Source organism: Aythya marila (assembly GCF_965140915.1).
Source record: "Aythya marila genome assembly, chromosome: 4".
Classification (NCBI taxonomy): domain Eukaryota; kingdom Metazoa; phylum Chordata; class Aves; order Anseriformes; family Anatidae; genus Aythya; species Aythya marila.
The window spans coordinates 28,305,470-28,377,558 of record NC_139045.1 but is presented as its reverse complement, the minus strand read 5'-3'; the positions used below and the strand labels follow the sequence as shown (position 1 = coordinate 28,377,558).

Genomic DNA, 72,089 nt, shown 5'->3' with positions numbered 1-72,089 from the left:
TTTAGCATGCACTTCGTATTCTTAATTTTATTTAGTCATCAGTTTTCGTTCTACTATCTTTAGCTCTTGTTTCCTGTTTCCTCACAGGAGACACTGCTCAGGTACAGTGCAATGCAGCACAAATTTCTGAGGCATGGCAGCAACAAGTCCTCCTGATTGTCAGCAGCTATGAGATTTCTTTTTCTTCTGGGGCTTTATTGTAGCACACTGCATGCAATAGTGCACCACTGTACCCTAGGCTTCTCAGAAACCATAGGAAGAGGATGTCAGAGCTAGAAAAAGGCAACAATGATCTTTGAACTTAGGATTTCAGGAGAAATGAAATAAAATACTTTTTCAGACATCCAGCTTGAGTCTTCATTATATAGCAGAACCAAAATAAAATAAAATAAAATAAAATAAAATAAAATAAAATAAAATAAAATAAAATAAAATAAAATAAAATAAAATAAAAAACACTTTAAAATACTGAATACCTTCAATAACTATAAAATTTCAAGTGCTACTGATACCTAAAATAGTTCAAGTGTGTTCCAGTATAGCTTTAGCCTAACTAATGGCCTTCTAAGTCCTATAAAAACAGCTGCTATATTTCTACCCAAGGAACATTTAACCCATAAAATATCTTAAGTTAAACACCAGCTTCCAGAGGCTCTATACAAACAACTGTGATGCAAACTGAGACTAAGTCTTGCTTACAAACATATGCAGTAACATTACTTATGTCCCTCTACTGAAAAAACATATGACAATAACAATCACATCAGCCTCCCATCAACACTGCCTTCTAAAAGAGAAGGGGCTTTGTCTCCTCTAGAAACGCTGCAAGAAATGCCCATGCACAACTTAAATAGATATCATTAATTATCAGAAAATTTAACATACCTTATGCAGAAAACTCTCAGTCACTGATAGTCAATTACCAGATGTACAACTGCAGCACACAAGCTTATTTTCTGATAAATGGTCTTTCCACTGGACACTGTTAAACAGAATTTAAAATGTTAAACAGATAGTTGACAAATATGCCCTTAAAATGGGCTTGAGACTTTTTCAAATCCAAAATTCTAGTTCTTGTGGAGGTTTGTACTAACTAGAGTTTGCATCAGTTTTTAGTAGCGACCTGCAACTTTGCTATCCCATTTTTCCCTCCTCAGTTTATTCCAGTAATAAACTGGATTTCTCTTTAAAATTAGTGAACTGATCCCTTTTATACTACAGCAGCACAGCTGTTTTCTCAGAACCAATACACTCTTATCATCTTTCTCAACCCTTTTAATACTACAAATGCCAATAGGAAAACATTATTTTGAAGTATTTTTCATTCGTAACAATCTCCTTATGAAGAAGAGGAGCAGGTATCTTCTACTATTAAAAATAAAAAAAAAATCCTTTATTACTGTCTATACATGCAAAATATGCATTCCTGGATGTGTCTCAGAATTTCTAAGGACTGTTTGTGTCCACGTATATGCATGTATATATGTACATGTGTATACATGTACATATACACTATGTACATGTGTATACACATTTACAGCATCTTCATGTCCAAAAAAACCTGATTTGGCCAACAACCCAACTTATGCAAAAGGAATCAACAACATATACCCCATGTCCCAGAGTAGTATTTTATGGAAACATCATTCTTTGAAAGATGTGTAATTGTTCTACTGTTTGTACATTTTATTATGTACAGAAGGAAAAAAAGAAAAGAAAGGAAGAGAGAAAGGAAGAGAGAAAGAGAAAAGCAACTACAGTTCTGCAGTTCTTCCCTTCTTTTTACCATCTTTCCTTTCAAAATATAAAACAAAATTATTTCAGTGCAATATCTGTGAGTTTTCTGATCCTCAGAATTACTGACAGGAAAACAAACCTCTAATATCAGTAGAAACCATGACCTAAAATATGACTAGAGATTGTGGCAAAATAGAAACCTTTTTCTCTACACTCTTATAATGTATAGGAAAACAACTAAAGCCATTGGCATGCGTCTCTAAACAAACAAGATTCAAGTCAAGCTGTCCTGCTTCTGAAAATTTGTGATGGCTTGAAGCAACACCTAAAAATCAGCTCTGCTCCAGCAATGCACATTTAGTACTTGGTACATCAGAGAAGAACTGGCATGCTTTCAAATACTTACTTGTCCCTGCACGGCCTCCTTGTTTCTCATGTTTTCAAAGGCTGTGGCCGCTCATCTGCGTGCAGCTGCTATTGTCTGATTTGTTCCAGCTTTAAGCTTCCATTTTTGTACTTCTGCTCACAGTCCGTACTCTTGGTGGAAGGCACTTCTCTCAAAATGGTGAAGATTACTCATGAGTGCATAAGTAGAGCTGGTGGAAGAACTGTGAGCTGGGAAAATAAAAAATTAAAAAAAAAAAAAAAAAAAGGAAAAAAAAATCAACTGCACAAAGGAGAAAACATCATCTTTTAAAATGTTCCCGTGGCTTCAAAAATATGTCAGCTGTAAACACATTGGAATAAAATTAACTTTGAAGCTTCAGCACAAATAAATATGAACCATGCTCACCACTGACCTCAGCAAGCCCAGACACACAAACTGTGGGTTCAGCTTACCTAGGAGAATAGAGAATTGTTTTAGAAGATACAGTGATATTCTTTAAGGAACCGAGCATTATTCAGTCACTGACTCAGAAATTACAACACAGTTTAAGGCAAAAAGCTGCCAAGATTACATAAAATTATCACTGTCCATTTTAACTGTCCATCATGACTGTGTCTTAAATTAAAGGTCTAGTATCTCAAGAGCTGCTGTGCTACAAAAACTCATTCCTGTTAAAAAGGGTCTTTAAGGGAGTCCTCAGTTTCTGTTTTTCTAAAGCAGTATGTGCACACAATCTGGTCACTGTTGGTGCAAACATCTCTTCCTCCGCAGCTTCTGCCATGTGAATCTGTATGTCTGTATCTCATCCAAGCCAGGCATGTATGCATAATTTTAAAATTTAATTCCTTTGTTTTCTTCTTTCTTCTAAACACTTTATCAGTTATCTTGGCAGTCTACTTTAATTGACTTATTTACAGTTTAAAATATTAACTTTAAATAAAGTAGTGCAGGACAGGTTGTTGTTTTTTTTTTTTGCTAATGAAGTTTACCACAGATTACCAAAATCAGTAGATGATAATCTTGACTTAAATTAATTCTGCATTAAGCTTTCTGCCCTGTAAAAGCCATAATTCATTTAGGATCCTCTTGAAGCCCTTATACAGCTTCTAAGTGATATGGTCTTTTACGTATGTAAACAGAGGGCACTCATCAGTTTTCAGCTACCATGACTGGGAGTAAAACCCATCTATCAGCTATTTCATTTTTGGTACCCTTGAGAGCACAGTTGTGAAAAATCATAGAACATTTTCAGGCTTTTCATAAAGTGAGTTAGTAAGAGACACGAAATCATCAAACGTGCTTCCATCAGTGGATGGATTCCATCAGTGACTCCTGCTGACATCAAACCAGATTCTAAGTACGAAAACTCTTGGTTGACAGCTTTCAAGAACAACATTTAAAGGTGCCAAGTATCAAACTAAAGATATATTAGCTCCTGCTTAAATCTTTTACACAATCACACTTTTTTTCCTTACTAGCAGAATGCAGGGCAAAAATAGCCTTGGCTGAAACACGAAGCTGCTAATCTCTGAGAAAAACCAGCACCTCCTCTTCAGGACTAAGACTGTTGCTGGGATGATAGAGGAAGCTTCCCCTACCCACACACTGCAGAAAGAGCAAAGGCTTCCCTTATCACAGTGACGCAACCCTTTCTGCAGCAATATATCCACTCATTTTTTGAAGTTAATTTCCATATAATCAAAAATAGATTCGGTATCACAAAATTAACTTTTTTAATAATACATATAAAAGATCAAGAAAAATAGATCAAAACTTGGTAGGCATGATTTTTTTTTTTTAATGGATTCAAGTTACAAAGATTTTGTTGGAAGAAATGTATGCTTGCAGACTGAAAACTTAATAGCAACTGGTTGGTATTAAAGAGAAACCCCGTAACATAATTCCAGACAAACATGCAGTGTGTTTTCTCTAGATTTTTCCCAAAATAGTCAAACTGGAATTTATAGAGTTCCAAAGAATGATGAGAAAGTAATAATAGTATTTTGTACTAGAGGTGGAGAATTAGCTAGCATGGTTCAAGTTTTTTCAGACAGATGTAAGAGAGTCTAAATTTAAAGATGCACATTGTTAGTTGAATAGGTAGGGAAAACAACACCCTGTATTGTTAAACATTAAAAAAAAAAAAAAAAACTGTATTTGACAACATGAAAATGGGTGACACAACGATAAATTGAATTTAATTTAGAAAAGAAAAATCTATAATATGTCAAACAAAGATTATTTTTTTCCAGTGAAACTAGATGAAGCACCACAGTTAAATAGACAATTCAAAGATATGTTGGAACTAGAGCAATATTTTTTATACTGCAGCATCAAAGATGCTTCAGTATCAAGGGCACCAAAAATATCATCTTTCATTATGCCATTTGTTAAGAAAATTTCTTCAGAAGCAGCACATGAATGAGAAGGAGTCTTTAAAATCCACCATATTAACAAAGCTGGGAGTTCAAATTTAAAATTCTTTTTAGTCCATGTAAATTCTCTCTCTTTTTGTCAGGGTGGTAGTCTCAGATTTATTCTATGTTAACTATGTTATGTATGTACACAACCTTGGAAAACTATTTTGAAAGACGAATGGTACAGATTAAAATAAGAAATAGGATAACCCACTGTGTATCCAAACACTTGTGGATCTGTGTCTTCACCCGTTTTTTCTTCTCATCTTTACCATCCCCTAAAACAAAGAAGGAAACAAAAACTATGTGAAAACAGGGTGAGGCTACATAATGACAGCTGGAAACAACAGTTCCTACAGGATTGTAATTCAAAGTCCTCTGTCCAGGCCTGCTTCCCTCTTAATGTCCCTTGACTACAACGGGTTTAAGGAGAAAATAAGAAACTCAGCTAATGGATTTCTTGGCACACCACGTTTGTTTTTCCAGAGTAGCATAATTTTACATTTACATTTCATTAATAAGTTTTACCCTCAGGGTTCAATTCTAATTAATTAAATGTGAAAAAAAGGCCAGGTGACTTTCACCCCTACAACTGCAGCTTGACTTTAATCCTTTAAAAGCAAGCATAAACACCAGGCCTAGAATATAATTTTCCTATCAGAAAAAGCTAAACTCAACACAATAGCCCCCAGCTGAAATAACCCTGGAAGTACAGAGTGACATTTGAATCTTAGTTCAACTACATGTATGCATAAGCAGTCTTAAATTTTTCTGCTTTTTAATTTATGTATATTTAAAAAAAATCTTTGCCTTTAGAAGCACAGCAAGTCTCCAGGACAACAAGCTTTGAATATTTGGTTTTCTGTGAAGATTTTCATCCATGACAAAAGCATTCATAAAGTACAATGATAATTCATAGTTAAACAGTTGCAGTTTTCTCCAGTCTTCAACTATAAAATAGTAATATGAAAGTTTTCCACTACATACTCCTAGGCATGTATTCAACCTTTTCAAAAGGATGCATTTGTGCAATTGCAAAATTACAATTGTTTCTTCTCATGAGACTGTGCTATGGCAGCATCCTTAGCAGGTACTCAAACTTACTGTAGGAGCTACTGACAGAAATTATTGATATGTGAAACAATAACTGCAAAATAGAGCTTGCCAAGAAACTCCACTCTACAGAAGGCTTTGATGTTTGCAATGCTTGTGTTCGCAAATTAGGTTGCACAGCAGCTGCAGAGATCTTTCAAAAAATAGTAAATTGTGGCCTTCTGTGGGAATCTTTGGCAAATGACAGATTGTGAAGAACAACATAATCGTTAAACAAACCTCTGGATCTGTGAACAGCTATATATGAACTATTTCAACTCCTGGATTTAAGAACTGTGGGAGAATGGTGGGGAAACAGTTGTAACCAATCAGCTACAACTGATTTATTAACCTCTAACCGTATGGACATGAAGGTCTCACTTTCCTTTGTTTTTGATGGAAAAGCTGTGAATTACTTCGACATGCTCACTTTCCCAGCAGGACCCATCTACCGAAATACAGGAAATATATTTCAGGAAATATACGAAAGGAGATCTTTAATCTTGTAGCCCGAGGCCCTGACTGGAACCAGTACCTGGTCACAGTGAAACCAGGGGCAGACAGGCAGCTGCTTCAGAATCGAAATGCAGCAGTGAGTGAAGAAGAAGAAATTTCAGTATCACTGTATAAAACAATCTCAAATAATGTTTGCTTAGGAGTTGTTGCCCTTGCCTCTGTAAGCATGTCTGTGTATCTACCTTAATTTATGTCTGTTATGTTCCACTGAACAGGGGTCAGCTGAGCAGTTTGGTTTCTTGCTTGCTAGGTGACAAATCTTTCTTCAATGGCTTTGGGAAAAAAGACTGGCAAACATTTTAAATTTAAAAACAGATTGTAGCAGATTAGGAGAGACTCGAACCTGGTGGATAACAGACAGAAAGACAGCTGAGGCAGGTGAATGGACAACCATCAGAAGCAACAATCATCAGAAAGGCAATGGAATTAGCAAAAGACCTCAGTCTGGAGTACACAAGGAACTTGATGTGGTTCCACAAGAAGCAAACAAGTATTTCCTTTTCTAGGAAGCCTCACATGGAAGTGGAACATGTTCAGCTGTTGCACACTATGTAATGAGATCCTACAGGAATCATAACATAACATAGTAATAGAGAGCATAGGAACTGGGCTTAAGTTGAGCCAGGGGAGTTTTAGGTTAGATGTTAGGAAGAACTTCTTCACTGAAAGGGTTGTGAGGCATTGGAACAGGCTGCCCAGGGAAGTGGTGGAGTCACCATCCCTGGAAGTCTTTAAAAGACGTTTAGATGTAGAGCTTAGGGATGTGGTTTAGTGGGAATTGTTAGCGTTAGGTCAGAGGTTGGACTCGATGATCTTGAGGTCTCTTCCAACCTAGAAATTCTGTGATTCTGTGATTGTTCTGTAAAGGTAGACATTAACATAAACATAATAAAACAGTAACGTGTTAGTGAGATTTTATATTTTTTCATCATTCCCTTCTGGTCTCTTAAGCACAGGTCTCTAAAGCACTAGCAAGTTACTTCATTCCATAAACTGCTGAACTTACTGCAGCTGTGAGCTCCGCTAGCAAGACCATCTGGTCAAAACAATACCCACAGCATTTTAATTCAGTACATCTTTACACAGAGACCAACATTTTGTCACCAGCTGTGGTGGTTTTACCCAGCTGGGCATCTGAACTCCACCACAATCACTCTCTCACTCCCCCTCCTCAAAGGAAAAGGGAGAGAAAATAGAAAGGACAGGGAGATCACTCGCCAATGGCCATGGGCAAAACAAACTCAGCACAGGAAGATTAATATAATTCATTGACTATTAACAAGCTATAGCAGTGACAAACTAAAAACAAACTAAAGACACCTTCCCTCCATCCACCCCCTTCTACCTCCTCACCCTGAGCAGCGCAGGGGAACAGGAAATGGGGGCTGCAGTCAGTTCCTGAGGCTTCATCTCCACCACTCCTTCACAGTCACTCTCTGCTCCTGCTCCATGTGGGGTCCCTGTCTCTTATCTAACATGGGGTAGGCGATGAGCTCTTCTCACAGAGGCCACCCCTGCAGCCTCCCTGCTACCAAAACCTTGCCATGTAAACCAAATACACCAGCATACATTAGAGAAGCTCAGCTGCAAATTCAGAAACTTACATTTCAGTTATCAGAGGAAAAAAAAAAAAAGAAAAAAAAGTGTGTTTTTTACAGTATTTTTATACAGCTTGCCTTTCATGCTTACATGTTCCATACACTTCTATTTCATCTGGCAGAATCTGGTCCCCTTCATGCTGTTTCTGGGGCATCAAAGCATATTTAATTCTCCAAAGAAGCATGCAATCTCTCATGTGCTCGGGGGAAGGAGGAGATGTTGTACTGTACAAGTATACTCATCTGCTTCCAGGGTATTTTTGCTAGAGCATGCCACCTTTGAAATGTCACTAAGCTGTTTACCTTTAAAGAGAGAGAGATGTGCTATGACTCGAAATTGGGGGTCTCAAAAATACAGCTAACTAGTTTGTAACATAATTGTGTGCAGCAGAGAAAGGAACAGGATTCTGTGACCTACGAGGGCCTATCCAGTCCTGTATTTCTCATTTATTTTGTTCAAAGAAGTCAATAATGCAGCAAACATTTTATTCCTGATACAACTCTAAACATTTATTGGCAGGAAATGCTTCTTTTGGTGTCACATACCTTCAGCATTTATGCATAATGGACCTGAGAAAGATTTCTACTTACCTTCAGTTTACTTTTGCTCTTGCTGAAGGTCACAAATGCAGAAAATGTACTTTAATTCACATTTTCAGATCTGTGAATCTGACAGGAGCAGTCTAGGTACCTAACCCCGCTTAAATGCAAAACTGTTTTTCAATAAATAGTGCTTTATATCTCCTTTAAACTAGATGTTGCTTTTCATTGATAGAGCCCATAAGAGAAGATAATCCCCAGTTGATGAGATTATCCAGAAATAGCAAAATGGAAAAATGTTGGGTGGAAAGGACCTTCTGGCTTTCATAAAGTATGTTTATTTATAAATTTGTTGTGAAAATGGTATTTTTCCATGTTTTCTTAACCATAAAACTCTGAAATTTCTAAGAAACAAATATAACCCCCTATTACTTGAAATGTAATTTAACCACACGTGTAAAGTTCCCATTATACTATACTTAAAGAGAGAAAAAAAAATACCAGGACATGCTGCATGCATAACACATGAAATTTCACAACTATTTCATCTGTCATATACACAGACAGAAATGCAAATAGAGAACTAGGAAATACATATCTGTGGGGACAACGCCATTTGACCTTAGGAATACGCTCCAAGTAAATTTACACCAACTTTTTTGAATGTGTTCCAAAATACTCCACACGACTATTAGTTCAACTTATTTCTCAAGTTAAGATGATTCACTGAAAAAAAAAAAGTTCAATTCACATTTTTCCATTCTCCATTTCAGAATGCAGATTACATATAAACCAAAAACTACTACTGAAGGTTTACTTTGTCGTAATCCTTAACAGAATGAGAAAAAATAAATATGCTAAAAAATCGCATGAGCCTATGACTAACAACTCCACACCTCAGACACAATTGTTATTTCAACCAGAAAACTGTTTTCAGCATGGAAAATGCATCAGTTTCCTAAGACTAGGACCAAGGCAACAGAAGGAATTCCTTTCTTACAGATGAGATAGTACAAACCATATTCCAACTGCAAGGCTCATTCCCTTGAATTGCCACCACCTACACATTACAGACCACAGACACATAAATCACAATGTCTGCCAGAGGAAGCCAGCAAATCAAAAAGTGCTAACAAAACAAGCCTCTTCACTCTAATTTCCCCTTCCAATAAAGGCAAAAAAGTAACGATAAAAAGCAATGTCAGATATTACCCCTATTACTGAATGGCTACTCAAATACTCCATTTTGTTATAGCATATGGAAGTTTACAGAATGCAACAAGAAATGAAATAGGAATAAGAAAAATAAAAACAGAAGATGGATGAATGCTGTCCCTATGATTCCCACACAGTTTCTAGACCTCAGAGAAACAATTAAAAAACATCACTGTTTTCACTGTTTGCCTTCAAGCCATTTAGGAGTAATAGAAAAAAAAAATCAGTTCAGAGGCTAAGGCTTTCAATGTAATTAACATTTCATACATAACTGGAGTGCTCTTCATTACCACTGAGCTTCTCTCGAAGTCAGAGGAATCACACAGCATGTGCTAAATACCCTATCAAATACTTCTATAATTGTGAGCCCAAAATACATTCCTGTAATCTGTGTGCATTTTCTACTGTGTCAGACCTGAGTTGCAAAACTTCTGTCAGGGTCCTTTTGTTACTATTTAACACATAGGCTAAATTAGCTGAGTCAAAAAACAATGTGAACAAATAATATTAATTTTTCAAATAATTCAGTACATTAAATATGCGGTTTTGCCATGAAAAAAATAAAGATCAGAGAGACTCATTTGGGCAAAACTGGTGTAAAACCAAACCACACTCAAGAATGAAAACACTCGACGGAATAGGTAACTCTTAGGCAAAAGATTTCTCATTTCAGTTCAGGTTTGTAAGGGAAAAGTTTTATATGAAATGTGTCTATTTTAAAGTAACTTAAGTAACTGCAACATACTGAGGACTAACCTTTCTTTCTTTGTTAATGTTTATCAATTTCAAAAGCAGAATATCTGAAGGCTTTTTAAGAGATTTTGTTAACAATTTGAGTTTAAATTTATTTAGCATGGTGGACATTTTGTGGATTTTGTTTTTGAAGTGTAATATAATGAAACTGAAAATAAGTTTGGGGCATAACAACTCTGATTTGTTTCTAAAATTAATTATAATCCTCTTCCTCAAATAGGAGCTACAACTTCTCAAAAAATTAATTAGCCAAAGGTCTCCCCAATAGGTCAATGGCAGATGATGGTAGAAAAGGCAAGGAATAAATTTTGCTTATGCCGTAAGTCCTATTTTATTTCTGTCACTCAAGAACACAACCTCACAGCAAGCCTACTTCTAAAATCACCAAACTTCATTTGGACTAGTCCACATGGAGAGCTGATTGCTAATCACAGCATGCATTCTCCGAAGCAGGTGGCCAAAGTCATAGTGCCCGCTTTTCTTGACACTGCCCTTCAGAAAGTTCGCAGACTTGTACCGATGACTACCCCATAAATCAATTATTCATCTGTCACTTCTGCGTTCACAGTGTACTTCATCCTTAAAACCTCATCATTTTCAAAGACCTCCAAGGGATTACTATATTTATAGCATAATGAAAAAAGTTTTTTGTTTTGTTTTGTTTTTGTTGTTTTGTTGTTGTTGTTGTTGTTGTTGTTTTGTTTGTTTTTTGCTGCTACTGTTGTTTTTTGTTTGTTTGCTTTGCATATAAAAACAGAAAGATGTTTTTAAAAAGACAGCTTGGCAATTAGGCACTCACCTCTCTGGAATTAGACTGAAAGGTTACTCGGGAGTTTTTGGACCAAACAAATTGCCTGTCTCTTGAGCAAGAAGTAACAAAAAATAAACAGTAGAGTATAAATCACATTGTGCAAATATGCAAGACAAACTTTTTCATCTGCCTACAACCACCACTACGTGCAAAAACATCACAATGTCTACTTGGTTAAGGAAAAGCTACTCTGTCATCTACCTAAGCATCCGTTCAAAGGTAACTTGTGTGAAACAGTGGCCCAGGAATTGCCTGAAGAACTAGGGCAAGAGATTCAGACAAAACAGATAATAGGGGAAATTAGTACAAATTACAGCTGAAATGTGAATACGTGTAATATATATATAGATATACATACAAATTATATCTATATATATATAGATATGTGTAGTTAATTTCTATCTATAACATATACATTGATAGACAGAAATAGACAAATGATAAATAGAAATCATATGTACCTTACAAAGAAACCATACAGAGAAGTCATAAAAATATATGACTGAAATTAAAAATAATGCAGAACTAAAATCTGACAGAGACATCATCAGATCATGGGGTAGAATATAAAAATAAATAAAAACAAACAAAAAACCACAAAGCACTGCCTGAGTATCTCAGATGAAAGTTAGTTATCTGTAAAGCTGGAGAGGTTTCCAGGAAGGAACAAGGTGCCTTTGACTTGGTTTCTTATTTCTATTATTTATCATCAATCCGGTTTTATGATTCTCTTCCTTTCCTTTTTCATTTCTGCTGCAGCAAATAATATAATTTTCTTTACTTTATTTTTTCATATTTTTAAAATATAATAGACTTTTATACAATCTTCACACTTCATTTTTTTAAAGCATTGTACCTAGCCCTTTGGGTAAAAAAAAGTTATCATTTTTACATTTTGAGAGAAGGCTGAAGCTGAACAGATATAACAGTTTGCCTCTCATTAAGCAGCTAAACGTCAGCCTTAACCAATTTAATGTCCCTCAGAGCACTTCTGGGTCATAAAAAACCTATCAGGTTCATTGACAGTTACCTAACCTCTGACTCTCTTTTCTGTTTTGTACAGCATAGCTATTTTTGTAATAAATATGAATGGTCAAATTCCTCTTTTCTTGATCTGTATTTTCTTTTTCTTATGTATTCTTTTTCCAGAATCTATAACTTCTCTGTGCAGAAATGAGCTAAAAATTTCTATAATCTTTATCTCCACAAGCGGTATGTTGTTACTTCTTATCATTGTTGCCCTACTTCAGTGGAGTTTGTAGGTATTTTAGTAGCCTGACAGCACTGTTCAGTCATATCTTTTTCTTTTAAGAGCGTCATACAATATAAGAACATTGTTTTTTGCATTGTTTTTTGTAACACCGTTGTTTTTTGCATGGATTTTTTTTTTTCTTTTTAATTACAGTACATCATCAAGATGCTACTGCTTCAAAGAGATGGTGCCTGAAATACTCCAGTGCTTTGTAATCGTAAGCACCTGGCACCATTTGTGCTTCAGAATCAAAATATTGAAGCATTTATTATAAGTAGTTAATAGAAGCTGCTGGTATTTTGTGGATACAACTGTTTTACCCTAACTTTGAACGCTTTTTTTGTTTTGTTTTGTTTTGGTTTGGTTTGGTTTTGTTTGTTTGTTTGTTTGTTTTTCCCTTTAGCTTAGCTGGAAAATTAAGAGAATATAAAGAAAAAAAACCGACTCACTCAACTTTATGGAAATCTGTGCTTTTTCTCAGTATTCTCTTTCTTCCAATAGCTCACTGCTCATAAGAGTCAGATAAACTCTTTCACTCCTTCCCCAGCCTGTTTTTCCATGATGTCTGCTGCAGAAATGCCATTGGTAACAGACCATAAGCTTCTGAAAAAAAGAAGTGAAACTGGGCAGGGAACATTACTCTTGGCAAGGTGGAGGCAGGAGGGCAAAGGGTGACCATTTGAAAGGGAAGAGAAGTGGAGAAGGCAGTGGGACTACCATGCTATGCACAGATGTATGCTGTGAGGCTGGAAAGTGAGGGAGGTGAAAGCAGGACACTGATATCCTTATTGGAAAGGAGGAAAGAAAGCTTGAAACTATGCTACAAAAAAAAGAGTAAGAGAAGAAAGGCACATGTGATGGAGCAGAACCAACTCATTACCATTGATATTGTCAATTCTGAGCAAAGGCACCTGAAAAAAAAAAATCACAGAACAATGAAACTTGACATCATCTGAGTTAAAGATTACTATGGTTCAATTTTCCTCATTTTCCTCACCATGTCAACATTTTCTCCTAGTCACGAAATATACTTAAGGATGTAAAAATGTACAGCATCAGACACCTGTGAGCTTAGGGTGCTCCAGCACATTTATAGCACAAACAGGTCTTGTTCAGAACATTAAGGGAAAAAAACAAAAGAAAACAAAACAAAATAAAAATAAAAAAACAACACACACACACACACAAAAAAACTTTTTTGCATCAAAATAAAAAAAAATATCAGGCTCTAAGACAAACTCTCATTTTTGGTCAGCACTGCTAGTCACCTGTTTTATACACTGTTGTTGTACAGGCCATCTAGGCAAGACTTAGAGTGCTTGTGAAGCCAGAGCACAGTTATATGGCTTCAATGGAATTGCAGTGGACCTGTATTTAACTCTTATTTAAAGTATAATTAAAGTCTAAGTCTCAGTAATTACTTGTTTAAAGTGGGAAGGCATAGGAAAATGTATAAGTTTTGCTTTCATTTAGGCTGTAAAAATAATACTTACACCCAGTCCCTTGAGAATCATTCAATCCCTTTAAATGCCAAGAGCATAAAAACTAGATATCTTTCTTCTATGATGGCATAACTTTGAAATTCAGTGTTGTTAGTTGTTGTTTTTTAATGCAGAAATACTACACCCCTGATTGTAGTAAATTTGTCATTGACAGACTGCTCTTAGTGTCATTTAATGGTAGCTATGGAAACAGAGTTCTGCAATTATCGGTTGTGGGTGCATGTTCTAGCTAAATAAATAGAGATACCATCTGAGTTATGTCTTTAATTACATCTGCATAATTAAGAGCTAATCACAACAATTTTAAAAGGATCTCTGCATTATTGAAATTTTAATCTGGTATTGATATTTAGGTATGTGTTTAACTGCAGTCTGAAAATGTGTTGCTAGCAGATAATTTTGTTGCCTTGGTTTGAATAAGCACTGTAGACGCTTCACTGGGAGGAAGATAATCCTCTGACAACAACTTTTGGTTGGGAGTCCATTCAGTTGCACTGCATAAAAGTTACTTTGGGGTTAGAGTCCGTTCCTGCTTAAGGGAGGGAAAGATAGCCACTTACTGTGGTGGGAGCACCCTTCTGTATTTATAAGGTTTTGTTTGTTTGTTTGTTTGTTTTTAATAATAGACATAGAAATGAATGAGTCTTGGATTGCATCCAACATGTTTCTTTAGACATTTTAATGGTAAGTCTCATCTGGTTCTTTTCAGGTAAATTGCAATAAATTTGTTCGTGCATTTTTTCCCTTTGGCATCATACAGGCCAGATTTATTCCAACATGCAGACAAAAGAGAATAGTTATGAATAAGCTTCTTGTTGATATTTTTGCAGAGATTACACTGGTCAGGGAGTAATGCACTAACTAAAGATTATAAATAGCACAAAAGATGTTTAAATTATTATCAGATTATTTAATTTACCCTTCTGATATGCCCAGTTATTGGAGTAAGTCTGTGTAATGAATCCAGGAAGAAAAATAATACAGGTTACTTTACTATGCAAAATCAAAGACTTATGAAATAACTGTAATAGCTGCAGTATTCATTAATAAGCTATTGTCGATGCGACCATGACATTTTCCTCATAAAATACTTTACTATGTAAGTTATGTTAGTACTAATAAGGTAATAAAGTAAGGTAATATTATCAAGTACTGGTGATGCATGTTATTTTCTATTACCTTGCAAAATATAGCCCCTGTGTCCAAACCCACAAGCCTATATCTGACATTTTCTTACAGCTTCTGTTTGTCACTGCATGACCATGCTCATTTAAAGCATGGTAGCCTATAACAAGCTCCATAGGGTGAAAAATCCAATCTTCTTTTTAAGCTTCCAAAGATATCTTTCTACATGTGATATGCAGAAGTAAGTTTCTTCAATCTTTGTATTTTTTCAATTCATCACTTCTAGCCATCTAATCATTTTTAATACCTAGCAGGATAAATGTCAGCACTGAAAAATATTAAAGCCTTGTTCCTGAAGTGGAAAAAACATTACTGCAGATAAACTTTAGATCAGCTCTTAATCAAATTTTTAAAAATACAAAATAGCAAAATATAAAAAATAGTATATAAAATAGAGCATTTTTATTTGAATATTTTAAATTCTTCATTATATCTTGCCTAGAGAAAAAAATAAAATTTCTGTGTTGTCTCCCTTTCTCTCTGATAATTACAATGCTATACACTGAAAATGGCTTAACAAAACTCAAAGTTAGTATCTGTGGTGTGTTTCAAAGATGCCATTACAGGTTGCATACAACCTCAAACCATCCTAGCTTGGATACAAAAAGCATGTACCACCAAAGAGTTCAAAGCATCCTCCACAAACATGTCAAGTAAAGTGCTCAGCATCTATACTAATCCTGAAATTAAGCAATAATTTTAACGCTGATTCACTTTTAAACCAGAGATTTCTGTTTTAAGTATGCTGCATTCCTATCTGCCTGTTGCAACAGAATACTGCATATTAAGAGAGAAAACTACATTAAGGGAGAACGGTGCTATTAAATCATCCTTGAACATTTTAGCTTCAAGTAAAAAACATTGATTTGTTTTCTTGCTGTGTGACACATTGTGAAAGTTGAGATAGCACAGAGAGGATAAGCACAGTTATTAGCAGTACTTTTTATCTATACATGCTGTTACAGAAATAACAGGGCTTTTGATTGATTTAGATACATTTGGTTGCAGATAAACACTTGGCTTAGGTTGCTGCTAGGAAGCAACGACTGTTTGTGGCACCAATGGAGAACACAGTTGAGCTGAAGACGACTAATACCTACTGGCTTTTGCCACAGCTTTTGCTTCCAGAAAGACACACAGTTGTAAGAAAATAGTCTTGTGTTACATGGTAAATTCACTCTGCAATTTTATTATTGTTATTACCCTTTTCTAGTTGCAATTCAACCTTACAAGTGACTATGAGTGATAGCTAAGGAAGCAATGAGCTTTGTTTTCTGTCAGGTAAGCTTAGTCAAACACAGAAAACATGAAATCTTAACACAAGGATGAAAAGAAACCTTGCCAGAATGAAAATATTAGAATGTCTTTGATAAAATAATGATCCAAAGAAAACCTGTCCAGGTGACCCAACAGCACCTATTCATTCAATTCAGCACCTCAATTCATTCAATCAGTTTCTAGCTCACCAATACAGCTGATACTAAACCATCACTGTCATATTGAACATAATGGCTGCTGTGCCACTAACATTTTAGTCGGCATCTTTCAATGTAAATACTTAATCACAATTAAAACACAAGAGTATCAAACCAATTCGCCCACATAAATATTGTTTTAAAACTAACTGGTGGCCATAATGCCCTTCACATCCGCAGACTCTTGCTATAGTGCCCCAGTAGTAGTTGAAAACCTTTCTACTAGTTTTGATTACTAGCTTTATTCTCCATGAATGAAAACACAGAAGCATGTAGCAGTTGTGATTTTTTCATTATTTTCCACCAATTTCCAGTTCCTTGAAGTTCTAGTTGATATCAAAGTTATGCATTCAGTACATCTCAAGAGAAGAGAAAGACAAGAAAGAAGAGAAAAAAAGAAAACCAGAATCACCTGGGCTTTTTCTTGCACATGTATTTATTCTTTTCTTGGGTTTTGCTATACCTGTTTTAGAATAAATTGACCTACATGTACATCTCATGTGCATGTGGTTCAGCATCAGTAAAATATTGCAGCTAGAAGAGTGATGTCTATCATGGTCTATCTAGTCTGCTACCCTGACAAACTAAATTAACTTTCAATTTTATACATTTTTACTCGTATTTACTTAAATTATATGAACACTCAAAACATTCATGTCTTCTGTGATCAGTGCTGCAGATCCCTGGGAATCCCAAACATGGAACAAGAGTAGAATATATAATAGAAATCTGCAATGCAGATAAGATGTACGCAGTGCACGTCACAGAAGTTTACCTCAGGGAAATAATGGAAGCCAAGTGATAACATCTATATTCATTTCTACTAGCTTCATTATTCATTCTAATAAAAATACTAATTATTTCTTCTGCTAAACTAATGTAATTGTCTTATAGGTAAATCTTTATTTTTTAATATTTTCAAATTAATATATAATTGTATTCTAACTTTATAAATCTGTCTTTTCAGTATTGCATGGAAGTCTCAGAACATCTTTCACTGAAATTAGATTGCCTATTTCTGTGATGCAAATTAACTTATGAAAAGGAAAAAAAAATCAATTTAAACATTGTGTTGCACACATAAGCAGGAGAATAGAGGTAGCATTCAGACAGGCAAATTTGAAAGTTATGGAATGAGAACATTAATCCTTACTGTGATTTCACTACTTTAAAATTCTACTCCAACAAAGCTTTTATAAGTTGAAATCTGGTATCTTCTTCAGATTTTGTTATTCATTGAAAGTTCATATCATTTTGGGATCAGCCATTCACAATATTATCCTTTTCAGCCACATGGTTCATGGTATTAACATCTTTTTTCTCTTCTCCCCTCCTGCTCATCACATTGACATATTGAATGTCATCTTAAAAAAGCTCTAATACTGCAATAAATGTTACTAAGACAGACTTTTTACATGTATATTGAAATACTTTTTTTTCTGTGCAGATGGGTGTACACACACACAGAGGAAAAAAAATACAGGATAATCACAGCCTTTTTAACTAAGACAGAGGCAGCGTGAACATTTGTACAGTTTACGTGCTGGATTTGTAAAAACTAAACATATGACACTACTGAAAAGGAAATGTCAAATACCTTTTAAACCATAATAATACTGTGCAACATTTCTAGTTGAGGCAAATAGAGCAGAACTCCTTCTTGGTGTCACCAATACTTTGTTGAGCTTTATATTTTGAGCCAGAAAATAAGAATCTTATCATAAAAATAAATATCACGGCTTTACTTCAAATGCAAAATTCACTTCCAATCATTTTATCCAAGAGATATAGCATATCTTACAAAAGGTTTCAGATTTAAGCTATATTGGGAATTAAAAAAGCAGCAGCACAAACAAAAGTAGAAAAAAATGGTTAGTATATGAGTCAATAAAAGGGGAAAAGTAATAAGATACAAAATTACTGGTATCCAGAAGTTGATTCTGACACTTTTTCTTTTCCTATACTAAAGAATAAGAAGACTTTTAATGAGAACAAATTCTTGGGCCTTTCCAATGATTTCTTTCATTTCTTACATTTTACAGAAAGACTTGTCAACAAGCTCAATGAAACCTTATTAACCTGCAATGATAAGACAGTTTTTGGTCCAATTCTAAGATAAACCACAGGTTTATCCTGTGACTTTCAAACATTATGTGCACTGTTCATGTGCATATTCAGGTAAATGGTTTGAACTATGTTTTGGTTTTTTATTATTCGTTTGTTTGGGCAGAGGGAGGGAGGGAGGAAATTTCTTGAATTATATCATGTTTATACTAAAATAGTTGACTGAGTCTTTAGTTATGGAAGATAACCAGGTAAGTCTGAGCATGTCAAAGACAAATTTAAGAAATGCTGCACCATCTGCAAGCCATACCACAAGAACACTCTACATGCTCTTTTGATCTAGCTTCTGAGATCTTCCTTCACAACTTCCCAGACATCATGATAATTGGTGCACATTTCTGTCAGGATTTTGGCAAGCTAATTTACTGCTAGTGGTGTGTAGGAGGATGAGCACATATACAGCCAATGTGAGTAGGTCAGACAACACCACCCAAGGGAAGAAATCAAAGATCAGTGGTGAGAGCTTGCATAATAGTTCCACAGGGGCTAAATGCCCCATGAAGTGGGCCAAGATTTCCAGCTCAAGATTTCCACAGTGGAAAAAGAACTTCCAGAGAATGCCAGAAAAAGCACTTAATTCCCGAGATAAGTCCTGCTCCTCAGGGAAGGCAGCAAAAGCACCATTGCTAGCCTTGTGGTGCTACATGGGTGCCCTTAAATTGTCAGCATCTGAAGTTCAGTCCTGCTTGAATTTAAGTGGTGGAAGGGAAACTTGGGAATTGTGTTTCCCTATGCCAGAATGCTGTTAAAAGTCCACCTACCCAACCCTTAAAAAAAAAAAAAGAGTTTTTGTATAACTCTTGCAAAGCTGCAGAATGAGGCATCCAAGTGGTGGGAGATTTATAGACTATGTTATCTGTTTATAAGTCACATATATATGGTGTGTTAACAATAAAAAAAGGATAATTGCAGCTCTTCAGTACTGAAAGAAAATGTTTGCCCAAGTAGTAAAAACCCAATTAGGAGCTCTGATTTTCCCTCCGACATCACCTGTAGTGGATAAATTCAGAATGTTTGGCTGTAGCATTATCTCAGTCCTCTGAGGAAGCATTAATAATTTTCTCCTATTAATTAACCATCATTTAATTAAGCACCAATTAATTAAACAGCATACATTTTCATGGAGAATTTGCATCCTTAGAATTCTCCAAGGGTTGTCTAAACCTTACAAACTTATTGAACCAAACAGCCTGACAAGTGAGGTAAACAAGCTTCGCATTTAAAGTAGACAATTAAGTTTTAAACTCATTTAAATTTTAGTCATTCAGAAAGTTCAAGTTTTCCTGAACAGTGCTGCTAGGTGAAGAATTAAGGACTATGCTGCATTAATAAAACAAGATAAAACTGAGAAAGTTGTATAGACCTTCTACAGATGGTGGCAAGGACATGCATCCTGAAATATTATCTGACTAAAATACAAAAACAGCATTCATATGACATTTTGTATAATCACACTTTGATATTTCATCAGAGTGAGAATTCAGGTAATTGTCTACATTTCCACGGATCCACATCTATGTTTACATTTGCATTAGTAATTTACAAAAGGTACTTCTAAGTCATTTACATAAACACCAAAGTCAAATAAAAACTCCTACTGAATACAGACCATCTAAAGGGACCTGCAATAGTAAATAAGTTGTATTAGCAGACCCAAAAAAAAATCCCATCACATCCTTAAAATCCCTTTCTTTGAATGTTCAGACTATCATTTTGTCATCTCAGCTGGAAGATAACATTTATTTTTAAATAAATACAACTCAGTCGCATTTTGAAATTGTTCCTCTTATCTGGAATGTTTGCAAATAATTCAAAAACTACTTTTAAAAAGAATTGTTCTGTGTGCTTCAAAGAAATTGTTTACCCCGAAGTGACATTTTCACATCATTTTTTACACAGAGGATTCTTATCCTTCCCATAAAATAAATTTACATCTATTAACTATGTTACTAAGTAAATTAATGACCACTGTGTATTAAATGCCTTACCAAAGCAAATTTCCCCACAGATCTGTCAATGGTTATTTTTAAATTCAGGAAATTATGTTCTAATGTTAGGAAATACATGACACCTGCATATGCCAGATATTTTGTAGTCCTGTGGCTCTTCAGGAACCAAGTTATTAAGGTAAATATCACAGTGAATAAACTATAATAAATATCCTATAATATACTCTAATAAATATCAAAGTGAATATACTATACAACACCTTAAATCTCCATCCCTCGACTTACTTTCTTTAGCTTTATTTTATGACATTGTTTTTATGACTGATGCTGAAATTAGAACACAGCCTTCAGTGGACTTTCCCATCAATAGAAATTATTGAATGTTAACTGGGAGACCATTACAGTAGTCTAAATATTAAATCATTTGTATGATTAAATAATACTAATTACACTAAAACTATATATTTCCAGCAAAAATATTAGAACAGGATGAAAAAAAGTATTTCAGTGAAACATGAAGATATGAGTCACCTCCGATTTTTTCTTAATTTGTAAAAAATGTATTACCTTCAGAAAAAAAAAAAAAAAAAAAAAAAAAAAAAAAAAGGTGGGAATGTACAAGAAGAATACAAAGATCAAACTCCTAAGGCTTTCTTTTACTGTTTTTGTTGTTGTTTGTTTGTTTGTTTTGTTTTTTACTTTTGATTTTTTTAATCTTCTTCAGGGTGAAAATTGGTTTTAACAAGATATACTAACAAATGCTAGATTCCATTTTTGTTGCAATCTGTTTGGTTGTGATGCATGAATTGCGCATTAATGATGATATGCAGAGAAGGTTAGTAAAAATAAATATTGCTTTGTTTACTTTGGTATCTGAAATTAACTGCTGTATTTGAGGAAATATCATCTGCTAAATAGGGCTATGTGCATGCTTAGAAATTTAAGCCTTGTTCTCTACTCTTGTTTTGCTTCGGTTCATGTCTATGCACAACACGGCATTACTCTTATTCCAGGATTCAGTTGAATTGCTGTCTGTTGGGTTTCATACAGTGTTGAACAAAATAGTGATGTCCTGCTGAGAAGCAGCATGACATGACAGTTCCATATCAACTTTCACCCATTCTGCAGAAACTATGGCAAACCCATAGAACAAAACAAGATATGGCTGACAGTACTTAAGAGCTGTACCAGATCAATTGCTTTTGCCCCAAAGTAGGGTGTTTTCAGTCAAAGATGAATTGATCACATGTACTTCAATTGTATAGCTGTAGTCAGATTTTAAAAAGTTTGGTACTGAAAACACATTTTTGTTTCATGATTCTTGCTTGCAAATCAACAGTCCAAAAACTTAACATACCCATTTCTTTGCATCGTATAGCAGTAATTCTGCTTAGCAATTAAAGACCCCAACTAAGAAATTCAGTCAGTATAACAGAAACAAAAATCTCAAAGATGTAATTAAGTGATATTACACCAAAAAAAAAAAAAAAAGTATTTACACAGGCATATTTTTTCCATTAAAAAAGAAACTTCCAAGGAACACCAGCATTTCATTCCAAAAACACTTCTCTACTGTTGTTTCAAAATACTCCGTGTAATTCGTCCTTGTGGGGTAAGATTTACTCCATAACTTCATATTTATTCTATAAATAATGCATGAAATTCCCCTCTCCCTACTCCTTAAAATTTACAAGCAGTCACAATGCCATCTCAATTTATCTTCTAGCCTTTCCTCTATGAGAAATACGGGTACGTTAAATGCATTTGCACCACATTTAATGCCTGCAGTATTCAACAGGTAATTTCAAATACCAAGTCCTCATATATATTAGACAGCTTTAGACAATTCAAATGCCCCCTTTTGTGCTACTTTTATTCATTTTATCACTCATTGCAAAGCATTAGGAGAAATAACAGCAGTTTCCAAATGTCAGGGACTGTACCTAAGGGGTTCTGTGTGGGACTAACTTTATTGACCTTAGTTTCTCTAAGATACAGAGAGAATAGACACAGTACAGCAAACTGATTCTTCTCTACAAATTATAATTGCCATAACTGCTTTGATGTGATAAATAATGATAAAATAAATGTTGGGCCTAGTTTAAGTGTTTACTATACCTAAACACTACAGAGAAACACATTCATAGAATTTAGGGCTGGGAACTAATTTCTTGTGCATAATACAGTTAGGAGTCAAGCCAAGTGAACAAACATATTCTAGGCAGAACAAACTTACAGAAGTCTTCCTAAAGATGCATAGGAATAGGTAACTAAGTCTATGAACTAAGCAAAAAGTTCATTAAATTTCATGCATAAAGAATTCTGGGTATGAACAGTGATTATGGATGTGAGAGAAAGAGGTATTAACAGACTACAGATGCTGATGAGAATTCAGAAGGTCCCCTTACATGCCTCAGTATCTCACAGCAGTCAAAATTAACAGAAAGTTCGTGTGACTGATCTCTCATTTTCTGCTCTTCTACTGGCTATAAAATGGAAAGGAAGCTTTTACAAATGCAGAGGCTGGTAATGAACTTTAGATTTTTTTTTGACATCTTCCAATTTCTATGTTATGTAATTTAATGTGAGGAGTGACTAAAGATTTCACCTGTTAATGTCATTTATTTTCACAGATGGAAGTTCAGTGGCCCAGTACTTTCAGCTTCAATTATCCTAAGATTTCTTACATTTTTCTTTCATTCCTACATGTATTTTGTTCTGCTATGAAACCTAGCAGTCCAAATACAGTTTACATTATGCAAATCAAAAATACAAACCTAAAATACAGGACCCTTTATTTTTCTATTCAGCTGCAGTACTTCTCACAGTTAGCCAAATGTGCACTACAGACTATCTTGTTTTGTTCAAGAGAATAGTAAGATGGAATTAGTGACATTTGTTGCAATTTGTTCATTATGGGTAGTCCATTTAAGTACAAAAAATGTGCTGCTTCTTTCATCTAATAAAATTGTTAAAACTGTTTGCCTGTTAGAAGGCAAAGATGAACTTTCCTCTCTGTAAGCCATCTCCTTGTTACACTGAAAAAAACAACACTCTATGGCAACTTGAAAGTTGGTTATTACAGATGGCTTTCTGACCTGTTTATTATAGGCTTTCACTAGCTGTTACTCTATTATTTTTCTGTTCTCAGAGATTCCCAAAAGAAAAGAAGTTCAAGACAAAACAGTATGTTAAGTCAGCAGTGAATAGGTTTCAGCATCACTTATTTCCAGAAGACCAAGATGAATTTGACTACTTTTATGTATTTTTTTTAATTATTGTTGTTTTGAGAAAATACATGACTGCAATTTTATTCTCATGTTAAAAAAAAAAATAAATAATGAAGTGAATTGAACACTAAAATGAAATTCAATCTTTTATATTTATACACCTGTATCGGCTGCTGTCATCCTCCCATAAAAATATTAAATGTGTGTGAATATTGCTCTGTAGCTGAAAAAAACTGTGCCAAGGAGTTAGAGTTTTCTGGATGAAAGAGGAAGCTGGGACAAAATTTGTTTACTTATTGTTCATTCAGAAGCATACTAAAGCATAAGAAAATATTAGTCTTCTGGGTCCTAAAGACTGTGTACAATTAAAAGAAAGGGTACCTTCCAAAGAAGGTTCTAGGAAAAAAGAACAAGGAAAAAGAAGATTGAATTAAAGATTGAATTAAAGATTGTCCATATTCTCTAGGTTATTTTATATTGGTGCCTAACACAAAATTTTAGCAAAAAAAAATATATGTAAAGTTTGTAACTCTGTGAAATGGGGCTTAAGTGCCTTTTTTTTTTTTTTTTTTTTTTAATTGCCTCTCCTTTTAGAAAATTTAGTTTACTGGGTTGAGGTTGGGGATACATGTCACTTTCAGGATGAGCTATGCTATATACCATGAGAGAGCATCAGTAGTGTCCACTGCCTTAAGAAAGGGTTGCACAGATCTTCTGCTTCTTGTAACCACTCATTCCACAGAAGATGAAATTTAGTCTTCCTTTTTTTAACTAACAAGTACTCTTATTACGTGCTTAACAACTGCATTTTTATAAAGGTATTCTCTCCTAATATGCCCTTTCCCCTAGAGCTGTTCACTCCACACTTCAGATAAATTCTAGTGTTACAGGTTACTGAAAAGCCATAATTTTAAGATTCAGTGATTCACCTGTTGTGCCTTTTATTATTCCTAGACCAGTGGATCTGATGTATAGAAAAATAAAATAGTTCATTACTTAAATATTTTGAAAACCTTATTTGAAGTAGCCTATTAAGGAATTTGTAGCTTTCTAAGGAAACGATGTTTTTTTATACAAAGCCAATTGTAAAGTTTTTGCTTTAAGTAATGCCTTGCCTCTTTGAGTCTCATTGATTTCATGGCTCCTTGCAATTTCACACGCACTTCACTCAGTTATAGAAAATAAGCAAACAAAAATGTGCTTGGCTGAATGCATCTATCTGAAGGAAACACATGGGACATCATCAACACAAATACATTACCTGCTTCCTCTAGTAACATGTGCGAAAAAATACAAACAGCAGGAAGACATCTTTTTCTTAGTAAAGAACAGCATGTGCTCCAAACAGCCATTGCACACAATCCAATTTAACAATCTTGTAGGAAAAAGAATCAGCGCTGAAGGGAAAATTAAAAACAAACAAATAAAAAGAAACCTGACCATTTTTGCTTCCTGACTAGAAGTCAAAGCCCAAACTATTTGAACTCATGTCACTGCTTACAATTCACAGGGCAAAATTACTTAGAAGTCACAGGAAGAGGAGTACAGAATTCAGTTTCCTCAGTGCTCAGGCTTGAACAAGCCATATGAGTTAACAGAAGGGTCTGTTGTGATCAACAGAAAAATGGAAGTTTGTCAAATCATAGCTAAATCAAAACATTTGAGCAGCAGGTTCTAGTCAAGGTTAATTTTAAAACTGCCTGTACTGCTCTCAGTGTAGCTTCTTTTTTGTTACATTCAATATTTCAATCTTGGCTCAGATTTTGCTAGTTCTTGAAGTACGTGGATTTTATAAATAGCTGTTCTTTCTCTGGTAATGAGCTCCCTATGTTTAATCATCTGCACTGTACCAGAACTTATGTATGAAAACTGACAAATTACGCCTGGTCAATTTGCTGAGTTCTTCCCTCAGCTGTTGCCATCCTGGTACACAATATTTCTGTAAATACATTGAAATATGATAGATATTGAAACAAAATTACTCAGTGATCATAAAAATACAGTTTGTGAAAATGTGGCATTTTAATTATGTACTTATGATACTTCTGTCCATAGCTAAGCCTGACATGAAAAATATTTTATTGAACCATGTATCAACTCTGAGAAAGTGAATTTTTATTCCAGTTTCAAATTCTTTGGGGCCACATTTTATTTTTATAGTATATTAAACAACAGCAATTTATCATACCTATTTCATAGGTAAGCCCAGACCCAACCTGCAGAATGCTTAAACTGTTTACTAGTACCTCAACCTAGAGGATTCACTTCCACAGTGAATCTACAGAGTGAAGCTACTACACTTCCAAAATTGTAGTAGCTTGTTTGTACCAACACAACCTCAACTAAGGAAAAAAGAGACATGCAGTTTTCATATCCTCTCCTAATTATTGACACCTACTTGCTTTTTGTGGAAGCTGAAACTAATATAATTAAGCTTATTTAAATTAATTTTAAAGTTACTTGATTAATCAAGAATCTCATAGGTGATACCTTATTTCAAAGAAGAGATCTAACACCCTTCTAGATGTTCTAGAAAAAGTTTAAGACATCCATGTACTTCTTGAATTTAAGTATGCATTCTTCTTCAAAATGAAGCATGGCTGGAGCTGCTCCTTTGACTAAGAATAAACTGGAAAATTTCTGGCCCACTAACATTTCTTCTCATAGAAAGAGCTTAATTCCTTGCTTCTGTCTTGAGATTGCCACTCACCTAACATGGATTCAGATGCACTATTACCTCTTCTGAGCCCTACAAATTTGTAGAGAATTGCATGTATCCAACTTTGCCAAACAGCCATCTCTTGGAAAAAGTGCTAAGGTTTCTGTAATTATTCTTTTATTTCCAGGTTTTCCCTTGAGAAGACAGGTATACTACAACAGTGGCAAATATGGGAAGCTTTTCTTTTGCATCACTTTTCTTTAGAGAAAGTTTTCTTTAAAGAAATCTTCCTAACAAATCCCATCAAAATTCCATCAACAACTACATTACACCTTAAGGACAAGCAATCCTTCCTATACGCCTTATTCAGGAACCTGATCCCTTATCCCAGCCTCACTATTACATCATAAACTCAATTCAGGTAATGCAATGACTTCTTCCAGTAAAGAAAGAGTTGTTCTCAAGGCCACCTGAAAACAGATATTTTTTTTTTTTTTAAAGCTACCTTTCTCTATTTTAAGTCCACTGGGAAAGTTAGGAGCACTTGCATTACCATGAAATTTCAATCCTGTAAAGAAAAACTTCACTGCTTCTCTATTAATCCCTTTAATTTTTCACACCTGACCAGCTCTAAGCCTGGATTTATAAATAGCACAACATTCTATGATTCTATTACATAAAAAATACACCTTTTTCCTTATATGTTTTAAGATGAAATTATAATAATGGTTTTGCATTTTCTAGGTAATTTTTGTGCGTGTTTATTCCATATTTTTTTTGTACATGTGTCAAATGCCAAACTGGCACAATTCAGAAGAATTAGACCAGCAGAAGAACATATCTGGAACCTCCTCCTTCATTAGCATCATCACTTCACACCATGTTTTATTTATATACTTGTAAACTACAACATTTGGATCTGCATGGTCACAGATTTCCACAGTTTGCTCCCATTACTACCCTCTGTAGACCCCTCAAGCACATTATTTTATTTTCTTCTGCCCCCAAAACACTTTAAGCTGTGGTTCGTATCTATTCATAGTCACTGGCTACAGCTACCAGCCTGCCCACATAGGAGCAGGAGCCTGCTCTGGGATGTGCTGGAGTAAGCAAGGACTAAATTGAGACAGGTTTTGAGAGCAGACCCTCTGGATTTTTCAAAGGAATTCTGTACTACATAAGCTGGGGAAGGTTGCATTTAAAACTATCCTAGAAGACAGTGTTCCTGGAAGGACTATTCTGTTATATTAAATAAATTTGGAAAAAAATACTTTTCTTCACCTCTTGAGATAGAAGTGAGACCTTGATGTGAAATTGCATGAATTTATATACCTACTTACATTTAAGCCTTCCTTTAAATAATTTCACTTTTCAATGGTACAATTCTTGCTTCCATCACTTAACGTACCAAGAAAGATCTCATCAAAACCAATGCTAAACTTCTTTATCAAAATTGCAATGAAGAAGTTCATCATGTTCCAGGGACACACTTTGCACTACCATTTATCCTCGTTCACTTTCTGCTTCTGCTATTGGTGAAAGAACAGGGTCAAAATTTATGATCCTGAATACAGAGCAGCAATGAAAGTATCCCACTACAGGAAATAAATCACTGGTGGTTATCCAGAAGAAACAAAACGTAATAAAATCTGCATTTCAACTAGTATAGACAAATTAAATACTACAACTACATAAAAGACTATTTCAAATGAAGGTAGGACACTTGGCACAGCCTTAACTCATAGCTCTCTTTCAGAAAATTCAATTCACTAAGCTGAGATTGTGAATACACATCCCTTTTAGGATAAGCTATGGTACACACCATGAGAGAGCATCAATAGTCTCCACTGCTTTAAGAAGGGGGTTGTACAGATCTGCCTCTCATAGGCAGGCTATTGGCCTGCCCACATGGGAGCAGGAGCCGACTCCAGGATGTGCTGGAATGAGCAAGGACCGTCCTTGCTTTGCAGTTTGAAAGAGATTGAAGAAAAACCTGCAGAATTATCTAGAATTCTCCACATGACTTTCCTATCCTTCTTATCCCTCCCCTCTAATAAACATAGCCCTGTGGTGTAATATGGATGTTCTAAAACATTCTACATCAGGCTTTCCTTCTCTTCCTTTAAAATCAGGTTCTATAATGTTTTCCTCAGTATTTTTGACAAAACTATGACTATAGAGTTAAAAAAGAGACATTAAGAAACTCAAGCAAATAAACATATACATTATCCCTGAAATGCATAGTTCATGCAGTACTTTTGACTGTGACATGTTTTTCAGTTTCACAGACCTTGATTATACTTATAGTCACCATCAGTTAAATAAGAAACTCCAAGATTACTGCTGCTAAAACTAAGCTATATGGACATTCCAACTTGAAAACATTCTGTAGGAAGGCAAGATAAAAAGATTTTGTACATACCAGTATCAGATAAACCGAACAGAGATTTATTAAGCTAAGTCTTGCAAGTTTTCCACAAGATTTCTGAACTTATCAGACCATTCCACTTATTCTGCAAGTGTACAGCTTTATGAAAATGTTCCTCCAAAAAGCAAAATTCATACTACATTGCTACCACCCCATCTTCACACCCCATGCAAACACAAAAAAAAAATAAATAAAATAAAAATCTATACCATTACTATTCATTTAAAGCCTTAGGGTTTAAACAGTCTAACCAAGAGGGTTGTCTTGCCATGGGAAGCAAGCATTGTCACATTGTGTTGTGTTGCCGAACAAAAATAATCTGTGTGCCTCTAACTCATCAATAATTTTACCTCACTACTCTATGCAGTATAGTATAGTATAAAATATTTAGTATGGATGATAAACTTCAGATATGCTTGTGCCACTACACTCACTCCAATATCCAATTCCTTGTCCAAACTCTTGAAAAATAAATCATCTGCCCAATAAAACAAGGCTATTTGAAGGACGAACATACAACCCCATGCCAGTCACTAGTAAAAGAGCTCTGGGCATTAACGTGTGCGTCCTGTTCCAGTAGCTAAAACACATCCATGTGAAGTGCAGTGTGAGAACATTGCTGAATAACACTGTGTGGAATCACGCAATTTCCTTCATGTATTTGTGGTAAACTTTATAATAATAATAATAATACATTCGTGGAAATAAGCAAAGTGTTGTTTTAAGCTGCAAATAATAAGGTGCTAAACTATATAAAATATGATATAGATGGATATTCACAGTTAACTGCAATAAAAAATACATTTTCTGTTTTTTCATCCAAGACTTCAATAAACAGGCATTTTTGGTACTGAAAATGTACATTACACACAATCTTCCAAGGCTACAAGTTCTACAATGAAATTTCTGACAAAATAGGTCACGGTGCGTTATAAAAGTAGGATCATAAAGGCTTTAGCAGACAATAATTATCAGAGCTATCAGGTGCTGCCATTCTACAATATTTCAATTTTCCCAGACTGATATTTTAACAGTAGCTTGAAAGATGAAAAAAAGAAATTACTAAGATGACAGCTCAATTGTGAAGTGAAACTAAGTCATATGAAATACAGACATCCAATGAAGAACCTCTTCTTATCGCTGAGTTTTTGCCTTTGTAATCTTAACATATGGTCTTCCCTGGTGCCAAGAAACTGTCAATAAAAAGCTTTCATTCTTGAAATGCACCTTTGTTCTTCCCAAACCTTAGCAACTGTCCATCGGTTCATGGATGAAGTGAAGATGAGAAAACACTGAGTATGGAAGAACTCATTATTGCCTGAGTCCAGGCAATAACAAAAAAGTCTGAGGCTAACTTGTAACATGTAGATAGGGGAGTACATTGGAAGTAAGTCTGCATTATCAACCTGTGGCTAAAAATCAACTGCAATTTCAGGAAACTGTGTTAATATTAGTTCAAAACTGCTGAACTCTATCCCTAATGACAAAACCACCAGAAATTGTAAAAAGCGTCTCCCCTTTTCTACTGTTTATTTCAGATCATATCCCTTGAATTAAGTACCAGCTGATGCAGCAGTTTTCTGCAACAGTAAAAGATATTTTTTTTTTTAAATTGGATTTATTGGGATGAGCAAACTCTATTAAGTAGCTAGATTAAATACAAGATATAAAATTTTCTTGCCAGATTTTGCTGAGAAATTCAGAATCAGACCAGAGAGCTGTACTACTGCTAGCTGTACTACCACATGCAAAGCTGAAGAAGAGCCACACAACATTTCTCAGTTCTCCATAATTAAATTAAAGAAGGTAAGCCATATATTTGTTTAACGGAAAGACCATAACAATCTTTTATCATCTGCATAGGAAGAGAATAGTGAGAATAGTCTAATCAGGATATTCATGGCAAGATCACAATTTTAACTTCCGTTCTCTCTGATTAAAAAATCAACTTGAGAAGACCCAGATCACAACTAATATATAAAATACCTTTTAAGTAAGCTTTTATTATTTACATATACAGTACCCTTGTCTGGATTCAGCTGACACATGGAGTTCTGAGTTTAGCCATTCTTCTGGTTTCAGCAGGATCACCAGCCCATGGAGTTTGCCAGATCTCTGGGGAGACCTTTTTGTGCTTCTTTTCTGTACACACATTTTTGTCTCTTCAACCTTCTCCTTCATGTTAATTATTTCTTCCTTCACACATATAGATAATTGTGCCAGCAGGCCTGTTTATGTGGAGATGATAATCTGCAGGCCAAAAAAAAATGGGAAAAAATATTGGACTACAAAGAGGAGATACAAGTTCAAGGTAATTTGACACAGATAAGCGTTGATAGTACTGAGTTCTTTATTACTTGACATTTTTGTAACAAAATCAGATATTTTTAATAGCTGAATCATAGCTCAGTCATAAGTGTGAAAATTCTTTGAAAAATTGTTCTTTTTGTGATAGCATAAATCATAGCAGAAGATAAGAATAAGCACTCTAGGTTTTAAAGCACCTTAATTTAATCATGCAACCTGCAACCTTAATTCTCTCTTCAAAAAATGGATGATTTACACTATTCTAAAAACAAACAAACAAACAAAACCCCACAGACTTTATAGCTACAGCTGCGTATTTATATCATTTTAAAATGTAACTGTCAGGACTCCAATGGAGTGGTCTCAAGAAGCTGCTCTGTTTGCTTCCCATAGATTAATTATTTCTGCATCCCTTTCTTACTGGTGAGGTTATAGTGATTTTCTTCTGTGGGTACAAGGTAAGCACCCCCAGTAATGGATGTGTTTTAATTATGACTAGGAACATTAAGTTCAAATTTAAGACAATCCACTTAGCTTGCTATAATAAATTCCTTGATTACTACAAATACTGAGGGTGCCTGATACTTTCTTTTATTATTATTTAAAACAGCTAGATAACGCTAAAATAAATACTGTTTTGTTATCTAAAATCTCAGGTGACATGGCCATAGCCATACTAATGTTTTTCTGTACATAATAAAAGTTAGTATTTAAATCAACCTTTTTCTTCGGTTTGGGAATTTCTATATGATGATAGCCCAGCTGTGAGATGGTCAATGCCTGAAAGCTTTAGACTTAGTTTTGATGTTTCAAATAAAGTTATTTCAATTCACACCAAAGAAATTAAGAAGCCAATTGAAAATCTTCAAAGAGAAAAAACTACATATATTGATCTTAAATAGCTTTATACCAGGCCTGTAATTTAGCTATGTGCTGAGGCTCTCAGGAGCATGCCCTTTTAAAGAAGCTTCTCATTTTAGTTTCATGCAGATCAGAGTCCTCACAAATGCATGACACTGTGAATCACTTCAGCTTTGGTTAACCACTTTAAATAACCACAGTTTTTCTTTCATAAGAATTCAGGCTAAAGATATGGTCATCTCCATTGCTGATCATAACTGCAAGTTCCTAAAAGACAAAATCTCCAGCAGCTGAAATTATTTCACTATGAATTTAGCTTTAGCTATTTTTTGTGTGGATGCATATATGTATGCAGTTAAGATTCTTCCTGAAAACACTTTGTATTTGTAAGTAACTAATTTATGTTCAGACTACAGTTCAGAAAAGGCTTATAAAGAACAAGGCGTTCTCTGGTGAGCACCATGGATAATCTTCAAGGGAACACCTCTGGGGATGGACTCACTCTCTCACAAACCGTTATTTTACTATCAAAATATCTTTCAAGAGCACATGATAACCCTGCACCATTCCTGGTCACACTGCCAATGTAGCTGCTGATATGCACTGATTTTGAAAACCTGGATCAGGACAGGAGAGAATGCCCTTCCGTGGAAAACAACCATATGTGCAATCATCCTGCAGAGGATCATTTCTATTCTGCTTCAAGGCTCTGGACAAATAAAAAAGAAATAGTTAGGGTTGTAATCCAAAACAAACTCAGTATGCATACAAACAAGGTTTTATGTTGGATGCACTAGCCAGAGAAATAGAAATAGAAATAGAAATAGAAATAGAAATAGAAATAGAAATAGAAATAGAAATAGAAATAGAAAACAGCCTGTCAGTAAGGTGTTCTCATCTGTCAGGGATGACAGAGACATGCAGAATCCCATAGGTCATTGTAACTAAATTCTAACACCTCACATGCTATGACTTTCCTGACAGCCTTGAAGAAGGCTATTGACAACTACTGAGGCTTTAGGTTGCATATTATCAGAAAGCCTGAAAACCAGAGAAATCACTCAATGTATATCCAACACATGACCAGATCTGCTCCTCGTACCCATACTACAGAAACTTTGCTCTAGCAGCCAACCTAGCAAGGATAGCAAGATACCATCACTGTGTTCTCTATCACAACTAAGCCAATAAAAAAAGAAACATGATGCAGACCTGATCTGCTGAGGAGTCAAGGGCTGGGTGGTTCATCTTCATGCTTGCTTTTTCCCAACCAAGCAAATCTCACAGTCTGTCAAGTTTGGGGAGAGCTACTTTAGGAAGAAGGGCTGCAGTAATTGTCTGTGAGCCTTTCTAGCAATTTTAGGTAGATCACCCATGTAGCTTATACGATGTTGTGGTCGTTTTACCCAGCTGAGCAGCTGAACTTCACCACAAACTCTCTCTCACGGGCTGCAGCTTCAGCCCAGGGTTTGCTCCTGCGGGGGCTCCCCACGGGCCACAGCCTCCTCCAGGCCACATCCACCTGCTCCACCGGGGGCTCCTCCACGGGCTGCAGCGTGGAGATCTGCTCCATGTGGGACCCACGGGCTGCAGGGGGACAGCCTGCTCCACCAGGGGCCTCTCCACAGGCTGCAGGGGAACTGCTGCTGCATGCCTGGAGCACCTCCTGCCCTACTGCTGCACTCACCTTAGGGGCTGCAGGGCTGCTTTTCACTCCTCTCTCCCAGCTGCTGTGGTGCAGCAGAGCTTTTTGTTTGTTTGTTGTTGTTTGCTTTTTTGTTTGTTTGTTTGTTTTACCCTTTCTTAAATCTTTTCTCCAAGAGGTCTAAACAACTTCACTTACTGGTTTGGCTCTGGGCAGCGGCAGGTCCTTTTTGAAGCTGGCTGAAACTGGCACTTAACATAGGGCAGTTTCTGGACTCTTCTCACAGAGGCCACCCCTGCAGCCTCCGGCTACCACAACCTTGTGATGTAAACCCAACAGAAATGAATAGTCACTGATCACAAATCTTCACCATTCTTGTTTGTGCACATTGTGCACAATGTGAAATGAATAGCACCTAAATAGCATGTGTAAACATTTTACATATACATATATTACAGAATTCATCCTCACTATTGTCACCATTATTAGTTGGTTCACCACAATAATCAAGGATTTAAATGCAGAGATAAAGAGAAGCTAAAGTCTTTTATTGGCATTAACAAAGTAATTTGGTTCAGACAGGTTACCATCAAGGGACAGTAAGTCTATAGGTAAATATTTTGTAAGACATTTATTGTTTTAAAATATCTTTACCCCTCAAAAAATGTTTACTTTTTTTTGCTAAAATAATTTTTTTTCCAGTTTCTTTCTCTACCCAGTCTGAATATCCAATGAGAGAAATACAGCTATGCAAACCCAGCTGGACATTCACAGTTATGAATTGTCCAGTTTAAATCCATTTCTACACTCAGGCTGGAGACAGTACAAAATTCTTATCCACTCAAGTAAAGAACAAGACTTCATATCAAGTAGTAAAATCAGAATGCGCAGCTCATTCAGTTTCTAGGACATAATTCTCAGGTGAGTGATCAACTGTGAAATAACTAAGAAGATGTTTCTTTTATATCATGTTGAGGGCATGCAGACCTACTCATTTGAGAAAACAGAGGAAGTTTTGCTGGTATTTTTAAGTCTCTCATAGTGATTGTCTTCAATCTTGCTGCTTCTCTGTGTTCTTGTCCTTGCCTCAGAATGCAAAATGGATCCTTAGGAAAGGCAATCTATGGAATAGCCTATAAAATTTACATTTCTTACATATTTCCTCTGTGGAAAATATTTTAGCTTCTACAGTATTGCTCCAATTGCTCTGAAATTATAGACAGTTTACCTTTTAATTTTTTTTTATTTTTATTTTTTAATAGTCTTGAACTACCCTCTGTAGCTGAATCAGAGATAAAAGCCTATTTCTAACTGCTCATGAAATCATTTTCACTCGTGCTAGATCTCAAAATGTCCAAAATAACCCTGTGGGAGTTTTATGGGCAGCAGGGTTTGAATATTGAACAATGTTTATAGAGGGGTTAAAATCTTTTTGCAGAACTCGCAATGGCTTTGCCATTTCAGAAATAAAAAGGAAATTGTTTGGGGACCAAATTTTTTTTTTTTTCATTATTTACTTTCTGGTCCTGTGAGATCACTGTGCCATGAAAAGAATAAGAACAACCCATACAAACATGTTTGCCTACAAATATAAGGACAATAAATTGAAGTCCAGCTTACACCTTCAAAGAGTAATCCTGGTCCAGGACCTGAGAGCCTGAACCCACATGGTGTTTAAGTTTATGGTGTAAATAAATGAAAAAAAATGTCTCCAATTGAAGTATCTTTCTTTTTCTTATGGTTCAGCATAAAATAGTACATTAGAATTATTGTTCCTACTCACTTGGATTTAGTGGCATTCAGGATGTCACATAAGTTGTGATCCATTGTTCTGTATGTTGAATAGATATCAAATGACAGTTCCTGTGAAGAAAAATATACAATTTACACAGGTAGTAAAAGTTGATACAGGATTAAGCAGTTGGGCACAATGAATAAATTGAACTAAGACAATCACATCTGCTTTGATCAGTATAAATGACTAGTTAAGAAATCAAACACGCTCCTTCATGAAAAAGGGCAAATTTTAATAACGTACACTTGAAACAAAACACTACCATATTTGCCAAAGATGAACAAGCAGTAATCAGTGATGCCCATAAGAATGTATATGTAAAAACCTACGTGAACTTTTCAGTTCCAAATCTTGTCTTGAATTAATGCTTCAGTGCTATATCTTTCAAACACTAATCTCTAACTGTGCTGAATCAACACCTCCACAAGAACAGCAGGAAAGGGAAATACTAGTACTTGAGGCTCCAGTCAGCAAATGCAGAAGAGCTAGGTAGCTTGGCAACAGGGGCACAAGTAATCTTTAAAATTTCATCCATTTAATTCTTCGGGGAGAAAACTTAGTGAGCTGAGGTTGCTACTAAAGTGATTGTACAGCACCTACAGTAACTGATCAATTTAAAAATGCAATAAAAAAATAGAATGATTGAAAGAAGTACAGGGCAACTGATTTTTTTTTTTTCTCTTAGGATTACTTAGATTTGCAGGTTAGCAATGAATAGCTGTTACCTAGAGGACACCTGGAGAGATTAATTCTTGCAGTACTGTATAGTCTTAATTCAGGGTAGGCTTCGATTCCTTATTATTTCCTTGAAACACTGCCATCTCAGTAGAACTATAAAAATAAAAAATAAAACCAGAAGAAAGAAAAAAAAAACTTGTACACTCAAAGAACCTGTGAGGTAAACAGCTTGTTTTTAAAAGTCAGTTTCCAATCCTATTTACATTTATTGTCCCTAATATTCAAAAGAATTCAGAAGGCTGAACAAAAACACTTACAAATTTGAAACAAATAAGATGGTTTATAGAGAATTAGCTATAATGTATAATGTATCATTCTTTATAAATATAGCCAACTATATCAACAGTTCTCTGGTTCTCTGGTGTTATTCGTGAGCTCTTTTAAGTGGTCAGGAAAATGTTGATAGCCTAGAGGCCACATTTACCTTAAAAAAAATAAAAAATTATACAATGAATTTTATCACAGAATGTTGAGTGACACTAATACTACCTTGCAACATGCAACAAGGCAGAATTATGCACTTCCATGCACAGAGAGGCTATGTTCAGAAGTCCTTACATTTAACATGACTACCACTACCATTTGTACTTGCTTACATTACACCTATTTTAACAATATTTTTTCAGTCTAGATTCCTAACAATACCGTTTTGGACATTTATGCTGAGAGCTTTTTACCTGAGCAACTGATATGAGAAGATATCCAAATTATACCACTGTTGTTGCTGTTCGCAGCCCAGAAGACCTACTCCTCAGTTCCCAAACAAGAAATTAACCCCTAAAGATGACCGTTTTGTACAATTTATAGGCTGAGTCTTGTGATTCTTGAATTCTGTAAAGGCTTGTCTATAAGCTTTCTATAAGCTTATGCTAGAAAGCATAAGGCTTTCTATCCGAAAGGTGTTAATTAGAATTTTTGTTTGTTTAAAGCAGAGCTCCTTTTCCAGATTGGCAGGGAAACAGAAGAGAGAATAGTGGAAGGGACCCTTCCAACCTTTCTGTGCTCTCTTCATCAACTGCTCCTATTCATAAGCAAAACCCTTCACTTTTTCTCCACAGCTACCCTCTTGCCGCTCCCTTCCAGAGGATGAAGAAGGGAGGGGAGGGGGGAAGGGCAGATCTTCTGTTTCGGAAGTGCTGAGACCCTTGATAGAACTGGAACTTCTGGTGCCATTGAGAAAAAGCTTCCAGCACTTGCTGGAGTAACTGAACTCTCAAGTACTTTGAAAGTTGGCAGCTGCAACTCTTGTCAGTACCACTTAAAGAAGTGTCCTTGGTAAATTTAGAGCTTGTGAACAAATAGAATATGATTAATTTTGTTGCCACTCCTAACAAAGACCAAATCCCAGTGAATCAACTATGTGGGAACCAAAATACCACAGTAACAGGCACTTCAGAAATACATCATAAACTCTGTTCTGTAAACATGATGGGTTAAATCTTAGCCCTATTGAAGCGAAAGCTCACTCGAAATCAAAGAATACTACTTAGTGTGCCTCTAGGGAAATTGTTCAAAGGCTTATCTTGCCAACAGCACCAGGCTGCTTCTCATACCTTGCTCTAGTACTAGCTCTGCCTGCCGGCAGGTTGCATCTGCTGTGCAATCTTGAATAATTCACTCACCTCTCACCTCTGTGCCCTGAACCTGTCTCTGAGACTAAAGCTTTGCTTTAACAGGAGATGGGAGGCTTCCTGCAACATAATGCAAGCAGCTGCTACTCGGTACCCAAATGCCGCTATTATATTACCTCTGGCAACCACTGCAAGTGTACTATCTCTAGTCTATCTTCAGAGAACTGGGGATTTTGTTTTGTTGCTACCATCCTATAAACACCATCTTCTTTCCACTCATGAATCTGGGCAATATACAAGAGAAATTGCCTAACAGAAAAAGAAGCCATGAAAGGACTCACAAATCTATCACAGACAGGCCCCTATGTGGTAAGCAGGATGACGGCATGTTCCAAAATGAGATAATGCATTCTGAATTGTGAAAGAAAAACAGATAATTTAAGGAAAAAGTCACTGAGGTTTGCTGCTAAAAGCTGTTCAGAATCATGTTAACCTCCAAATAGGTAACAAATTAATCTCTATAAAATCAGGCAAGGTCATCCAAAGCTAACAGTTTCAGCTCAGCACTGAACACACAGTCTGGATGCTCTTTGAACAATGCTGAGTTCATATAAACAACAAAGCAATAAGCACCTTAACACACAGGCTATTCAACAAGTACTGAAAAATGCAATTTGAGCAATGTGATAAAAAAACATGGCTATAGCACCATGTGGAATAGAGCAGACATACTCAAAAAGCATCTAGGTAATTGACCCTCCACCACTACAACTATACCTTGAGGCCATTCAAACCTGTGGAAGAATTTCACCTGAAATACCCAGATACAGTACCAAGTTTTATTTCTGCATTGGCATCCTCATGAAGTCAAAGTGGGCTCCTGATGAGAAAATACACAGTATTTACCTTCTTTTGCTGCCTATGCAGCAGTCATTATGGAGTATTTGTCATGCCTAAATCTAATATCTTCTGTATGGTAAAGACACTCAGAATGGAAATGGAACTACTTATTTTGGAAAATAACCACAACAATACAGTCTGAAGGGGCACAAAAGCAGCTGCATATCTGGCCAAAGTTAGGTGACGAGTGATTCTCTTGGCACAGGCCATAGGAAGAATTAGGTTCTGGAATAATGCACATCTATGGATGTCTGCAGCTTGCTCTTCACAAGTTCTTCAGTGCCTCTCTCTTGCTTTTTCACAGCAGTGATGTAGTCATCCTGTGTCCTGTCTATAATTCAGTGCTTATAATTTCTTAGTGACCACAAAAAGTCTTTCTGCTTTCTGTTACCCTCTTTTTAGGCATAAATAGTTTCCTGGGATAAAAGAGAAGTATATTTCACTCACTTCTAAACGAAGCTAGTACCTAATGCATATTTTTAAAGTTTAAACCTAGCACTAAAAAGCAAACAAGGCTTCACATTTTCCTTAAAATTATGTCAAAATACAAGGACAGAGGGAAATTATTTTCAGACAGGGCATCAGTCTAAAAACTGTTGACCTCTATGATGTTACATTCAAATATATAGCAATAGTCTTGATCACTTTAATGAGAGCCATTTTACGGGTATCATAAACCATAAATATCTATAGTATTCAAAATGATTTCTCTAATTTAAATTTATTTAAAATGATTTCTCTAATAATGTCTCTAAGTATCATCATCCTCTGGAAAGTAGATGAGACTATTATGAACAGGAATATATGCAGCTGTTAGCCATACAGCTTCATAGAATATTTACATGATAGACAGCTCCTCTTCTGCAGATGCCCTGAAGCAGCTTATTTAGTGTTTGCAAGCTTCTCTTTAACTATTTTTATTATTCTAATATCTGTTTGTACCAGCCAGGTGTTAAATTTATATTCCTTACTTTTTGCTCTTCCCCTGTTGACTACAGTACATTACAATACTTCGCTGTTTTTCAGATATATTCTTATCTTCCCAGGTAAGGCCTCTACTATTTTTTTTTTCTTTAAGAGCTTTCTACATATGTCTTAAGTTCTGTTGGGGGCGGGGGGGGAGGCTTCCTCAGCTTTGGTTTAGCTTCATCTGACCAAGGTTTTCTCTAAGATTTCTAATCTCGCTATCTTACTGTTGGAAATTATATTGTTTAAAAACTGATTAAAACCAAAATATTCTTCCATTATTTCAACTTATTTACAAAAGTAAATAAAATACATTCAAACATATTTTACTTTTTCCAAGAAGAAAGTCAATAAATTTTTCAAAACCTGTACTGCCCATTCTTGACAAAACCCAAGCTGATAAATTAAGTTTTGCATACGTGACAGAGATGTGGGAACTTTACTCATAATTAACCACCATTTGCCTTCACCAAAGAGTAAGCAACAGCAGAGGAGACAGAGAGCATAGATGCTTTTTACGAGCTATCAGACACTGATATACATACTACATATTGTAGTACCTTAGAGCATTATCATAACAAGGTAGCATAAGAAAATCTTCACTACTGAATGAAAACCCAAAATTTATTGAAGCTAACTAAAATCGGTAGTTTATCCTTTCCTTTTATTCCTTTATATGTCAATATCCACCTCCCAGTCTGATGGTTCTCCTTCAAAGATGCTTGCTTTTGTACTTAATCACTGAATACAACTGAAACATTAGATAAAAATACATTTTTAAAGACCTACTTTTCCTTTATTCTATTTTGGTTTTTCTTCCTATCACTTAGAAGTACATAATTCCCAGACTTTTCTGTAGGGAGCAGTAGAGTTACCATGTTTTACACTATACCTAGTACATTTTCTTCTATATTGCTCCCTGTGGTTCAAGCAGAGACCTAATATGCAAACCCAGTTCCTTTGTGGTAGAAAGTAAAATTACATATTGAGTCAGGCTTATTACTTAGTGTAATATTATATCTAAACAAGATAATAATAAAAATAACAACATAATATTTCTTTCACACTGAGGAATAATAGTAATAACAAAGCATGCTAACTGATTTCCCAGAAGGCCATAAAAATGAACAAAGATCTAGTTTCTGTGTTTAGAAATTTCCAAAGCTGTCACCCCAGAGAACCATATGTCAAGACAACAAATTTGGTCTTTTTTTTTTTTTTTTTTTTTTTTTTTTACTTCTTAACTCATGACTGTCATCATGGTTCTTTGTGGTTTCTCCACCTCAAACGCTACATGCATTAATGCCTTCCTGCTTTACTCCTTCCTCTGCGCTAGGCCAGCATGAGCATCCAGGGAAGCTGGGAAAAAAAAAAAAAAATCATCTAGCAAAATAGACAGTTAGGCTGCCCAAGTTGTTATTGCTCCTAAGAAGCTATTGACCATATTTCATCTTTGAAAAGTGCTCAAATTTTGTACTAGGTCCATATTTTTCTGTAGACCAAAAACTTGTCTAGGGGCATTTTTCAAGTGCAGCTACATTTGCATAGAGGCTGTTTCAGCTGCTGGCACTGTAACCCTCTTCCTCTTGGGTCACTTTGCTCAGCAACTTCTACCTCAGCAAAGAGACTCCACAAAGCAAGATACACAAAGTTGAAGAATACATAGCAATTATTTACTTGTGAATGCAGATCAGAGCTGCCTAGGACTACAGAGCAGGATGACACATAGACATTAACATCTTACTACTTGTGGCAAGCAATGACTTGTCAGTGATCTCTCTTGTTCCTCAGAATGGGCTAATCCTCAGCCTTGCTGAGTTGTCAACTTCTAATTCACTTTTTTTTTTTTTCTCTTATGATTTCATACCTTTTCTTGTCTGTGTTCTTCCTTTTGAATCCTTCAGAATTAAAAATAATTGGCATCTTCATTTTCAGAGTAAAGCTAAGCTGTCACACTGCTGTGCATCACCAAATTAGACTTCAATCACAAACTGCTGGAACCCCAGCTGGGAGTTAGGGTACCCTTGTAGCATAGCACTATTTATTAACCTATAGAAATAAGAACAGCATTTGAAACAACCCTAACTACAGTAGCATTTTTATAAATGCTCAGATCTTCAATATACTTATCTCCCTATGTAACAAGATTCTTCTTTGAGTTCACACACCTATCTTCACAAAACTATCTCTTTAACTCAATTTCTCTAATTCCTCTAACCAAAGTGTTTAAAAATAAATGACAATGTTTGACAAATAAATGACAAAATAAATGAGCAATGTTTGGAAGTCATTTTCTGCTCTCATTAGCCATACAGAGCCGTATAGATTTCAGGTCATTGAGGAATACATTATGGGATTTATTTCTCCAGAAAATAAAACTGTTTATCAGACAAATGAAGCACTGAAGTAAAACAAAACCTTGTTATTTTTGTAAATACCTAGATGAAAACATGCAATCAGAGAGGTTTAGGACTTTTAGTTTGAAACCTAGGTTAAGATAAAGAGTCCTTCACCAGGTGAGCATTTACATGCTTGTTCCCATAAAAATTTGCAGTCATCCCACATTTTTGTCATACCTACTGTTTTTTTTTATCACTTTCATCATAGCTCTTGTAAGTGTAGACATTCTTATTCTTTTGTAACATTAAGCACAGACAAAGCCCCATGCATTCAACAGATTCTGTTGATAAGAATCTAAGGGGAAAAAAAAGGAAAACGACACTAAGAAGCCTCTGCTGTGAAAACTCACACTAGAAATGTAACGAACATAATACCAGTTAAGAGACCTGTCCACTCATTTTTTATTTATTTATTTTTTTTGTAATGGACTAAACAAATAAAGCTTTCCATAATTGTCACCACTGGTGAACTGCAAAAACATGTTTTAACTGGTTTCAGTGAGCAGCTCTTGTGAAAGCCATGACATGTTATGCACTTCTGACATTCTTGTTGCTAGCACCTCTATTTTCACACTACTGAAATCTGCCTGTTTCCTCCCTTTACAATTATTTTTCATTTTGAAAGGAGAAGAAAACAGAATCGTTGGATCTTTGTCAAGAGGCATGTATTCCTGACAGAGCACACACAGTTGTTTTTACCAAAGCAAATAAGGTGAATGAAGGACAGAAGAAAAATAATTTTTCAGCAAACGCAACCATAGTAACATATAGTCACGTAAAAGCTTTTTAAGAAGCTTCTGTATCAAAGACAGAACCACTAGAGACTCAAGCTATTTGAAGCACAGCAAGTTCCTATATCCTAACCAACGTAAGTATTTAATTGGAAAAAAAATAATCAATTTAGAGCCAGAGACTCATAATTTTCTTTTTACAAAAATTTGAAAGACAGATAAGAGCTTGAAACATAGTGTGAGAAAAATCAGTGAATTGGGTTTACATGGGAAGGGTTTGATAGCAGGTGGGCTCTTGTTATGAAGACGTCTGTCCTCCCAACCAACCACTACATGAGGCCCTGCTTTCCAGGACATGGCTAAGCACTGCTCGTGGATGAGATGTAGAAAACATACATATTTTTTCATCCTCCTCTTTGCTTCTGCAGAGCCTTTGCTTGTTTCTTTTTTTTTTTTTCCTCCTTTTTTTTTTTTTTCTTTTTCCCTTTAATTAAATTACTCTCATGTCAACACATGAGCCTTTTTCTTTCCATCATATTTTCTTCTCTCCCTTTCTTTTGAAGTGGGGGAGCTAAAGAGTGATTGTGGTGGAGTTTAGCTGCCCAGCAAGGGAAAACCACTAAAACAAGAAAAAGAGCTTTGAGCTTGATACAAAGTCTATTAAGTTAAATAAATTTTAATGTAGATGGACACTGAGTGCTGAATACTAATGTGAATGCATACTGCATCTTCCTTCATTCGGACTGTAATGAATTTCTAACTTTTTCTGTGTATGTAATCACTTGTAATAAAATAATATCCAGGAAAAAAAAAGAATTCAGGAGGTACTACCAAATGAATATTACTACAGATGTGTTTTGTGGGTTACGTTTTTTTCTCCTGTTCTGATGGCTTCAAAATGTTATAAATGAAGTCTCAACTCAATCTGAATTTTGTAATATTTATACTTATAAAAGGTATAAAAGGCGAGTAAACAGCGCTGGGTGTGCGGGGAGTCTACGCTCCACCAACACGCACACACGAACATCAAACATTCCAAATATACAGAACATTGCTTTTACATACTAAACCCGAGTACGCCTATATATATGTACAATCAAAAAGGGTAACAAACAATCCTTTAAGTTCCATGACTTAACAGTCTCCATTTTCCATTCCTTTTGAACAATATGTCTTGCTTTAAGTTGTCAAGCAACTCGGCCTTCGGGCCGTATGTATCCCATCCTTCCTGGAGTGAAGCATATCCATCTCCTTTTCAAGGCCAGTAAGGCCTGGGTCAAAAGGCACGTCCAGGTCACCAGGAGGCGTAACAGCAAAAGCCTTCAATGGCTGTGGCAGCAGAGGGGCCCATGGTGTAGCAGTCAGATCAGTAAAGGAGCCCGCAGCTCCCTCACTGTCTGGCAAACCACACGTTTCTGACTGTGGTCCCACATGGCTCTTTAAGGCCTCAGAGATTGCTCGCCAGGTGCCGAGCAATCCCACTGCAACCTTGTCGTTTTTAGTTGCAGAGTCCCGCACCTTGACATCAATTTGGTCCCATGTCTCAGGCTCATAAACTGTCCGATTGTTAATAAGGAGAATAAGCTGTAAGGTTACCAGGACGGTCTTTGTTCCTAAGGACGTATGATTCCCCATAATGCGCAACTGCTTACCAGCGAGGGGCAGTTGTGTGCGCGGGTCTGCTCCTCTCAGCTTCAGCTTCTTCCCAGCTCCGGTGTGCCCATTTCCAGCGACTTTCTGTCCGAGCTTCTCTGAGCGGTTTGCTGAGTCTGGCCGAACCTATCTTCATAAGGCGATCAATGTGCCTGTTCCCGTCCTGGTCTCCATTCTGCCAGCCTGTTCCTCTTCACTTCTTTTTGCTGCTTCTTTATTGATGACGTAACTTCATCGTGTTGCCTTTTTTTTTTTTTTTTTTTTCTCTTGAGGGCAGGCTCCCCTCTTATACCCTTCACCCCACAGCAGTTCTTTTCAAAACAACTTTTCATTGGTCAAACAACTGTGACTTCATGAAGTCTCCTGAATCACCCTTCTTTGTTCCCTCTAAACTCAGTTACATTCCTGATGGCCTCATCGTTAAGAGTCTAATGTTACTAACCACGGGGCTTGCCGAACCCCATGGCCACACATTCAAATCTTCCCCTTCTTTATTAATATCAACCATTTTCTCGACACGAATTACCACTCCATATATAACATTTCCATGTTATATTTTCTAAGTGTACCTATTTATATACTATGACGTATACCTGGTTTATTTGCTGTCTCTCTGGCTTCTGCATGATGCTGTAAGTAAAAATGTGAAAATAATAAAATGCTTGTCAAGTGGTGTTTTTGATCATCAAGATTTCTTGATCTTCAAGAGGTACCATAATTACATCTGGAACATACCAAATTGCTTCTTGAGTTCAAAAACCTACTCTCTTATAATCACAACTTTAATGGAATTTGAAATGCAATAATACATGCCAGCAGAGTTATGTATAGGAAACAAACTAAGTTAATAATTTTAAAACAGTAGCATTAAAGCTGAAGCTCAAGGTTGTTTTATGTTTAATTGTTGACACTGACAGTGCTGATAAACTGAAGATAGATATAAACATGTACACATATGCACTCAACAATGAAACTGCAGTTTCAAAGACTTAGAGATGTTAAGAACTGTGTTGTTCCCAAAAAATACAGATGAGCATCCATTTTCAAGACAGTATGTTAAGCTTCACTGTGATTCAGCTCTTCTTGAGATCTTCTTTCTTAATAGTAGGTTTGCTCTTTATCCGAATCAGAAAACTGATCTCACTAGAAAAATAAATAAATAAATAAACAAACACATCATCAGAAGAAAACAGGCAGGAACATATAGAGTCAATGGCCACCTTTTCACAGCATTTTTACATCCACTTAACTTGTGAAACCACACCCTGAATACTGGAAAAAAATACAACAAACAGGCAGCAGACACAGATCCCATACATTCTAGAGCAAGGCCCTGATGTGCAGGCACATCACATCATATAGCAGACAAGAGCACCCTAGGAAGTGACTCAGGTGAGAGGAGCATGGATCCTTCCATTTAGTCACTTGCACAGGGAAAACACATGGCACAGCTGTCCCAGCAGACAAGGAGAAAGCGGGGAATGCTAGCTGATTCTCCCCAAAGCAGAATTTTCCCTGTATCATGGGGTAGGATAATTTAAGATTGTACTCTATACAGCGCAAAGAAATAAGGGCAAGTACACGCTCAGTGAGCTGACTCAGCAGCCTTGCAGTACCTGGTTAAGCAGTGCTAATTCAGTGATTCGCAATTTTCTGTCTGCTGCTGAATAATAGCCTAAGACAGGCTAATTTATATTAGTTCACAAAAACTAACAAATCTTGGTACATGTACACGTACCATTTATAATAGTATATTTATCTTTTAAAGTGGATATATTATAGATAATTGTTATATATACCTATCCACATTTCTTCAAATTGATACTAAAATTGTTTACCAGAAACAAAACATGAAATGATACTTAAGACCAAGCCTATCAAAAAAAAAAAAAATCTTCATTGATAAAAAGGGGATGTGCTTCTCAAGGTTACTTCTAAGGATTAGAAGCTACGCAAGACATAAAGCAAAGCTATAACGATTTTCTTTGTCTCCTCTTTTATTACATTATAGCTGGCTCAGTCAGTCATTAGTCTTTGTTTACTCACTCACATTCTCTACGCAGCGACTGAAGCAGAACATCACAAATTAACTGGATTAGTGATTAGCCACCTGTAGGAACTCAGCCACTTTGCAGGATTTGGTCTTAAAAAAAAAAAAAAAAAAAAAAAAAAAAAGGACCTAAAAATCTGACAGATAATTGAAGAATGTTTTCCAGCTATGGCTGCTAAATTGAACAACAGTCTGAAACTAAGGCACCAGCATCTCTATAAGTAAGCATTTAACACGGACGTTTCCAAAACTACCGTGTTCAAAAGTTCAGTAACCCACATCAGTGCTACAAAATTTCACTCAAAACTCCTTAGATGTCTGATGAAAGAGAATTTTCTTAAGCTCCAGGAACAGGTTAGAGTTCTTACTGACAAGTCTCTCTGTGCCTCAGGAGATGTAATAGATTTACTTTTAGGTTTACTTGGTTTTAAGTGCAATTTATGAAAAAAAAAATCTACCTTTAAGAATATTATCACTGGACATTGAAACATCCAAAATTCAGGAATGCCAAGATTAAGCATATATTTATAGACAGACAATTGTACATACATAGAATGAAAAAGAAAGAAACTGGTGTTTAAATAGCTTTTCAGTTAAAGACCCAGAAGTCTTCCACATGTCATTAAAAGCAAGACTTTTTAAAGCAAGACTATGCACTGGCAATATAGAATCTATATGTAAACTACATCATGCAAAGATCTGAGTTATCACCAATACACTTGGCACCTGAATGATGAAAAAAGGCAAGACAGATTAGTCTGTAATTTTCAAAATGGAATTCCCTGAAAAGTCAAATCAATATTCTGTATGTCAAAAAATCCTATATTTTCAAGTCTCACTTGCACCAGGATTCAAAGCAAATAATATTTTATCCATATGATAAAAATAAATAGAAAAACATCTGATTCTTCTAGTATTTAAAATTATTATGTCAATCTTTTCTCTCAAAGGAATTTTAGGTTAACATTTCCATAGAGGACTATGCAAAAATAAAAAAAAAACAGGGGATTTTGAACACATATCCCTTTAACCTTTAAAGAAGATATCTATCTAAATCCCTTATACTTTAAAAAGGCTGAGTTATTTTGCTTTTCTCAGATCTGAGATAAAGTGAGTGTCAATGAGGTATCTACACTAACCCAGTTTCTACTCTAGTCTTTTGCCTCACACACCTTTCATGTTCAACAGCTTTCTTAACACAATAGAATAAATGACAAGTAACTGTCAAGGAATGCCCCGTTAGAACAATGAATTAGCCTCATCAAAATAATGCAGTCTTAACAAAGCTATTAAAAATACTTAAATCTCTGAAGAGAGATTTTTTCTTATTGAATCCACAAGGATGTTATTTGTACACAACACATGACAAAACATATTTTTTGCAGCAGTTAAATGTTATTTTCTCATTGACATTGCACAGTTGTAATTTAAGTGTATTCTCCTGTAAATTGAAGTCAAAGTATACCTTTAAGATTTTACTAATCAAGTATACCTTTAATATTTTACTAACCAAGCTATCTGCAGAAATAACAGAAAATATATATACTAAGTAGAACAGATGCACAAAGATAGGTCTGTAAAAGTTTCTACCTGGTTTATATTCATCAGCATGGGAAAAGAACCTAGTACCTCATCCGGAGTTCTGCCTGAAATAACAAATTTAATTCCTCTCAGGATCCAATATTTAATGTCTTCCAGACATCTATTCTGTCTGAAATCACAGTTTGAACAGAATCTCAAAACCAGTAACAGGGCACAAGAAACACAGACCTAGTTTGTGACAAATTAAAATAACCTTCTCTGTAAAAGCACAGTTTTTGTGTTAGCTCACCTTCCACCAAAGCAAAGCCTGGGAACCTCGAACTTGACAAAATACCGTAGCTTTCCACTGTTTTTTCCCTCCTGATTGCTTATTGGAATGAATGATTGATTTGCCTAAGAGATTGAGGGTGATAAATCAATGATTTGAATGTCCTACTCTGTCACACCCAGACCCACCACAATTTTGGGGACTATGCTAATCCCCTTCTTGCTAAGGTCAATAAACTCTCCTCTTGCCAGACTGGAGTAGTAAGTAGTTTGACCTACATAACTTACCCAATGCTGCATTTTTCTCTACAGTACAGAAGTTATTTCCATATCAAACTAATATCACCACTTTATCACCTTATGCTGGATAGATGAAAATCTTTCACTGCCAGAGCAATTCCAGGTCCAGAATAGTAATGATAGCAAAAAGTAGCATACTGTGAAGAGAAAACATGATGGGTATACTGGAAACCCTGTAAGGGAAAATCTAAACATGCAGTGACCAGATGTACGTGTAACAAAACATAAAACTATCTATGAAATAAATGTGTCCTGGTAAAGAGTGTAACCTCTCCGCCCCCCCCCCCCCCCCAAAAAAAAAAAAAAAAAGACCACAATTTCTGAGAATGTTGTTCGTAAAAATGCCTCTTTATGTTTTTAATAGCTTGGTTGGAGATAAGGGGTCATACTGTTTATTACTGTTTATACAGGACAACCTAGGTATGGTGGAATTGAATGTGTGACCATCCAATGGATAGTTAAACAAGTCTTTAAGGCACATAGCCTAGGTATATTTTTCATTTGGAAACTGAATACTGTAGAAAGTCTATTTTTAGTCAAACATTCAATCACAGTCTTCATCAGGAACTCCAAAATGTACTCTTTTCTTTGGTTCTGTCTTGAAGAAAATATTAGTTATTTCAGACCTGAAGTCCATTGAATCCTCACAAAACAGGCCTAAAGTTACCTAGTTTGCATATAAAAATAAGTAAAGATGATTAAATGAATATAGGAAGTGACATTTTTCTTTTCTTTAAAGCAAATCTTATCTGCATCACTTCTTCCAAAAGACTAGACCTCAGAAATTTCTAAATTTTCACAGCACCTACCAAATGAAGTCTTCCTGTTCAAAACAATGCAGGTAATATACTTGGAGACTAACTATATGCAAATTTAGATCCTTAATAACCATCCTCACTGCCACATTAGTTTCAGTGCTTGGTAGAGCCATGTTATTTTATATCTGTGAAAGGTGTACTTGGATTACTCCTCAGGTGGGCAGATAAGAGCCAAAGAGAGGAAATTCTATTTCCAAGGTGAAAGGTAAAGTATGCGACAGCTCCCTGCCGCTGGCTCTGTGCTAATAAAAGGCAGGCATTACACATGATTAGCATGCATTTCAGACCCCACAAATCATAGAGAAAAATCTAATAAAGCCTTTTGGCAAATCATTACCTACAAAAATTACGTCAGATTCACAGGAAAACAGCAATAATACTTTTTCATACTTAAAGACTTCATTTACCAGCAGATGAACACTACTCTGTGTTGTCATTCAATAATGTCAAATAAACTTTTAAGTGACTAGGACAGAGCATTATTAAGTCTTTCCAAAATTATACATCCTTCCTGAATATTAAGCTGTACTGTAAGTGCCTGGTGCTATGCCTATAGTAATGCTTTCACTTGCTATGTCATCCCTCGGAGTCTGCTATATTTTACTTGACTCTGTAGCAGATTCTGTTACCAAGTGTTCTGTGCAGATTCAGGAACTCTTCATTACTTTTAAGTCTGACTGTGTATGTCACTAAATTTACTAGACAAAAATAACTGACAATACCTTTGAACTGCAAAGAAATAGAAACCAACCTGGAAATTGCTAAATACAGCATACAAAAAAAAAAAAAAAAAAAAAAAAAAAGCTTATTTCTAGTTTTGATCTGTGTGGCACCAATGTTTGTGATGCCATGAGTGCCCAGCATGATTCAAAAGGTCTCCCCTCTGACAAATATCCCTCTGTTAGAGGACATGAAACATAATTCCTGCTTTTTTTGTTTGTTTGCTTGTTTAAAGTAAATAAAGCAGTTTCTAGGTACTGTTATTTGTTATACCATTCTCAAACTAAGTTGCACGACACAAAATGCCTTACCCCTTCAGAGAAAATGACAGGAACTAAGACTTTCATCAGCATTAGTTCCCAAACAGCTAATAAAGGAACAATTCCTCAAATCAGCTTACATCCAAGTGAAATGGTAAGTTATTACCTTCCACAGCAAGTCCAACTTCTAGCACAGCATGGATGCTTTAGATACAAATATCTGTATGATAATGAAACAGCATAACAGCACAAATAAAAAGCCAGGCTTCCTAAACACTGCTAACTCTGGCTGGACTGTCCATGCCTTTTGGTATTGATAGACAAAGTCTGTAGTAGGAGTAGAGAACTCCAAAAGAATGACAGCATCAAGAAGATTAATTTAGGTTGGTCAGTCTCAAGATCCTATGGTCCAACTCTCCGCTCAGTGTGAGGCTACCATGGACTGTTGACCAAAGTCAATTTCTGAATCCATCCAATAGCGTTGACTCCACCACTTCCCTGAGCAGCCTGCAGCAGTGTGAACTTCCCCCCTACCCCACAGTATTTGTCAACATTTTTCTTCAAGGAACCTACCTTTTTCCCTTGCCTGTTTGCCTCCAGGAAAACTCTGATCCCTTTCCATTGACTCTTGTTCAAACTGGACTTAAAAGCCATCAAAATACCAATGATGATTATTTATGAGTTTAAGAGAAATGGTGTCAGGTACGTAATTCCAATTTCCATTTTCCCATGTTACCATAGTTACAGTCATTTATATAATACAATAGTTTATCACCTCCATACTTGTATCTAATAAACGTCAACCTTGGAGTAACTGCAGTCAATCTCCTCCCTTAACCTCTGCTTCTCCTCTAGTTTCTCTCCCCTCCCCAGCTCTTCATTCCTCCCACGCCCTAAGTCTTCACTGTAAGGTGAAGCCCACAAAGAAATGTCAAATCGTATGGAAGAATAACCAAAAATGTTTAAAAAATGTAGCAGAACTCTTGCAGCACTCTGGGCTGAATCTGCAAACAGACATGAGTCACAGAGAATATAAATACTGGTCTACTAGAAACCATTGCTTAAGACTTGCCTCTGACCTGTCACAGCACCAAAACATAACAATCACTGAGCTACTGACTACTTTTGACACCTGTGAAAACTGTGTTCTGGACTTTAAACTTTCCTGATGTTAACATTGCTTTAATCCCCTCTGCGAGGAAAGAATAGCTACAAAACAAAAAATGTTCTCTTCTTCTGCAGGGATTAAGCTTCCCAACTATCTTATTGAATGAATGCTATTATAAGGTTCTAACCTAACAATTTAATAAAACCTAAATGCTCCTAAATCCTAATACTCAGATGAAAAAGTGAGAAAACATTTAATATTACATAAACATATTTGGGATTCGCAGAACAAATACCTTATTTGAAAAAAAAAAAATCAGTATTCCACCCTAAATAGTGGATTACATTGGCTAGTTGAACGAACGTAAATGAATTTGCAGGTTAAGTTATTCCACATGGAAGATAAGGCATAGTAGCATTTTCCTTCCACTCCTATTCATGTTGAACCCCTGAACAGCATAGCTCACAACGCATTCACTACGAATTATGAAATACATTTTCTGTATTGAAAACATGGTGACTACCCAGACTTGCAAAGCCCCAGTGCAGGGGCTCTCCATGGGCTGCAGCCTCCTCCAGGCCACATCCACTTGCTCCACCGGGGGCTCCTCCACGGGCTGCAGGGGGACAGCCTGCTCCACAGAACTGCTGCTGCATGCCTGGAGCACCTCCTGCCCTCCTGCTATGCTCACCTTGGGGGCTGCAGGGCTGCTTCTCACTCCTTTCTCCCAGCTGCTGTTGTGCAGCAGGTTCCCCCCCCCCCCTTCTTAAATCTGCTCTCACAGAGGCAAACACAACATCACTTACTAAGTCAGCTCTGTGGCCAGTGCCTTTTGGAGGCATCTGACCCCCCCCCCCACCCAACATGGGGCAGCTTCTGGACTCTTCTCACAGAGGCCATGCCTGCAGCCCCCCACTACTGAAACCTTGCCATGTAAACCCAATACAAATTAATCTTAATACTAAGCAACACCTGGCAAGCCTAATTAGTCTTTCAATAGATATCCAAAGAAACTAATGAGGCCAGTGAGTTTGAGAATAGAAATATTGAGCACACAGCTCTGTAAATCAGTTCAATGGTGTGACTATGCTTTAATGTCTGTCCTGCTTCTACTGTAGCCAACCAGCCAGAGAGACTCCATTGGAGGCTATGGAGGTGCAATTGTTGGATAGACCCTTTGGCCAAGAAGTTGTTCCAGACTGTCTTCAGTTGACTAGTCTGCTCCCTCCCAGAAGCGGGCTGGCAAAGTTGATGAACCTCATTGTTTTAGAGGAGACAGTTTTGACTGTAAAGACAGCCAAACAGCATCCAGTGCTACCTGCGTTTTGTATCCAAAAAAACAGGTTAGAGAGATTGACAGCTTTTCTTTTCCCCAGTCCATGCAATTACATCCTAAAACTAATTTCAAAACATCTGTTCAATAGGTTTCACTGTTGTCCTTCTATAGCTACTGTAGGATACTAAATCCAACAGAGTAATTTAGCTGTTGGTCCAGTCTGATCTAGCTACTGCAGCAATTATTCTAACAGACAATCCAGCTCTAGTCTGCCAATTAACATGAAATTAATGAAATGTTAGAAGCTGGATCACAGGAGTTTATACCTTACATAAACAGGGGTAAGCTTGGCTTAAAAATTAGGTATCAAATTTTATTTTCCATGTAAGGAGATTTCAAAACTTGCACAAATTCAAACAAGTGACAGCTCAGCATAGCAGTATCCAATTCATCTAAGAACTATTAAAAAACATCTATGCCGAATATCCCCTATCACCATGAAAGAGCAGTTATTAAGCTTCTATTTAGTACAAAACACTTCAAACACTATACACCAATCTCTGAAAAGTTTTTATTATCACCCCAAGCTGGTAGATATTACAAAAATAAACCATTATATAATAATGTAATTTTAATCATACATTTTTTGAAACAGAAAAGAAATAGAAAAAAATTTCTGTGGATATCCCACAAAGCACTGAACTCTGCATTTGTTCTATTCTTGCAGAAAAAAATAAAGTATCTCCAAAATAATGGAATGCAGTCTTGGCAGCCATAAGTTTATGGAAACTTAGCAAGGCTTGAAGTGAGATTGATGGCTATCTTGGAGGTGGAGGTGGTGGTGGCAAAAATGGGTACGATGAGTTGTACACATTTGGGCCCATCCAAGCCACGTTTAGATTTGAAGGTGGATGGTGAAATTGATGCATCTGATTACTGGAACCAAAAACTGGAGGAGGAAAGGGATACTGCTGCATCATTGGATTTTCACTTCTGTAAGGCTGCCGGAACACCGGAGACTCATGATGTATTCTGTTGTCTGAATAGTATGCCTGTGGCGGTCTCATTTGAGGTCTTGAAAATCCTCGAGGTCCTGATGGTGGAGGAAATGGAACACCAGAGAACTGTCTGTCATGGTACCCCCTTGAATAACTTTGAGCAGGCTGTTGCACTGGCTGATGAGCTCCTTTGTACTCATCTTTAAAACAAAAAAAAGTTTTAGTATTTTGGAAAGTTTAAGTTTAGTCCTCACAAACCTTTCAAGAATCACTTCTGTCTTCAAATACAAACAAATACCTAACCTGTATTGAGAGAGCTTACTACAGTATACAGTTAAGTCTGTTTTAAGATCATACATCAGAAGTTGAAGTCAATGAAATTGGAAGCGTAACCTTTTCTACAATACTGGCAAGTAGAACAAAGAAGTACTGGCAAGTCTACTGTTTAGCAACTAATCTTTACTTATTGGAGTAATATAGAAAGAATGATCCTGAGTGCTGCAAATTCAATCATTAAGAAGGAAACTTCACGTTCTTCCCCTCTAGGCATTTTCACTTGCATTAACAAACCATGCAAACACTCCAACTAAGTATTTTAGAAGTTTCAACATAAGGCCAGATTTAGCAACACACTACAAAGATCAGCAGTCCTTATTCCATCTTTAGTTTTTCATTTTCATTTTTAGTTTTTCACATTTTCATTATGCTGCAAACTACTACTGGAATTACTCAACATTAAGCACGTAAGGATATTTCCTCACGTCTTCCAAAGTTTGTGGTGTTAAAATCCATGTGCTTATAGGTGTAACAGAAAACAAGTTATTTTACTTAACTAATTGCTACTCAAATAACTACTGCAAATGTGGTGTCAAAAGTTATCTTAGTAACAACTTACTATTCAAGACATATCTAGGCAGATATATGACAGATATTTATCATGTTTTAAGCCAATGTACTAGACACTGCATTGATTGCACTAAAGTGCTACACATCTTTCAGACACATCTTTGGTATTATAGCAGATACAGGACAAATTGTTTCAACTCCAATTTAATGAAGTTAATCAACTCTATCGGGGGAAAAGGCAGACCTAAATCTTTAGCCAATTAACTTCCAGCATTCATCTTTCAAAGATTTTTTTCCTGTACAGGTCACACTGTAAGCATACGTTTAAGGTTCATGATAAGTGTGCAGCCAGTTTATATGAATACTGTAAGGGTATTCATGACATCCATTCTGTAGAATTGCGTAAGGACTACATGAAGAGCATTACAACATTACAAAAACTTCCAGGAAGTTGCTAAGATATTCAAAAGGCTACAGAATTTACACAGACACATGATCTCTTAAAGATTTTAGGGTTAGAAACACAAGTAATAAGTAAGTACATAACACCACAACAAGGTCATTGAATTTGAGTTTTATCTGGACCTAATCCTTGGTGCTAGATTGCAAAACAATTTCATCTGTAAAAAACAGATCTGTGAAAACAATTAATACCAAGATTCCTAGCTGTTTTCATGGGGGATTAGGACCTTTGATTCCTTTGCTGCATCCAGCCCTTTGGGAAGCACTCGTAAAATTACTTCATGTTCTTTTAGTTCTTATTAAAGACTGTAACAAGGAGCAATTTTTAATGTACCTGGAGTTTTATGAAAATGCAACCATATAAAACTCCAGCTGAGACTGAGTTTGTGCTCCAACTTAACAGCCATCCTTGCTGCTGAATTCCATAGCCAAAAGTAAACTGCAAGTAGCATCAACTTTAAAACGTGTTATTTATGAATAACAAGCTCAGTAAATCATAACTCATACTTCCTTGAAACACTGAGAAAGCTCGTCCTGTTCTGTCCTCAGTTATGTACAGTAGTTCAGTAACAGCCTCAGCAAGCCCTAGGAAAGACACGTCCGCAGTAAGCTGGCAGAATAAGGACATGCTAGAAAATACGCCTTATGCAGTGCAGATAAGCAGAAACCAGGAGAGAAAATAACAATCAGCTATGAAAGAAGGGATGAACTTTACACAGAGGAAAACAGTTAAAAGGACAGCTGCTGACTTACAAGCTATAGAGAAAAGAGGTTCAGTGGGTGGGGGTGCCATGCCTAGCAACTGTACTAAAAGGCAGCAAACTCATGGCAGGAGTCAGTCCAAGAAAGATTTGTCCAATGGTATGACTAATAATGATTTTTTCAATGCAAAAGCAATGCACGGCAAAAATGGAGCAGACAGAAGCAGCAAACTGATATGCAAGCAGTAGCAGAAAAAGAGTGGAGGTAAGGTGGGTCACCAGTATTTAAAAGAAGTACAGAAAGCACATAACAGAAGCATATCAGTAATATCAAAGTAAGACTGAATTTAAATTTTTCAGCCAAAATGACAATAAGAATGTTTTCGTCACTAGAGACACAAGTGAAGACATAGGAAAATTCAGTTACTGCAAACAGCACAGCCACAAACATACACATGCAAATGATCTGTCAACAGCAGGAAGAAGTGAAGAACAGTGCATATATTATGAAAAACTACACAGTTCACTAATCTACTCCAAGTTTATCTAATGACTATGACAGGTGAACAGGGGATCTCAGAGAGCTAAAGACAGGTCATTAATTAAGGAGAGGTATTAATATGCCTTGGGTGAAAAAGAGCTTCCTTTCAAGGAAGAGAAGTTCTGCATTGAAGACTGGCATCCTCTCCTTGAGTCTCAAATAAACGGTTTTCCAAAAATCATACATGGTTTTCCTTTATCTTCTCCCTATATTCAATGGCATAGGTTGAACTTAGGCCACAATGACCTCTGCAATAAGCAAGCTCCGAAGTCTGAAAGGTGGCATGTGCTCTCTATCCTTGCTGTGTATTAGATCACACCATCTACCTTAGAGGCTTTGAGTCTCCTCTGACAACTACCCTGCTCTATACTATTTCTTTCTCAGCTTAATGGAAAAAAAATTGCTGATTTTCCTTAGAAAGTAAGGAACAGTCACAGATTCAAACACTCAGCTTTGGAAAGTACACAAACATTTATCAACTGTATGAAAACAATTTTTAAGATATGCTGTATGAAAAGCACAATGGTATCTGACAGATGAAAGCACTCTCCCAGTGTTCACTCACCTGATGTATTTGTTTCTGATCTGAATTTCTTCCTTCCTTGATTTTGAGCCTTCTTTTTCCTTTGTTTTGCCTCTCTCTCCTTCTCATCATCACTGTAGTCCAAGGCCTGGTTAAAAAAAGAGGAGAAAAAAGCCATTAAAATATTAAAAAAATGTACAAAAAACTTCAGTTCTAGCAATAAATCAGTATTTAGAAAACACTGCATCCTGCAGTCAGCTTTGAAAAATACTGAAGCTGCACTTTCCTGTTTTGCATTCTAAGAGCCATCATATGTTCAGCTGGCTTCTCAACAATCAGAACCTTAACACTCCACAAATTTCTCAGAAAACAATTGGACAATTCTCAGTTATTCTTTCCAATTTTCCTAAAAACAGCAACATTCAAGCACTGAACATATTTTTGCCTTGAAGTTAGTAAGAAAAAAAAAACAATTGTATGACACGCAACAGATTTAAGCGCACATCCTTTTTCATGAATACCTTTCACAGCTTACTGCTAAAAACTGCAGTGAAGATTTTCAGAACTTGCATGCAATTCAACACAAGTCTACCAAGGATTCTATCTCACTCTTCCCAATCCAACCCAATACAGACAATTCACCTAGTTCTCACCAAAATTAAGAGGAAAAGAGTAATACAGCAGTAGCTGAGTGAAACTGAGGAAGCTGGCTAGTAATTACCAACAAAAATCTTGCAAGGGGTTACATGTTATTTAAAGTACAGAGTAGGTAAATTAATATATGGGTTATTTTAATAATCTAAGATTTTCATGACCAACACTGAACTGAGCAGTTAAATTTAACTACATTAAGCTACAGAAAATTAATATGTACTGACAATTTTAGACTAGTGAGATTCTAATAATATTGTTCTTGTCTGTTAAGCTTTCAATAGCAATGTTATTTCAAAGGAATTTTCAGTTTTGAAGAATGTTGTAATTTACAGTAGACTCAATGCCACTGCAACATTTTGTTCCTATTAGGCAAGGTTTTGCTACCTTTAGAACCCTAGCTTACACACAGAACAAGGAGGGGTTATTAACAGCAACAAAGAAATCTGTTAGCATAACTAGTTCTTCAAAAGACTGCTCCCTTGTGTGACTAAGGGGGGTGAGGGGCACAACCCCTACCTACCCCAGTTCCAAAAGGAAGGTTTTTGCTGTTTCCTGATGCATTGCTTCAGAGCACACATCTAAAAAACCCAGCACGGATACACTGCTAGGAAAAAAAGCAACCTAAATGTTAATTCTGAATACAATTACTTCCTCTTCTGCGTAACTGGATTATATTCTTACACTCCAAAAAGCCACAAGGAATACAACAGTACTACATACTATGAAGTAAAATCTCTTGCTAGCTTCTGCATTTTTCTAAGGACTAAATACATCATCCTCAAGCAGAACAGAAGTAACAAACAACAGGTACCTTCTGCTGCCACCTCATTTTCACATGACACTCCACAAAAGCTACCTCAGAGAAGTCACAGTTATCTCCTCCTGCTGGCCTTGCACCAAAACACCATGCATTGTCATCCTATGACCCTAAAGACATCCTATGACCCTAAAGACCCTAGAGAAATTGTACTGCTGAGTCTACAGCTAAAGTAGGCTAATTACAAGCCTGTGGCAAAAGAAACACTTATCCCATACCTTAAAAAAGGTAAGAAGCATGAAAGACCTAGCCAGGATTAAGTTAAGGTTCATGGAAAAATAGAACTTCATAGCATCAAAAGAACTGACTCCAAAACTCCACGCAGTTCACTGGGGGAGCTTGCCAGACAAGCTATGGAATCAACTGCCAGCTGAGGGCTCTGAAGGAGCCTGGCTCTATGAGACAATTTCAAGCATCAGTAGCATAAAATTAAATCTGCACCCCTGTCAACAGTTATTGCCTTCAAAGCAGAAGATACTTTCTACCAGCTCATCAGCTGTCACAGCCTGGTTATCCCAGGGTAATGTGTAACTACAGAACTATCCAAAGATGAGCCTAATTAAGGATTACAAGCTGTTGTGTATTGTTTTCTACAAAACAGTAAGCATGCACATCGCTAAGTCAGAAAGGTGTCACAAAACCCAACTAGGTTGCCCATCCTTGCCAGCAATGATTTCTTTCAAATCTCCTTCCTTTCTTCCTATCATGAAGTACAGCAAAGTTCCCTCGGTACTTTCAGGTTCTAATACTCAAAGACACCAGATCATCTTAGAAAAAAATCTTTTTTTTAAATAATTATCAACTTTGGAAAAAGCAGTGAACCTGTATCTGCTAAAGACTTGAGTGCTTCACTGTACACAGCCAGATTTTAAAGTTATTTAGACACCCACAAATTCAAATTAAGCATTTACATGCTTACCCCCTGAATAGCTTTAAAATACAGCTATGAAATTAAGAACTTACCATTAACCTATGAGCACATTTTATATCACCACCAAAAAGCTAGGCTTAGCCAAAAGCATACAGTCTTTCAATGCTCTGTTAGTCACGTATCTACAGTCTAAATCTGTGCAACACTTCTAATTCTCAAATGATAATTCTTGGTGAGATGTCTTCCCAACAAAGGAAGGAAACCTACATTCAGAAGTGTTAAACAAGCATTCTTTGTGAGAAGTTCACACTGCTCAACTTAATTCAGCTTGTGGGAAGAAAAAGTATTTTGAAATCCATACCCCATACTAAATAAAGCAACATTCTGGATTGACAAACTGATACATCATTACAGCACGTATCTTCAAACCTTACAAAAAACTCACATATTTCTCCTTCAAGCCAGAACAACGAACCAGGATAAGGTATGTTAATGCAGTATTGCTTAGAACAACAAAAACATGGAAACCCACTCAAACAACTAAAAGCCCTTTCCTACCTATAGTTTATATTTGGAACCATGTTCTGTGGAACTACACTAACCTGTCAAACTTTCATAAAATTCAGAAAAAGCAGTTAATTTTAAGATCATTTTAGTACACTATTTGAGGCTTCTAGGACTTTGAGCTATTTTGTGTAAGTTAGGCTTAAAGTAAAAATTGCATGGAAAAATGGGAGCTTTAAGCCAGAAAAATCAGTCTCATGATGTCACATCAATAAAAACACCGTTTGTGGCTGTTAATAAAGAGGCAAATAGTCATGAAAAATAACGAATCAGTTAAAATTGGTGTTAAAGAGCACTAGAGAGAAAGGCTGGTCACTGAAGTCATTAGAGATCCTACAATAAGTGATGGTTGTGAAGAGCTCTTGTTTCTGTATCATCATATATGACTGCCTTTGTATGGAAAAAGCTCATCTTGTTACACTGGCATTTTAATAGGAAACAGTAGGGAAACCTTAACAAGGAGCCATTCAAAGAATGCAACAGAACAGGTGTCACATTAATCTAAGAGACTAACATCCAACCTTGTAGAATACTAGGAAACCTTTATATAAAAAGGATTGGTTATGTCAGGTTGAAAGGCAAAGATACTGTGAAAGCACAGCAAAGACAAAAATGCCCTAGCAGAAGCAGAACTATCTGGCAAAGTAATAGTTTTTGCTACTGAAAGTTGATCATTCAGGTTTCCAAACACATTCTTGAAGAACTGGAAAAACTGAAAATAAAGATACATACATTTCAAACTGCAAAAAGCAAGTAAAAAAGATAACTAAATCTCTCTCCTACTGACTGGTAGGCCTCTCCAAGGAAAGCAGATGCTCTTTACAAAAGTTATATCAAACTCTTGTATGCTTAAAAAAAATAAATTGGTAATTAATCCCACTGCACAGAATGTTTTCTATATACATTTTCAAAAACAATAGAACAAACTATATATACTTACTTCAGGTGGCGGTTCTTGGTCATTCTTCCAAGATGCATCTGACCCCTTCTCCCTAAAAGTAAAAAACACAGAGTGTTACACAATCAAGAAGTAAGAAGTTTTAAGGAGGCTATGAAACATCTCATGTTTCACTTGTGGTATAGTAACATATTTCAGGTTAAAAAATAATTTGTATGAAAACTGTAGTGTAGCAAGTAGGGTAATACTTTCTTCCAGACTTATCTGATATACCAGGATACATGCCTGTTTTTAAAGAAGCATTTGTTTTTTTCCCACATTTTTTTCTAAACAAACAGTAACATATGTGTCAACTTAGGGCTTCACCAGACAGGCCACTTGAAAACACTTTCCTCCTTTGAGTAGACAAAACACTTCAGACAGCTAATATTAAGCTGCGACCAGTATCCTCCCAACACGTCCTTTTAAACCTAAATTGCTTGAAATAATTGGGACAAGTCACCAGAAATTTCTTATGATAACTACCGTCATAAAATTTCTTATTCTTCCCTTATACCCTTATTCTGTTATCTCCAGTTGAAAAGAGTAAAGAATTTGTCTAGAAGGATATGAGCTTCAAGTCCATCTATCGCAAAGCAACTTCAGAATCAAAACCCTAGGCTTGGCTTACAATTCTATTAAGATAGCATTAACTAGATAATCAGTTGATAGATGGTTGTAAATATAAAATTAAAATTTAAGACAAAAGACATGTGAAGAAGCAAAAACAACTCACAAAAAATGTTCTTGCCCCAAAAGAATTCTGAATTGGTGCCATTTATTTCTCTCACCACTTCAAGAACTCCATTAAAAAAATCAAGCAATTTCATTGATCGGTAGCAACTCTGGAACAAGTTTAATTTAGAAGTCTGTCAAATATGCTTCTTGAAAATTTAATATATTTTGGTCTGTAATTTCAAGACAATCTTTACTTATGCAAACTAAACAAAATGCTAAAATGCATACTTGTAAAATGGAGCCATGTAAGTTTAGAAAAGTGTTCTATATGAAATATCTACAAACAATGCTCTAATAACCAAGCATTATGTAATCAGCAAGTCAACAAAAATCAAGCTACAACAGCAACACTGATGTACATGACCAACTCCATGCTGCCTGGATTTAAACAGACCTGAAAGACAGCCCAAGAGAATACAGGCACCTCATCTCGAAGTGCTTTGTGCCTCAATCCCTACCCGTAAAACTGAAGCTCAATCTTTATGTATGGTTAGAAAACCTTAAAGACAACACCACCGTGATTATCAGGAAAACACCTCAGAACGCAACCCATTAATTTCTAGGCTACAGAAAACACTAACAAGGCAATGAAGAAAGGAAGAATATTTATTATGAACAAAGTTCATTGTTTCTTCCTCTCACCTTCTTGTTTCAGGGTAATAAACTCCCTCCAGAAATACCAGAGCATAAACAAGACTTCAAAACCTGTCATCACTAGGCAATACGTAGTACTACTAACTGCAAAATTCATCTTAAGTTTTCCTAATCTTAAAGTAGTTTATCTCACTCTGCCAAGGCAACCTTCACCATTTCAGCACAACAGAACAATTTCCATCCTTTGAGATACTTAATCTTCTGCAAAGAGCAGGACACTAATTCTTAGATTTCTGAATTCAGGTACTGTAAAACCTAGAAGTCTAACAAAAAGGTGACTCATAGGAACCATGAAAATACATGAGCTTCTTTGAATTATTGTGTTTCAGTCAATGCAGACAAAAATCCACACATTACTTTTATTAAGTCGTTTTGCATTCAAGAAACTTGGCACTATCTACTAAATACTGATACTTCCATTATCTTCTCCTTTAATGCATAAAGCCTGTTCACACCACTGCAATTTTGCACAATGCAAGCAGATTTTTAAAAAGCTTCAAACTTAAGTTTTTTTTAGATCTTAATTCTGATTGCTTTCCATTTCAAAGCACCACTACAGTTCTGAGTAGCATTTTTTTAAAACTTTTAAGCTGACAACACTTCACAGACCAATCTGCAGAGCGAAGTAATCTAATCAAGAGCAGGGAACAAAATCACTCGTCATCAAATTTGTAATCCACAGTCCAAAAAGCCCTACCATAAACCACTGACTGAAGCTGAATTCTTCTACTGTCCATGCCATCTTGGTTTCTTTATATAGATGTTACAGCAGAGATAAGACATGGAAGTTGTTTATCCATTTCCACTGGCAGAATGTATCTATCCTACCTGCTTTGTGAGAAGGTAGCTTCAACAGATAGTACCAATGGTGTCACAAAAACTTAAGAACCTTCACTGACAAAATACATCAAAAATAAAAGTTTCAGTGAAATAAAACTGAAACAGGACCACCATTCTCAAATGCTGGTTACTTTGGACTAGACTTGTTCACATGTATCATTTTTATGCAAGGCAAGGAGCAAGGTCTGACATGCTGCTCAACTGCAGTGATAAGACGTGGAAGTGTTGAACATCTTACCTAGTGTTCAATTTCGTACCACAGTAGTTAAGTATTACTGAAATAAAACAAGCAGTTCCCAGAACTACTTGCAAAGCATACAACAAATTATAAAACTGATCTCACATCTCAGATGCTGAGTTTGGCCTACAGTTATTGATGCAGTAAGCAGATTATTAAGTCTGTGCAACTACTGCGCTAAGCAACAAAGTTCACTTGCAAATTATTGAAGACCAGCTGGATGCAGAAAAACAAAGCTTTCTCACCCTACCGCTTCCATCTATTTTAAAGGTCTCCGCTGAAAGTGGTGTATACATTTTTTAAAAATACCTGCTGCTTTCAAAGAAAAAACCTTGCAGGCCTTGCTATATCCTTGGTCAATAAAAAAAAAAAAAAATCAGTAAAAATACTGACTGAAGTTGTAATTTATACAGACACCAAATGTTACAATTTTTCTCTGTGATAGTGAGTCAAATGAGAACTAATCCTAACAAATAGGGACTTAGTCACATGTGACAGAACTTCTTTAAACCTACAGTTATCTCAGACATTTCATTATTAGAAAATTAATGTTTAGCCAACAGTTACCATGCCCTGTTTCTTCGTCCTTAGCTTTGAGTACTCATCTTCGAGATGGCAACAAACCCTATTCATACATCATACTTTCCTCAGGCAGGCAGATACTATGAAGAAGTACTCAAGGCTAAACTTCGATTCAGCATTTTCAGCTACATTAAAAAAAGTTATAACCAGACTAGAGAAGATGTGCTACTTACTGTCTCAGTTTCTCTGCAAATATATACTGGGTGAAGTCCTGCACCGATGGAGCAAAATACATGTTATCTTGCACATTAATACTTTTCTCTTTGATATGCTCTGGGCTGTTAAATCGTAACACATAGAAGGGATGCATAACAGGACCAAATATCTCAAATATCTGAAAGAGACAAAAAATCATTTTAAAATGCACCACCAAGATTAGTTAACTAATTTAATCACAAACAACTGTGAAGCTTTAACATAACTTGCATTATGTTAATCAACTTGAATTGATGTGTTTTCAAATTGCAGCATCAAATCAAGTGATTCTCATGTTTTACCTTTATTACTACATTCGTTTGACAGTGTATTTTCACATGCTAATACTGCCTTCACCCACCCAACTGCACTGCTTTCACTGTTTCCTTCACTTTAGTAATCTTTCCTTTTGTCAGACTTCTGTTCCTCTCTTGATTATGCTTTCAAATCTGAGTAAATCAACACCTGAACAATCTCCTGACTGTTTACTCCTGAAGTCCATCTCTAGGAGATGCCTTTATGTTAGTTTCCATGTCTTTTCAATGGAGAACATCTGAGATGTATGGGACACCTGCAATTTGATGTTTTCCAGTGTTCCACTCACATCTAGTACAGACAAATATTCTGGTAGAAAGCCATCACCTAGAGGTGTCACTTTCTCCATAGCATATACAGAATTCAATGTAATACCCCTATCAGGAAACATTCTTCTTAAAGCACACACTAGCCTAAACCTGTACCACCAGAGTACACATACATAACTATTCCTGTGTTTTCCTGGAAAGCTTATTTTAATTTCTCCAATCTTTGCCACAAATCCTGGCAATAAAAGAGCAAAGATTATTATTAAAGCAACCTCTATTTCCATAAGCAGTCATATCAAATGACAGAATCAGATAACAGACCACATATTGTCATTCTATATGGATGCAATGAGTTCCAGGCTCGGAATTTTTAAGATTAAAGAAATCAGATGACTAAAAAAACCCTAAAGTTCAAGGAAAAACTATGCATAAAGGAAATGTCTCTCAGTTGACTCAAATACTATTTGTTGCAAAATAAAATATTTTGAATTTAATATTAGAATAACAGGTTTTTACGCTTTACACACACACCTTTCCTGCAGCTTGCCGATCTTCTTTAAAAATTATGCTTTCCTCATTTATTGGAGGTAGGCCTCTCACAGATTCAATTATTACTACAATGGAAAGAAAAAAGCAATTAGAATTTTACGTTTCAGGAGCAGTATGTACTTAATTGCAGAGGAATACAAGAAAAATATCTCTATTTATAAACTAATCGTCAGCTTCACCCCAAAATTATTGTGCACGTATAAAATTTCTTACAGTCATTTAAAACATTCTCCAGTGATCTGAGTGAGAAGATTCACACTGGTTTATAGAACTATCAGATACAAAACAGAAGTCTCAGATACATGTATGTGAATTACCTATTGCATTTCCTCAGGCTGTTTCTGAACAGCAACAGTAATTTGTGGGGGAGGCTGCGATTTTTTCGCATGTGAGTATAGATGCATGTGCATGTTCTGCCTTAATATTCCAAAAAAAAAAATCCACCAGAAAAAAAAAAGAATAGAAATAGCTATTAATTTCCCCTAGTAAGTTAAAAATTATGCCAAACAGTGCAATCACAGCAGTAACCAGGAGCGTCATTTATCAGTTCTGTATACAGATACGCAATTTGAAGTATTTTTGCACTTCAGTGTCATACAGTAGTCTCATCCTACATTTGGGCCTAATTCATGATTAATGATGGTATGAGTGGTCAAACTGATCAAGTCATTCTAGCACCTTAAAAGATGAAACGCTTAGGAGACTTACGTACTTAGAAAGGGACAGAGAAGTATGCTTTTCCTGTGTTAAATACACAATTTGATGATATACAGCCTATGAATCAACTTTATTTTTAGGTTTTCCAGATTCAAGGATAAATAGCTTACTCTTTACTGGAGTCTTTAGAATGCTTCACTCATTTTTTTCTTTTTTGCTTAAGAAAACAGAAATATTGTCTTCCTTTACATTCAGTAGAAACTACACTTAAAGCTATCAGCGGTCTAGGAGCATCATACTCAAAACTTCTGATTCTGAAGGTGATCTTCTCCACCCTTAAAAAATAATGCTAAATTAACTATTTTCAATTCCTCAATCATCAAATATTCAAGCCCTTAACATCACTTTCAGACTCCTCCAAAAACTAACAAAAATCTTCCAAACTTATGTAACAGAACTTAAAGCAAACACCTCCTCAAGCAAAACCTCCTAAGGCTCAGCTGCTATTTCGATCTGCAAGCGTGATATGCCAAGCAAGCCTGTGACAATGCTACAGACTTAACAGTTTACTGACTTTTGTGAGATAGGGAAATCACTGTTTTGTGTCTACCTATATGATAAAATGTAGGGTGAAAGAAGCCCAGTATGTTGTTTAATCCTCATGAGAAATATATCCTACAAAAAAAAAAAAAAAAAAGGCAAATACACACAAAGTTCTCAACTCGAATTGACCACTTACAGATCCCAGTCTTCAAGTATGCCAAGGAAGGCATTCTAGCAACCATAAGCTCCAACAAAAGCAGGTAGAACCACTATGAGATTTTAACCTACAACTGATTTGACCTATAGTCCCCCCTACCCTAGCCTAACAAAATCCTTAAACTTCAACTCTTCCAGGACCACAGAATGCAATCCTAAGGCAGGTTTGCTATATATATACACACACCAAAGCTGTTTACTTTCCAGGCTACAACCCAGAGATGAATTTTTCTGTTAAGCACCTTGAAGCAAAACACAGCAGAAGTTCTGTTAAACGTTGATACACTGAACAGAAGTTTATGTTCACCAAAATAACTACCATTCTCCTAACTACTGTGAAGCACTCATTAATCTTGTTTTTCTACCCCTAACTTGACCTCATAGTATGCCTACTTACAGACATCAGACATCAGCATACAGACATTGCAGATTTTATCAGAAATCTCTACCGTTTTCTGTAGAAATCTTCCAAGTATAATCAAAGGGGCAGAAGGAGTTCAGGATACTGATTACTGTGTTAATAGTTTTGCAATTTCCAAGTCTTCAACACATGTGTACCTGATACAAATTTGGTATACGCAGGTTTCTATTTAGGTCAAAAATCAAAAACAATCTGAAGTTAATTGACAGAACCCCTGATATGGCCATAATCAATTGAAATTGAGGCCTCTCAGACACCTGTTTCCAGCAGAACTGAAAAGAAAACATGCAGATGGAGGAAGCCACAAAGCAAGGCAGAAAAAACAGGAATTAACATATATTGGGGTTTTACTACACACTTTAATCTTTACTTCATACTTGTTTACTGTTGTGTTTTCTAATTTTCACCAACCAGCATAAAATCAGCAGTACACATGTTCCAGTTACACAAAGCAGAATGCAGATTAAAGTTGTCACCTGTCAGTATACAGACAGGATGTGTAGAGGTTCTATTCACCAGTAACAATTGAAAAATGAGGACAATTTTCAAAACCAAAGTCTTTAAAAGTAACTTCATTTAAGCATTCACACTCTAAACCTAAGGTAAGAATAGCTGTAATCTCTCTCTTGAATATTTAACTTTCAACTTCTTTTCAAACTATTGTTTCAGCTGAAAACAGCCCTCATCATTATAAATACGTGAGAAAAGATGAGTAAAATAGGCCAGACAGCTACCTTCAATGGCCAGACAACTACCTTCAATTCTTTCAAGACAGCTTCGGGTCAAAGATTGAGATGAACTCTAAAGCAACAACAACAACAAAATTGTGGATGAATAGCTTGTATCCCCTGGAGTTTTTTGTTTGTTTTTACAATATAAAAGTTTTAATAGCAAAAGCTATATGCTTCATTCTTTTTGTTTTCCCATTCAACATAAATATACTATTTTCAAATCTCCAATTCTCCTAGGAAAATTGCTTTAAAAGCAGTTCAAGCAGCATGGAGCACTTCAAATACGCTTAAATACAAATGCACTACGGAAGTTTCATTAATACCAGCTTCTGCAAAACTTATTTCACATACCAAAAACTGACGTGCCAGGTAGAGCTGAAAAGATCCCTAAACACATACTGCCTACAGCCAAACCTACATCTATTATGTGTCTCAATCTTATTAAGCTTACCCTCCAGCATCTATAAATCACGTTAGTCATGCTGTCCTATGACTGCTGACGATGGCAGCCTGCATTTGGTCAAGGTGCCAGAAATGGGATGAACTACGGGGGGCCAAAACGATGAACTTACTCAAAATACCAATTATCCAACAGATGCTGCGTTGCAAACAAGCACTTGGAACTGCATTGTACAGTGTGCTTTCACTTACACACCTCCTGTATCTTCAGATGTAATTCATATGTAGCATTTAAAATCTTTGGATATCAAAAAACTGCACATGCTCAATCTTATTGTTGCCAGGATTAATACAAAGGCCATAACACAAGGTGAGAAAAGGCTTCTTACAAAAGTCAGAACATTGAAGTCCCACGAAAGCATATGCAAACAATACTCATTTAGTAGTAGTTTGTCTATTAGATCAGTTCTCAGGTGGTAACCTACTGCCCCCTTCTCTGAAGAAGTGCAAGGTAATCAACAGAAATGTTTAACAGCCCTATGGAACAGAATGCTGCAGTACTGAAACTTTGGAGGAACAATTAAATATACAACTAATGTGAAGATGAACACATAATTTTAAGTAAAAGGTAAATGCATCTTGCCTACCTAGCTGCTCAATGATACTGGAAACTGTCCCAAAGAGCTTCAGTTCAATATTATCAGGTAGAATTAAAGATAAGTCTTCAACTGGAGGCAGTTCCTGAAAACACAAAATCAACATTCAGAATATAATCGTCATAAATTCACCAATTTGTTGCTACATAAACTTGACAATCAGAAAAACCGCCTAGCATTTTGAAGATTTCATTAAAAATCTAGTTTGATTCATCTTTCAGAATAATTCTAAATGAACTCATCCTGGGGGAATGTCACTTTTTAAGACATCTTTTCAATTAAGACAGTACTCTGTGTATTTCCATTGCAACTGAAGTAGACACTAATTTTATTCAAGTGGATAAAGCCAGCAACTGATAGATGTTTTCATTTCTTCATATTTGTCTTCCTAACTAAATAATAAATCACTTTCAACATACAATTAGATAATCAGTAACCACAAAACAGACCATTTATTGCCTTGACTTCAGACCAATATGAAGGATGTCAAGGTATTATCTTTAATTTAAAGTTCTATTTAGTGGAGGATAATCAGAGAGGAGCTTCGAGAAAAGCACAGAACTTCAGCTACATAAATGAGTACCACACAGAGAATACACAGAATTTTAAACTTTGCCTTTGATAGCAGATTTTAACACTTGTATTTGAACTTGAACAAACTCATTAGTCATGTCCAATGTACTCACACTAGTATTTCTCTGTAAGTTACAGTGCTGTTATTTTGACTATATGGAATGAAACCTATGTGCAACTAGTGTAAGTTACCTTCAACATCATCTGAATTCGGAAAAAGTGTCCAAACTTCAGCAGTTAACTGTATTTCTACAAGTTCATCTCCAGAAACATAACAGCTACCAGCAGAAGACTCACTCCAACAAAAGAATCTTATTCTGGCTCTCATCAACACTTTACCTTATCTTCATTTCTCGACAAACAAACTGAGGCCAAATTTTTTCCAGATTACATAACATAGAATCAGAGCCAATATACACAAATTTAGAAACACTGCAAGCTAGTGTACAGCTAGTGTACATTCAATCACTAGGTTAGGTTTATTTTCTTGCAACTTAAAAGCATATCAAATTCAATTAAAGATAGGCTACTTGATGAGATTTTAAAGATACCACTTTTTACTTACATCCAGGGGCAACTCATCTTTTGTTTTAACACAATGTCTTCTGTTATCCTTCTCATTTGGATGATCATCTTCATCAGACACTGTTGATGAAGAACATGAAGAGGAAGAGGATGTAGTTGAGCTGTCTGAATCTGTGTCACTAAATGAAACAAATATGGGAGTTAAAATATGGACTCATACATGGAAGTTAAAAAAAGACACCTAAATCATGCATTACTCAACTACCTTTGGACAGCAGGCATTTTTCTGAGATGTATAATAAGAACGCCAATCCTTCCTGATCCAACAACTCACTGGACAAGATCACTAAAAAACTGAGAAAAGCAATGCTTCAGCATTTCAGAACAAACGCTAACTGTAACAGCTCACCTGGGTGCCCGCAAGACGTTTTGAAAGATAACATATTAATCTGCCTACTATAGCTCAGTCACTCTTGATACACAATCCCAACATTAGCACAATGCTAAGTGGAAGTAGAAAATATATGTACTTACTCCAACTGATGTATCTTGCACTATTAAAAAAAAATATAAAATTTTTGCAAGGCTTTTTTTTTTTTTTTTTTTTTTGTAATTTTCACTGGCATAAGTATTTATTGCCCAGGACACTTAATGTTTGAAGTAAAAGGCAAAGTAAAAAAGCAGTCATTACTCATGTTCACGTTTCACTTAGCAAAAAGTTTCCTTCCTCAAGAGTCAGAGGGAAAAACAAATACACAGAACAGTCTATCCTGTTGACTGAAAACGCTACTTACAAACCTTTAACAAACACACACTGAGACAGTCGAACATTTGTAGGATTGCATGTATGTTTTAGTACCCCATCTGACAGTTAATAGTGCAGGATTTACAAACAGGAATAAATAAAAACAAAAAACGCTCCCTTCTACCTATTTTAATATTAAATCACCTTCTTAACAAGCATATTGATGGCTTTCAATTATCTGTTGTTGTACTTTTTCTAATAATTGCTAATAATAAAGACAACTAAAAGTAACACTTTCCTGAACAGATCCTTTGAAAAAGGACTTCTAGGAACAAAATCAACATAGCAAAAAGACTACTGAAAATCAAGTAGTGAGAGAAAAATAAAAGAATGAAGTGTAAGAAGAACAGTGAGCTATGTGCTGTAGCTTAAAGCTTTCAGATAAACGATTATGATGACAATCACTGCAACAGATTTTGGAAGCAATAAAGAAGTCCCTACAGACATAAAGATTAAGTCACGAAACTCGCTGCTGTACTTTATGATGTTCTAGGACTACTTGAACTGAGCAAACCAACTATTTCCACAATCTAGCTTTACACTATTAAACCATTAATGAAGCTCATGGGGAGAACTTCAGACTTCTTATGCATCAACTTCTGATGGTTAGAAGAGGCACGTGGCAATCTCGTATTAGGGAACTGCAACAAAAAGTAGCCACGAAACTCACTGAAGCTGATTAAAAGCGTGCAGGCTTCAGAAGCTGAAAGGCAGCTTACATCTAAGCAGAGTTATCCTTCATTATGAAGAATCCTATGTTCAGACTTCCTCAGGTGCCTCGTCACAGAAAGCAGTTCAGAGGCACCTTGGGGGCACCAGGACCAGCACCACACTCAACATGATGGCGGCCCAACGAGCCACGATGCTCTACAAGCCCAAACTCTCGTGTTCCCATTGATTTCTGCGCCCCGCAGCCGCTGTTTTGGAGGTGTACTAACGACCGGGGGCCGGCTCCCGCCCCTCGAAGCGCCGCAGGGCAGCGCCGCGCGGCTCCCCCGCTCCCCAACCCACCTCTCCGAGTCCGCCGCCGCGGCCGGCCGGGAGCAGCACGCCGCCTCGCCCGGCGGCAGCACGGCCTCATCTTCCCCCTCGCCCTCCCGGGGGCCAGGAGAGCCCGGGACCGCCGCGCCGGGGCCGAAGGTGAGCGCCTCCAGCTGCGCCGCCACCTCCTGCTGCGCCGCCACCTCCTGCTGCGCCGCCATCTCGCCCGGCGCCGCCATCTCGCCCCACCGGCCGCGCGCCCGCCGCCCCCCCTACCCACGTGGTCGCCGCCGCCGCCGCCGCCGCCTCGGCCGGGCCGGGCGGGCCCGAGGAGAAGCAGCGCGCGTGCGCGAGGGGCGGGCGGCCGTGGGCGCCATTTGGGGAGGAGCGGCGGCGGGCTCGGGGAGTCAAGGCCCTGGGCGGGGTGACCTGGGGCGCACCGCGGTTGGACGCCGGTTTTTGGGAAGGGTAGGGGCTGGTCTTATAAAGTGGGGGCAGCTGCCACGTGTT

The 72,089-nt window shown here is 36.4% G+C and overlaps 1 protein-coding gene across 1 annotated transcript; it reads right to left on the bottom strand.

Moving 5' to 3' along the window:
- Positions 1 to 53,341: 53,341 nt before the first annotated feature.
- Positions 53,342 to 71,801, bottom strand: NAF1 (nuclear assembly factor 1 ribonucleoprotein). The gene is made up of 8 exons (XM_082758586.1): positions 71,610 to 71,801; positions 69,834 to 69,972; positions 68,687 to 68,780; positions 65,055 to 65,137; positions 63,918 to 64,078; positions 60,696 to 60,747; positions 56,892 to 56,997; positions 53,342 to 53,976 (listed from the first exon to the last, which is right to left on the bottom strand). Exons 1-8 carry the CDS (start codon positions 71,798 to 71,800, stop codon positions 53,597 to 53,599), a joined length of 1,206 nt encoding a protein of 401 aa, XP_082614712.1. The 5' UTR covers position 71,801; the 3' UTR covers positions 53,342 to 53,596.
- Positions 71,802 to 72,089: the final 288 nt, after the last annotated feature.

Excerpts from the sequence above, each read along its gene's own strand:
- NAF1 (XM_082758586.1), bottom strand. The coding sequence starts at position 71,800 with ATGGCGGCGCAGCAGGAGGTGGCGGCGCAGCAGGAGGTGGCGGCGCAG. Across the intron at positions 69,973-71,609 it reads GCGGCGGCGGACTCGGAGAG|TGACACAGATTCAGACAGCT; the intron begins GTGGGTTGGGGA and ends TGTTTCATTTAG. Across the intron at positions 60,748-63,917 it reads TTTGCAGAGAAACTGAGACA|GGAGAAGGGGTCAGATGCAT; the intron begins GTAAGTAGCACA and ends TTTTACTTTTAG.